Source organism: Coccinella septempunctata, chromosome 2 (assembly GCF_907165205.1).
Source record: "Coccinella septempunctata chromosome 2, icCocSept1.1, whole genome shotgun sequence".
NCBI classification, from domain to species: domain Eukaryota; kingdom Metazoa; phylum Arthropoda; class Insecta; order Coleoptera; family Coccinellidae; genus Coccinella; species Coccinella septempunctata.
This window is the reverse complement of record NC_058190.1, coordinates 11,234,408-11,306,496: the sequence shown is the minus strand read 5'-3', so window position 1 is coordinate 11,306,496 and position 72,089 is coordinate 11,234,408. Positions and strand designations below refer to the sequence as shown.

The 72,089-nt window shown below is 35.0% G+C and overlaps 1 protein-coding gene and 2 long non-coding RNA genes across 3 annotated transcripts; all 3 read left to right on the top strand.

The window, feature by feature from the left end:
- The first annotated feature begins 9,934 nt into the window (after positions 1-9,934).
- Positions 9,935-10,742, top strand: LOC123307829. The gene is made up of 2 exons (XR_006537012.1): positions 9,935-10,289; positions 10,392-10,742. It is a non-coding gene; the product is annotated as an uncharacterized LOC123307829 (long non-coding RNA).
- Positions 10,743-15,682: 4,940 nt separating this feature from the next.
- LOC123306971 (M-phase inducer phosphatase 1-like) lies at positions 15,683-16,388 on the top strand. Its single transcript, XM_044889172.1, has 2 exons — positions 15,683-16,102; positions 16,302-16,388. The coding sequence occupies exons 1-2, from the start codon at positions 15,743-15,745 to the stop codon at positions 16,386-16,388; spliced, it is 447 nt and encodes a 148-aa protein (XP_044745107.1). The 5' UTR covers positions 15,683-15,742.
- Positions 16,389-42,553: 26,165 nt separating this feature from the next.
- Positions 42,554-45,742, top strand: LOC123308257. Its single transcript, XR_006537078.1, has 3 exons — positions 42,554-42,718; positions 45,062-45,217; positions 45,278-45,742. It is a non-coding gene; the product is annotated as an uncharacterized LOC123308257 (long non-coding RNA).
- The last annotated feature ends 26,347 nt before the right edge of the window (positions 45,743-72,089 follow it).

The window sequence follows — 72,089 nt, the reverse complement described above, 5'->3', positions numbered from 1 at the left end:
CGGCTTTTGGACAGTCCGAGAATGGTTCTAGAACTGCGCAGAGGATTTAATACTAGGGCGCAACAGTTTTGCGCAGTCCTAAAACAATTCTCGGACTGTCAGAAAGCCGAACACAGCCAAAGACGACGATGAGGTCTGAAATCCGTGGCTATGGTATTGAGCATCTGATTATGCTCTCGAAAAGTGGGATGTCAACACTGAAAGGGCTTTTCCTAGAAGTATCATTAAGAAAAACATGTGGGTGGTTGTATCTGTTTACTGTATATGAGACAAGATAGCTAGACAAGTTAGTTTCCCTGAACTTCTGTAAAACAAATTGTGTGAGAATTGATTTAAATTTGTAAGATAGGGCGAATTTATGACGCTTTTTCAGAGATAGAAGTTCTGATTTTTTTACGTGCTCGCCCGATTTGTTATATGTTCATCAATCCATCAAAAAATTTAAGATATGTTGCCAAAAGGAACAAAAAAATTAAAAACTGATGAGAACAAATGTACTCCATATCAAAATTGCCTCGTTAGGAAAAGTTTATTTTTAATAGCTGTAAAGATGGAAAATTCATTTCGGAAAAGTATGTATATTCAATCAATGAAACAATTGTCAAAAATACCTGTTATTTAAATTATAAAACTTATCGATATGTGAAGAGATCTAATTATGATTTACAAAATATATGCTTCAGGTAAATAAGTATCGACTGTCTGCTTATACTCAGATTGGGGGTTATTTGGGATTGCAGTCAAAAAAACGAGAAAACCTCACATTGTAAGAGAAATTATTTTTTGATTGTACGATTTAATCTGTGTTGTTTTTTGAATTGTAGCTGCTCCTGAGGAAGGAATGAATACATTCCGAAAGCTCGAGTATAAAGAATAAAGAGTGATCCATTCGTTTTTTTGACTGCAATCCCAAATAACCCCCAATCTGAATATATGCTTCTTGTGTCCAACTTTCTTGTAAAAAATTTATACTTCCTCTTTTAAACACAACAGATTATATGGCCGAGTCATTTGAATAATAAAGCGACAAAATGAGAGGAATTGAAAGAAAATTGTTGAAGAAAGGAATGTTAAATGTAAAGGCTTTAGAACAACGTCAGATTGACATAATAAATTTAGATAGATACTCTGCGGAAAAAACTGTAAAATTTGACGCAGCCTATAGAAAAGTTTGATCAGAGCCTTGGCAAAAAATGACATGTAAATGATGTAATTGATATTTAATGGAAAGGTGATGTTTTATACTTAGATTCAACTGGAACTATAGTGCGTCGTCCCAATAATATGGAAAATAAAGTTTATTTTTATGCGGATGTAATTCTGGTAGAATATGTCCAGCTGTGGAAATTATTTCCTCTCAACATGATGGGGTTAGCATAGGTGCGTGACTCCTAAAATTCAGGGATTTTTGTGCTTCTCACAAGAAATTAACGGATTTTCAGAAAATCATTACAGACTTCAGCTTTGCATTGTTCAGTGCTGCATCCATAGCATTTAATTCTCTAGAATTGAAAGATTGTTTGGATGTGACTTTTCGTGTATTGTCAAGCAACGAATTATTCAATTTAAATAAAATAGAACTGCACCTTTTTAAATTAATGGCTCGAGATATTGATTACATAGTATTGATTATAAAAACCATAACGTAGGTCGACTTGTAAAAGAAATTGTAGCCACGGCATATAATATTAATGATAAGGAAATTTTTTGTTCTTGGTTCAAATATTTATATATTGTAACGAATTCGGATACTAAAAATTCAACGTTCTCAAAAGCCTTCAGAAAGTTACTTGAAATATCGAGTTATTCAGATCCTTCAATAGATGATATTCAGATTGAAATAAATTTAAAATTGAATAGAAGTGAAAGTGGCAATTTTGATTCGACATTATTATGTCAGTATTTCAGAGAAATTCTGAAACCTTTGTCACCAAACTCCGATCCGGGCGAGAACGAATATAAAAATTTTGAGTTCTTTCAGTATTTTTTTAAACATTATATTCCCTTTTCTCCCCTCTGGAGTGGAATATTGTTGAAGAATAAGTAGAGATTGAGCAATGCTCCTGTTCAGAGATGGTTTGGTATTTTGAAAAATATCTTAGCAAAGAGAGTAATACGTGAAAAAAGTAGTCGTATCGTCAGGAAAATACGAAAATATGTAATTTTTGTTTATAAAGAAGGCTCCGAAAATATTACTAAATCCAAGTGCACTAAACTTATAAGGAGAAAAAAGATGATGGTCTTGCTTCACAAGAGGTTTGGATCTCTACATTTATTGTAACGAGGGATTGCTTGAGTTCGCAGCTGTGTGGGTCTGATGTGCCAAGTGGCATAGAGCCGATAGATGGATATTGCAACATTTAGCGGAATTTTTTTTGTGAATTTTGTGCGGGTAAGGCCACAGAGAGAAGGCCTTCCCTCTACGATTAATATCGAAGAGCAATATAATACATATTTCAATGCAATTACAAAAATTACAAAAAATCCCTCGAATATTTGAAAGAGATTGGAAAGAATATCAGGACTTAAAGATAGATAATAATATAATCACTAGCTTGATTCAGAGAAAGAAAAATGCGTGTCACGGCATCCCGTGACCCCGAATAGATCTAGAAAAACGTGCGGTCCAAGCCTATGAAGCAGCAACTAATATAATACGAAGTGTATTTCTTCGTGTTTGGTACCTAATCCCTGCCTCGTATCAATTTCTTTCGGTTTCTCGGGATGGATTGGTGAATGACAATGGTTTAATTGAAGCGAAATGTCCGTATTGGTATAGTTTTTTTTACCGGATGAAGCAATCTCGCTAGCAAAAATTAATAAAATACCATCTGAAATAAAAACGGCTACTCTTTCTAAAACGCACCGTTATTATTATCAAATACAGTGCCTCCTCGAGATAAGAAATAAAGATTGGTGATTTTGTAATTTGGACCTTCAAGGGTATTCAAATAGATCGAATATTCAGTGATAATGAGCGTTGGAAAGATATTTTCCAAAATTGAAGCGGTTTTTTTTAAAACGTTGCCATATATCTCCAAATCAATCAAAAATCCCCCGTTTATCAAATGGAGACCATCAAGTAAAATAGTTATTTTAGCGAATGGATTAGTTTCTGCTTCAAGCTATTATAAAAATATAAGTAAAAAATATTATAGTTCATTTTTTGCAGATTTTGAATGTGATGTGGAGGAAATTACTTCTGAGGGTCTTTAAATATTATCGGTTAGGGTTAGGGTAATCTAATTTCATAATAGATATTTGTTTGAATATATTCAATAAGAATGAAAATGAGTTTCAAGTTTTTCCAACTTTACTATAAGTAAAAGAATATTTGTATCATATGGTGGTTTCGGTGCAAACCACCCTTCACTTTCGAATGTAGAATTCAAGATGATATTTCAAAATTCCCCATACTTCAAAATTACTCGGATAAAATAGATCGGTCCATTTTTGTTTGGCTGCCATACGGCAGCACAGGAAGAGAATCTTTATTGTATCTAGGTAATTTTTTAAAATATGTAGAATTTTATAAAACAAATGTTTGTACAGATGTTAATGAATCAATCGAACTGAAGCAACATGATAAACAAGACGACGGCTCTAATTGCGGAGTTTATGTCCTATATTATTTTGATAAATTAGTCAGTGGAGAACGTTTGAATAGAAATATCAATTTTAAAAATTATAGAGTAAATTTGAAAGATGTCATTATTCATTCCATCGAAGAAAAGCAGAATGCTGACCATGCTTTCTGTCTCGTTTGACCTCGTCAGGGCAACATGGCTATTTTCTCCGATGGAAAACGTTTGGAATTGACGTTACTCGATCTTATTGTTCAGTGCCTTCCTCTTAAGGCGTTATCTTTTTCATTATTATAAAAACCATGTGGAGAGAGCGATTCAGACGAATGGTCCTGATAAATATTTGAGGTTCCTCTATATTCTTCGTGATCAGTTGATCCACAGGTTCGGTGATATAGAGAATAATCCTCTGGTGACAGGTGCTGCTCTATTGGATTCCAGATTGAAAAAAACATGGATTCTTTAGTAGGGATAGGTATGAACAGTGCCTCAGATCCATATAATCGAAATTGCAAGCATTGATTGTTGCTGAGGATAATTTATCATTACCAGTAATATCAAAGCAGCTACCCAATGCATCAAACAATGCAGAAAGTTTGAACTTCTGGGCAGAATTTGATCAGGAAGTGAAGAAGGATGTAATCCGAAACCCCACCGCAGCCAGTATAATTGAAATTGATAAGTATTTGAATGATCCACTAATCAAGAGAACTGATGATCCTCTCCAATGGTGGCACCAGCGTAAATTATTATACCCAAATTTATATATTTTAATGAAGCACCGATTATGTGTGCCACCTACTTCTGTGCCATGTGAAAGGGTTTCTTCAAAAGCTGGACCTACTTTTTAATGAAGTTTTAAAAATGCAGGGAATTCAAATTCGATTATGAGACTTATTGGGGTAAGTGTGAATTGTAAATATATTTTCTGTATAAAAAACATTGAAAGCATTCCTTAGTTACGATCTATAAAAATACATCTTCAATTAGAAAAATTCATTTCTGGAGTCGATCTTTAAACTCGAAATTTGATAACATTTTAACAGGCTCGATAGTCGATAATCATGGCACCCGGAGCGAAAAAATCTGGTTTGGAAGTATTTTACCAAGATGGACAACCAGAGTGCTTCCTGCAATTTTTGCAAAAAAGCTTGAAGTATTTTGGAGGCACAACTAATTTGAAACAGCATCTCATCCACTTCATATAAAAGAAGATGAAGAAGATAAAACCCGCCCTGAGGCAGAAACTGAAATCGCTGAAGATTTTGCAAATCCATCTACGTCACAGGCAGCTCCTTCGAATTTGGATGCAATACCAGGTCCTTTCCAAGGAAGAACGGAACAAATTCAAATTCCCAAAAAAAAACCGAGGCAACTGAAACTTACCGCTGTAAGAAGTTCAAATCAACTTTCGAAAACAAAAATTGCCGAAATTGACAGAAAACTTTTGAATATGATAACGAAAGATTATATCAGCCTCTTTCACTTGAAGAGAATGAAGGATTCCTTATTCCTTGAATATTCTAATGAACTGTGCCCTATGTATAAACCTCCTAGCAGAAAGAAATTGACTTATATAGTTTGTTACCTATGAAAAAGCAGTTTCATGTTTAAGGAATATGCTGAGTAGTGTAAAATATGTGTCGTTAACAACAGACATTTGGACTTCAGACAGTGCGAAATCCTACATTATGGGACTTCACATTTCATTTATGAGACAGAATTAGTGGCACGTGTTCTAGTTACCAGAGAATACCAGGATCTCACACAGGTACAAACATAGCATCCTTCTTAAAAAGTACAATGAGTGAGTGGGAAATTGACCGTAAGGTGGTGTCAATACTTTCTGACAACGGTGCAAATTTTAAGAATGCGGTAAATGAACACTTAAAATTATACCATTTACCTTGCGTCGCCCACACATTAAATCTTAGTGTAACCGAGGCTATAAATAGCAATGAGAGATTAGGGCAGATTTTGAAAAAATGTACAACTATTGCGGGTCACTTCAAACACAGCAGTTTAGCAAGTGAAACATTGACGTCGGTTCAACAGCAAATGGGACTTCCTCTCTTAAAAGTGGAACAGGATGTTGCAACCAGATGGAATTCTTGTAACCTAATGTTGGAAAGGCTGTACCAAATAACAGATCCTCTATGTGTTGTGGTAGCTAACGAGTCGGCACCATTAATATTTCCTGATTCGGAAGAATGGAATATATTGAAGGAAAGTCTCGAAATATTGACAACGATTATATCGAGTAAAACCTACCCAACTGTTTCCCTCATAATACCCCTGGTCCGAGGATTTCAATATTCTCTAAGGATGCTCAACCCATGCACCGATGCAGGAAAAACAATTAAAACAAAGCTGCTCGAGACCATATTCGAAAGCTACATTTCTTGACCCGCGATTCAAGAAATTAGCTTTCGGAATAGAGGTAATGCGAAGGGAGCAGAAGTGTGGGTAACAGATGAAGCGAAACAAATTTTCGCTCTTCAGCATCCTCTTGCACCCACGCAAAGCACCTTACGGAATGAGTCACCTGAACAAGAGCCACCACAAAATAAAATCAAAATATGGACTTTCTTGGATCGCTTCAGAAAAAAAGACAACAACAATCACAGCAAGTATGGCTATACAACGAGACAATATTTGGACTTTCCTCTTCTGGAGAGAGAAATGAATCCTCTGAATTCTGGTCGAAGCATAAGTCGGTTCTACCAAAACTCAATGAATTGGCCATGAAATATCTATCGGTTCCTGGGACATCCGTTCCTTCAGAAAGAGTGTTTTCTAATACTGGCCAAATTACTAATCTGCGAAGAAACAGACTATCGCCAAAGAATTTGGATAAAATTATATTTTTAAATTCGAATTCTTAAAATAAAAATAAATTTCGATGTTTTTGTGAAAAATTATGTATATATTAATTGATATTGTTTTATTAAAGAATAATAATATATTATTTTCTAAAACATATCTACATTTTTATTTCTTATACATTATTCTCCAACTCTGTACCTCTTCGTTCAATAAGAATAAAAAATCTATCGTCAAATGAACGATCCCAATTGAATCGATCAGCGCCAAAAATCGAATAAACGATGTTTATTCGAATAATCCCCCACAGGCAGTTTGACATTCAGCCGACGCGCCGATCTTTCAACCGAACTTCGAATGCCAGCATTCCCATAATCCGATCAGAGACATTTATCTCTGTGATCCCAACGTGTATATTTGTGAATAAACTTGTAAATAGAGTTCGAGTTTTATTAACAACATCATTAAGAAGAAGGGAAATATAGGTTTAATTTTGTCTGAAAGAGAATCATACCCTAGACCAGATGAAAAAGCGTACATTATAAAATAAATTATTAACGAGTAACAGACCAAGCTTCAACCACTGTTGATGACTGTAAAAGCGGCTGACTAAGCTTGCTCCGTCAGAAAAGAATAGTTTTCTTTCAATAGCCACTATTTTGAATCCCAGGTTAAAACGTTTTCTCTCTCTCACCTCTCCAATAGCTGTTTCGAATGCTTTTACAAAAATAAGTAACGAAGTTCGATCAGAGCATAGGCGTAGATGTCAGGGCTCTTCGAATAGCAACGCTCTTAAAGTAAATGCCGAACAGAGCCATGAATTGTCAATCTGGAGCAGGCATGAAAAACTATTAACCCTACTGCAACACAAGAGGTTCCAGATTCTGGCTCCGTCCCCAATGAGCTGAAACAATATCTGGACCACCATTACTGGAATGAAAGTCTAATCCAATAAAATTCTGGGTGAAATGCCAGCATTTCGCTTCAGTGATTTCCAAAATTTCCCTGAAATATTTAACTTGTCGTGCCTCATCAGTTTCTTCGGAAAGACTTGCTTCGGCTGTAAATTTAGCAGTGCCTGATAATGGAAGCAGATTGACAGGGAAACATATCAGGGTACTCCTGACATAGACAACAGACAGGCAGTTGACGGCGTGATTTGGAATACGCCGATGAAATGGCTCAAAACTTAGGACACAAAAAATGCTCGCTCCTACTTCAAGTAGATGAACAGGTGGAGGTCACTGGAAAAGACGTTTCCAATAAAGAAAATATAATTCTACCAAGAGAAACTCAGCCAGATGGTTGTAGGAGAAAAGCAGGGATATAATAGGAGCCATTGAAAGAATGTGTCTTTAAGTAAGAAGGAACGAACGTCACAAAAACAGAAAATTTAAGGCGGGATTTTTTCAACAAATGAAAATGAATTATCGATACATAAAAATGAATATTTTGCGTCGCAGAAGTATATCTACTTAGTGAATGAGAAGATTATTCTCGAGATTATTACATACCAATTGTAAATTATAAAAGAAAAATATGAAATAAAAACTTCAGGACGAGATCTGAGTCATTCAAAATAAATGCATATTAAATCTACCCTCTAGGTGAAAAATTTGTACTGAACATCACTCCCCTATTGGATTTTTAGATCAGAAAACTGTTAAAAAAGAAATGTTGAATGTGAAAGATTTAGGGGCAATGAAAAAACGACATCGTTACTTCAGATGAGGAGTGCGAAACAAAAATTTAGGTGTTGTGAAATTCAATAAAGTGAAATATAAAAGTGCATTCTGGAGCCCTAGCAAAAGATGCAATTGATGTGATAAAAATGCGTAATGGGCATCCAAAACATCTCCAAAGTGTATACGAGTTCATATTTACTGATAGAGAAATTGGAATTATAAGCATTTAGTAATGCATCAGCCTTTACATCTAGATTAAACTGCAATTATAATTCGCCTCCCCCCCCACAGTACAAGTAAAAGGGTGCATTATTATGCTGGGGTCAGTGGCGGATTTACCATAGAGGCTGAGTAGGCTGCAGCCTAGGGCGGCAGATTTCAGGGGGCGGCAAATTTGGGGACAATTTTGTTTGTACTAATTATAGAAACTGAAATACTTGTATTTCAAAAATATTTTAATATCTATCTACATCTGATTTTCCCTAAATATAAAAAAAAAACTGAACAAGTAGTGAATCATTACTATTTTCCTGTTTCCCTCTTATTTCGGCCGCATGGGACTCTATACTGAAACTTCGTGAGGTTGAAAAATTTTGGTGAAACCAGATTCTGAATCGTTGGGATGTGTTTCTTCGGTTCAAACAAAAACACAATTCAAGAAATGTTTGTCCAGAAGTTCGTATCTATGGCTCTATGTACAGGATGGGCAAAATTCGTTGTCTACTGAGGGGATCTCGACAACTATAGCAACTAAAAGAAAACGGATAACACATTCTCGAGCTCTTTTTTCATGACTAATTTAAATCTGAAAACAGAACTGGCCTATCATTTCTAAATTTTGAGTTATAAACAAAAATTGGGATTTTGACGATTTCGAAAAGTTCTCATAACTTTTTTGTGTTTGAAGTTACAGATCTGAAAGTTCTAAGTCACTTTTATACGTAGATCCTACTGACAGAATCTTTCTTTTCAATTCGAAAATAATAAATTCAATGAAAGTTTGCTTTTGAAAAAACGAAAGTTCGCCTAATATTTCGAAATGAAAAGAAATTTTTGGTGCATTCTACATATAAGAGTGCATGTAGAAGGTTCAAGTTTCAAATCTGTAACTTCAATGACAAAAAAGTTAGGAGAACTTTTTGAAATCGTCAAAATTTCATTTTTGGCTAATAACTGAAAAACCCTGAATTTTCAGAAGAAACTAGAAGAGAACTTATTTGTGAAGAAAAGATCAAGCTATCCAAAATCAATCTTTCATTGTGAAATATGGACATGAAAAAAAAAAAGCGGAACAATGTTTAGGAGTGGGTTTTTCTAGCACTTTCATTCATAGAGGAACAGCACCAAAAATTTCTACCCCGCATAAAATCTGCCTGATTTCATTCTTGTCAGTTTTTCGATTCTCAAGAAAAAATTAAAAACTGCTTTTCGGGCTGTAACTAAGCACTGGGACTCAGAGAAGAAAATTTTACATTAAAGGTCCAGCCTAATTTCTGACGAAGAATCACCCCTTAATTTTTGAAACTGTTGGACCAGTTACCATGATGGTGTGCCATACTTAATGATAATAAATTTCTTCTTTTCATTTGATATAGAATAAATCTATTCTATTTCAAACTGTGTGCCCAATAAAAGTGATTTAATTACGTTTACTGAATGTATATGTGTGTGACTAATATCAATTAATATATTCATTACTTCGCCTCTCTAGAAGTCAATGACTAAATTTTATTTTATTCAGAAATAAACATTCTATGTCTTGTGAAATCTCATCTTAATCGTTGCATTGTAAAATTGATCTGGGAACTCGGGAACTGACACATCGATTCCCTAGGTCCATAGACCTTATAAAATATGGACAGGCCCTGAGAGAGAGAGGTCACGAGTAGTACGTTAGAAAGAGATGGACATATGGTAGAAAACGTCAAAATCATATGTTTATTGTTTACTGTTCAGCTACTGTGTTTTCAATCGATATTTCATTCTCCTCACAAGCAATTTAGCAGAAAACTAGGTTTTTAGAATCGACTGCTACATGCTAATAAAGCGGAAGAGATTTATTTTTGGAAAAAATTGACCAATAAAAGAGTTTCTTTGTTATTTCATGTACATATAAGACATAATTCACAAACAATCACAAGGAATATACCTAATCTACTTCCTATATTTCATAAGGCCACAGCAAGAATTTGTAGAGGTGACTTGAATTTCGAGATAGTAGGTATATATTATTGAATATTATAAATAATGTTGTTCTAAACGAAGTAGTTACATATCTACCATCACATTCTATTTCAAGGCATGTCCGAAGAAAATACTAAACTCCAATCTGGATTTAATATTAGAAAGAGAAGAGATGTGAATCATGTTGATATTCAGTAAGCCCTGTGACATCGGCAAACTCAAAACTCAATATTTTCTGTTAATCAGTGTCACAGAAATCTAACACTGTAAAGCCACACGATAAAGAAACAGGAGCAGTAAAATATTACTGCCAGGAGTGCCAGAGAAGAGCAACTAAATCACCTGATGAAGAACCTATCAAAATAATTGGAAAAAAAATTGTGAATGATTAATCATCATATAAATATTTCCCCAGCAGGAAATTTTATATTATTTGTGAAAGTATCAATAAATGTACTTAAAATTATTGCCCTTTTCTCTATACCACACATGTTTTTGCTCATGGAGGGTGAGATGCTTAAAAAAATTCACTTCAACGATTAATTTTTCTCTGTGTAGCCAGAAACCAAAGCAGGGGTCCTTTTATCTTCCCAAATCACGAGTAATTTCAGTGTATATAAAATCAGACCCTGGCGAATGAGATAATATTGTTGTTTTATATAACTCTCAAGTTTTTCTACATTAATAAAAATATTAAAAAAAAATTCAGTCAGTATTTTTTTTTTGATAAACTTTTTAGGGTTTTCACTCGCAATCTCTGAAACTATTATTTTATCAGCACTTGATAGTTTCAATACGAGAAAAATATAGTTGATTTGATAACATTTTCGTAGTTGATTTCAGTACAAAAATTGCTACAAATTAATAGAAAATCTATAAATCTACCGACAACCACCCAAAAATGCAACATGGAGGATCAGCGGACTGGTAGAATTCCCGAGTTTACTCGATAACTTGGTTGAAGCGGCAACGTTGATTTATTCTCTACCAGCTACCAGCTTGACGTTTACTACCAGGGACTGCTGTTATCTCTCTTTTCTACCACCCCCCTCTCTCTCGTAAGTATTCCTCGATGCGGTGACCGGGAAAACCACGTGAAGGCCTGTCCATGTTTTATTAGGTCTATGCCTAGGTCACAATAATTATGAGTAGTTATTAGTAAAACGGTGTACAAATCTCAATGTTACATATTCACTGACACAAAATTTTCCCCAATATTTTGAACTAAATAATTGTGGTAAGGGCGGCAAAATTTTAATAGCCTTCTGGCGGCAAATATGTAAATCCGCCACTGGCTGGGGTAATTAAAATCCAAAAGACTTTGAACTGTTGTGAGGATGGTGGCATGTTCAAATAATGTTAGTTGATTAGAGGAGCCTGGTTCCTTAAATGAAGATCCATTTTTTCGTTCACTTCAAGCGAAATGGCCTGCTTTTCAAAAAGTCGTGACTAATTTCAGCTTCACAATGTTGAATACCTACATTATCAAATAGCATCAAATTCCTGAGTGCTGAAAGAGTGTTGATGGAGGTTTTCCAACTTAATGGCTGGGTATGTTAGTACTTATCTTCAAGATCATAAACTCTTTATGAAAGTTCATCACCTCCCAGTTTTAAGGTATTAGTTACAAACGCCAGTTTCTTCAGAAATATTAATAGTGAGTTCTTTTCAAATGCAAGATTGCACGAAAGATATATCGGATATCTCCTATAGAACAAGAAAAGAAATAAGTTCTGATTTTTTCACGTGCTCGCCCGATTCGTTATATGTTCATCAATCCGTCAAAAAAATTAAGAAATGTTGCCAAAAGGAACAAAAAAATAAAAAACTGATGAAAACAAATGTACTCCATATAAAAATTGCCTCGTTAGGGAAGGTTTATTTTTAATAGCTGTAAAGATGGAAAATTCATTTCGGAAAAGTATGTATATTCAATCAATGAAACAATTGTCAAAAATACCTGTAATTTGAATTATAAAACTTATCGATATGTGAAGATATCTAATTATGCATTTCAAAATATATGCTTCTTGTGTCAAACTTTCTTTAAAAAATGTGTACTTCCTCTTTTAAACACAACAGATTATATGGCCGAGGTAATGGACTCGGATATATATTAATTTCAGCCATTTGAATAATAAAGCGACAGAATGAGAGGAATTGAAAGAAAATCGTTGAAGAAAGAAATGTAAAGGCTTCAGAACAATGTCAGATTGACATAATAAATTTAGATAGATACTCTGCGAAAAAAAAACTGTAAAATTTGACGCAGCCTATAGAAAAGTTTTATCAGAAGCCTTGGCAAAAAATGAAAGACATGTAAATGATGTAATTGATTTGATGGAAAGGGTAAAGTTTTATACTTAAGAAACTTTAATTTAGAAAACTCTGGTAGAATATGTCCAGCTGTGGAAATGATTTCCTCTCAATATGATGGGGGCAGCATAGGTGCGGGACTCCTAAAATTCAGGGATTTTTGTGCTTCTCACAAGAAATTGACGGCAGCATTGTTGAATGCTGCATCGATAGCATTGAATTCTCTAGAATTGAAAGATTATTTGGATGTGACTTTTCGTATATTGTCAAGCAACGAATTATTTAATTTAATTAAAATAGAACTGCACCTCTGCTAAATAGAGGTGCACCTTTTTAAATTAATGGCTCGAGATATTGATTATAAATTATTGATTACATAACGTAAGTCGACTTGTAAAAGAAATTGTTGCCACGGCATATAATATTAATGATAAGGAAATTTTTTGTTCTTGGATCAAATATTTATATATTGTAACGAATTCGGATACTAAAATTTCAACGTTCAAAGAGGACTTCAGAAAGTTATTTGATATATCGAGTTATTCAGGTCCTTTAATAGATGATATTCAGATTGAAGTTAATTTAAAATTGAATACAAGTGAGAGTGACAATTTTGATTCGACATTATTATGTCAGTATTTGAGAGAAATTCTAAAACCTTTGTCATTGAACTCCGATCCAGGTAATTTTAGCGAGAACGAATATAAAAATTGTGAGTTCTTTCTGTGTTTTTTTAAACATTATATACCCTTCCTCCCCTCTGGAGTGGAATATTGTTGAAAAACAAGGAGAGATTGAGCAACGCTCCTGTTGAGAGATGGTTTGGTATTTTGAAATATATCTTAGCAAAGAGAGTATTGCGTGGTCGTATAGACGGTAAAATGCAAGTAAATATGTGATTTTTGTTTATAAAGAATGCTCCGAAAATATTACTAAATCCAAGTGCAGTAAAACTTAGAATAAAAAAAAGATGATGGTCTTGCTTCACATGAGGTTTGGAAGAAGGAAGAAAAAATGATGCATAATAACTGTCTGGAAACGTTCTTGAATAGGGCACTTAAGAATTCTTAATAGGTTCAGCCTAATAAATAATCGTCGGATCTCTGCATTTATTGTAAAGACGGAATGCTTGAGTTCGAAACTTAGTGGGTCTGATATTAATAATATAAATTATATGCTAAGTGCGATAGAGCCGATAGATGGAGATCTTGAAGCAACATTTAGCGGAGATGTTTTTTGTAAATTTTGTGCAGGTAAAGCCACAGAAAGAAGGCCTTCCCTCTACGATTAATTTCGAAGAGCAATGTAATAAATATTTCAATGACAATCCCTAGAATATTTGTAGGAGATTGGAAAGAATATAATTTTTTATTTCTTTTAATAAACAGGAATTCAATATCCGACTGTAGCTGTTAAACATGGAATAGATCTAGAAAAACGTGCGGTCCAAGCCTATGAAGCAGCTACTAATATAATACGAAGTGCATTTTTTAGGGTTTGGTACCTAATTCCTGCCTCGTATCAATTTCTTGCGGTTTCTCGGGATGGATTGATGAATGACAATGGTTTAATTGAAGCGAAATGTCCGTACTGGTGTAGATTTTTTTTACCGGATGCAATCTCGTTAGGAAAAATTAATAAAATAGCATTTGAAATAAAAACTATTTTTAAAACGCACCCTTATTATTATCAAATACCTCCTCGAGATAAGTAATAAAGATTGGTGTAATTTTGTAATTTGGACCTAGTGTATTCAAATAGATCGAATATTCAGGAATAATAAACGTTGAAGGGATACTTTTCCAAAATTAAAGCGGTTTTTTTTTTTCATAATGTAGCCATATATTTCCAAATCAATCAGAAATCAAATGGAGACCATCAAGTGAAATAGTAATTCTACCGAACGGATTAGTTTCTGCTTTAAGCTATTATAAAAATATAGGTATAAAATATTATATTTCATTTTTGGCAGATTTTGAATGTGATGTAAAGGAAATTACTTCTGAGGATTTTGAAATATTATCGGTTAGAGACGGTTATCTAATTTCATAATAGATATTTGTTTGAATATATTCAATAAGAATGAAAATGAGTTTCAAGTTTTTCCAACTGTGGTTTCGGTGCAAACCACCCTTCACTTTCGAATGTAGAATTCAAGAAAGATATTTCAATATTTCCCATACTTCAAAATTACTCGGATAAAATGGATCGGTCCAGTTTCCCCCATTTTGGTTTGGCTGCCATACGGCAGCACATAAAGAAAATCTTTATTGTATCTAGGTAATTTTTTAAAATACGCAGAATTTTATAAAACAAATTTTTGTATAGATGTTTGAATGGTCCATCGAATTGAAGCAACATGATAAACAAGACGACGGCTCTTATTGCGGAGTTTATGTCCTATATTATTTTGATAAATTAGTCAGTGGATAACGTTTGAACAACAATATCAATTTTAAAAATGATAGAGTAAATTTGAAAGATGTCATCATTCGTTCTTCAGATAATATGTCCAAAATATGCTTTTTTTGCGGAATTTGCATAAAAGATGTATATCTGACCCAAGTTCAGAGATTTCATCTACACTCTATTAGTTGTGTGCGATTAATTAATTGTTGAAGGATTTTTCCAATTTAATTTATTATTTCTAATAATGAAATTCATTTTATGATTGATTCTGATAAAGTACATACTAACATTGCACTGAAAGAATTGTTGTGGAGCACGAACTAGAGTTAAAGAGTTGTTAGATCCCTTCGCTTTTTCCTTGAAAAAGCAGTTATATCAAAAATTGATTCATTTTGTTTTGAACGTAGTTAAAAATAATATACCCAAATAAAATCAAAGAGAGAAATGTTTATAACTCCGAAAATAATTCGTACTCCAAAAAAATTCTTTCAGTGGAGTATTTGTATTAATGTGCTAATTTTGAATATTTTCGAACGCGATACTGAAAAAATTAGTCAATTATCAACAGATAATCGGAAGATAATTGAAATAATTCCACTCCTGATTTGTTCATCACTCCATCAAAAAAAATTGAAGGAATGTTGCCAACAGAAACAAAAAATTAAGAGCTGAAGAGAGAAATATACTTTATGTTAAAATTGCATTTTTAAGGATTACATTCATCGGAACGAAATAAGAAAGATGTCGCACCAGGAAATTGAGAAAAATTCCATCAAGCGGCCAAACGACACCAGTCCGGTGAAGACTAAGAGGATCAAGCTTGCGAGTAATAAAGAGCCGGTACTTGAACCCGCCTTCTCTGGAGACGAAATAATAACTGCCGTGCAGAGGTCAACTGAGGAGGAACTCATAGGGGACTTCAGCTGGCCCTATACCCTGCCGATTACGAAAGGAAGGCATCAGGACCTAAAGTCCATAACTGCCTCAACTGTGGCCGACCTAATTACAGGCAGAATTATAAATGTGGAATTCAAAATAATTGATTGCCGGTATCCCTATCAGTTTAATGGCGGCCATATAAGTGGTGCCGTGAATCTTTATGTGAGACAGCAAATCTCTGAATTTCTCAATAAATCATACAAGAAAAGAAAAAATTAAATTTTTGATTTTCCACTGTGAATTTTCAAGTGAACGTGGACCTAACCTGTAAGTACTCAAACGTTCCCCATTAATTTTCTATAGCAACCTGAAGCTAAGAAAATACTTATCTCATTTTTTCCAGTTGCAGATAGATAGATAGAAAAAAAACGGGACTGCATACCCTGCATTAGATTACCCAGAGCTTTATCTCTTGGATGGTGGATATAATAAATTCTTCAGGGAGTAAGCGGGGATGTGCAGTCCTCAAAATTATATAGAAATGTTGCAGCCGGAATACGCAGAGGAGCTGCAACATTATAAAATGCAATCGAAGACGTGGAATAGAGACAAACACAAAATAAATAAAAATCGGTAAAATAGTGTAAATAGAATTTTGTTTGAAGCTCATGGTTTTTATTTGGAAATCTTCATTTTTACCTCTTAATTTAAGCTCAGTAATAAATAATGCAGCAGCATATGTGTTCCAGCCAAAGGTTATATTAGTATATTATCGATTTTGAATTTGAAGTTGTGATACCTCTATATACAGGTTGAGTCAAAAATGTGTACCAAGCTTTCTGGGGTTGATATTACATTAAAAAATAAGTATATGATCTTTTCTGATAGGGCACATTAATGCAAATACTTTACATCATCAATGCGATTCGATATCTACTATTCTGACCATTATGATTCCTTGTGATTTTGGAAGTCTATTTCATCATGATTATTCAATTTTCGTGAAGTGTATTTTTTGAAAGATATTTCATATTCCCTTAACACATTGCAGTTATATGAAAGGTATAATCGTTGGTAAATATTATCGTCATAATCCGTGGCTGGAAACCCGTGGATAACTTCACGGAACTCAGGTAACTACGCAGAAGTACTGTACGTATCAAATCATGGATAACTTGACACATATCACAAACTTCGAAAACACTTGGCATCAAAGATTTAAAAGAGGATACGGTAATTATGGAGAACATGCCACCAACGGATATTTTAGATGAAAAATTCAGTACTGGGGCGTAGATTGCGAATCCGAAGTCGAAATCCCGTGCAAATGTCTAGTTTTTGAGAAAAAAAATAAAAATGGTCACTTCGTTGACGTCCCTTTATTTTTTTATATTTGCCGTAAAATCCATTCGTTCTTGATTTCAGCCAAGTATTTCGTGTAAAGATTCATTTTCAATCATATTTCATGCATTTCATCTGGTTTTTCACCATTAATTCCGTAAAAAAGATATGTTTACATTTGCCGCGAAATCGGCCATTATGGTTGACGTAACGATGTTATCTATGGATATGACAGCGTGTGGAGCGAGGTTGCCAGACCGGAAATTTATCGGATGTGCAAAGACATTGAGGGCGCGCAGGCTTCGCACCTTCTGGTTAATTATTTGAATTTGGGTTTCGAGTATCTACTTCGATTATATTTGATCTCGCTACTTATCGACTAATCCGTTTATTCGTGAAACACCCTGTATTTATTCGAATATCTTTACTAAGTTCGATAAATACACTCCATCGCCCCTCTCTACTCCTATCGTTCTTTTAATCGAATCTTTCCCACTAAACTCGATAAAAAGAACAATAGGAGTAAAGAAAGGCGACGGAGTGTATTTTTCGAACTTGTAATATTTACAAGAATTGAAACAAAAGAAAGATCTATGGTTGATTGGGCGCGGTTTTCTTTCGGATAGATCGAAACAATAAGACACTTGTCATTTTAGATAGCGTTTTGAAAGGGTGATCAAGTGTTTAATTCAGCCTTTCAACTAAGTGCTAAGTTTGTGTAGTGTCAAGTGAGTGTAAGTGTCCATCAGAGTTTTTGTGTAGTGTAGTGTGCAGTTTTTGTGTAGTGTTTTGGGTAAGTTAGAGGTCGAAGTGCTGTGAAAGTTATCACCATGGATTGTCAAACATGTGAGTACACATTGTTTGACTTTTTTTCTATTTGCCGCGAGGAAGATAGGCTTCATGAGTTTCTGAAGCAGCACGGAGTCCTCGATTTCTCTAGTGAATTCAGGTGCCCAAAATGCAACGAACCTTGCACATTTCTTAGAGAGAGATGCAGATATGTCTGCAATTCATCTAGTGTAGTTGTACGATCACGAAGAAGAGTTCGTGATGAAATGCAATTTCACCCAGTCTGCTAAAAAAAATACTTTTTTCAGCAATAGCAAGAAGTCTGTTTCCGAAATATGCAGATTCGTTGCATATTGGTTGTATGAGTTCAAGCAGGAGGATCTTGAATCTGAAATGGCTTGGGACAGTCACACTGTAGTCGATTGGGTGAGTTTTTGTCGGGAAATTTGTTTCATTATTGTGAGTGAAAATTCAGAACCTTTAGGCGGAGTGGGCAAAATTGTGGAAATTGACGAGGCAAAATTCGGACGACGTAAATATAATAGGGGTAGGGTAATCGACGGCCAGTGGATTTTTGGGGGAATAGAGCGCGAATCTAAAAAAGTTTTCCTGGTACCTGTCGCTAACAGGAGCCAGGATACCCTGTTAGATATAATTAGGCAATGGATCCTGCCAGGAACTACGATTATGTCAGATTGTTGTAGGGCTTATGATTGTTTGAATCAGGAAGGCTTCCAACATCTGACTGTAAATCACAGTTTAAATTTCGTAGATCCGGTCTCGGGTGCGAGGTTACAGATTATTAGCAAAATGGTTTTGTGATCTTTCGGACGCACATTTTTTTAATGTTCAAATTTCTCTTATCTTACCTTTCGACACAGAGAAACCAGCACTTATATATGGAACTTCCTACTCACCGGATGTCGTTAAAATTCAAACAGAATTTCATTTCCTAAACACAAAACTCAACAAAATCGGTTGTCCCTAGTAACCATAAAGAACCACGAACTACGATAAGTCGATAAGTGACCAACGAATCACCTTCACGAACTACCGGGACTACACTGACGGCAGATACAACGCTGTTGTCTCTTCTCTCTGCTACAGGCAAAGAGGAAGGTTAATCATTGCTGTAGGCCCGCCCCAGAAGGGGGTTGAAACCCTAGAAATCACGTGTCCCGCCCCACATTGCAACCCAATTACCTGGAGGTATCCATGGGGATACTGCACGAACGATCTCAAAAATTTGCTTATCATAAGATTTACTGTAAAAGTTATGCTTGAATTTTTTGTTTACGAAAACATTGAAACTTTGTTTTCCAGGTGAATCATTAACAAAATATAATTATTATTAATACGAATTGTTTCCTGTATAATCCAATGAACTTTTTTGTATGAAGTTTCTGTACCTAAAGAATTTCAAGTGACCTTATTTCCTCGTATACATATAATCATCGTAACTATTAAAAAAAAAACACACTAAGAATTTAACTACAGTTCGAGTTCAATCTCGGAATTTTATCTAGTTCCGCCTTTTTACAGGTTGTTCTATGAAGAAGTGGAGCCTTTTCCGAAATGCAGGTTCCTTTTTCAACGAAAATTGATATTCATATAAAACTTGGATTCCAGCTTTTATATGTCAGTTTGTAAAAATATGATTTTCAACGAATCTTAAAGAGATTATTGTTTTTAATTATTGATTATTACTTTCTGACTCTAATCATCCAAATTTTGAATGAAACGACAAAAAAAATTGAATGAAACTGAATATTTCAGTCTTATCGAATCAACCATTCCTTGCAAAGATCGAAAAAGCTACCCTCTGAGCAATTATTGTTATCGATGGGGCCTCGAAATGGGGATTCCTAGAAGGGCGTACTCACTGGCAAGCAGCAACAGCATCGGCAATAAAAATCCCATAAAATTTGCAAATTGTGCATTGAATGTTGCAACAGTGAATACGATTTCACTTTCCTTTGAGAGTAGGGAAGACCGACAAAAGTCTAGGATCGCTTTGAAGTCTGCGACGAACGAGGAAGGTCATACAATTTTATTGGATTTTTTTTGGCCGATTGCTGTTGCTTGTCGACAGGGAGTACGCACGGATTGGTAAAAATTACCAGATGTTGGAATAGAATGGCGTCGTCGTAAAAACACTCTGTTATTCAGTGGATTCAATAGAGATGGGCTTGTTTGAAATCTTCCTCGCAGGTATTAATTAGGCTATTAAACTATTACAAATCATGTTGTTGCTCTTTGCTAGTCAAAAAATCCGTCAAGTCAAAACAATTCTGAGCAAAGTTGCTCTTGAAATTTTTTCTAAACTCGCTAATTTGCAAATTTTTTCCCACCGCAGAATAACGTACCTATTTGTGTTTTAATAGATGTCTTCTAAAAATACTAAAAGGCAGTCAGGTGCTTACTATAGGATAGAGAGAAGTCGAAAAGCAGAGGAACTCTCTAGTGGCAGTTCGACGATTTCCGGAACCCTATGCTTGAAAACCTTCGGAGCCCCCTCTATATACTTTTTCAATTTCTTTCAAATTTTCGATTTATTCAAAACGAACATGAGTTTAATTGATGAAAAAAGTACATCAATTGAAATATAACAAAAAATATAATAACTCACGTAAACATTTTTTCGTTATTTTCATGTTTGATAAGTAATCGCGTCCCTTGATGGAATTGTCGGTTGAGGACAACTTCAGATTACTAATTTTCAGCCAATGTTTCGGTAATTTAATGCATAAACTTCATCAGGGCCTGCCAAAAATGCAAATCCATCAAACAGCTCAGAATGAGGACAAAAAAATTGTTTTGCAACGACCTCACTCTTAGCTGTAAGATGGATTTGTATTTTTTGCAGGCCCTGATGGAGTTTATGTATGAAATAAACGAAACATTGGCTGAAAATTAGTATTCTGATTTCTGAAGTTGTTCTCAACCGACAATCCCATCAATTTTTTATTTTCATGCTTGCAAATTCTTTTATTGCAGCATTATAATCTGCACTTTTCGTTAAATCACTTTCAAACGAAATTATTCCTAAGAACTGCAGTTCTTAAATGAAACTCATTACTTTTATTTTTGCACTCTACGTACACGTCAACGTCCCAGAGTATGAATGACTGCGGCTAGTCCGATTTTTATTTATTTATTATCGTCTTTTATCTATCCGCTTTGCCGCCCTGGGTTTTGCCATCTGTGGTTTTTGTATTCGTCATCGCCATGTTACACTTACCTACCCCATGTTTTCGGTATTTATGTTTCGTTCCTTCCTTCCTTATCTGGTTAATCAAGCAATCCCTCAACTAGCACTTGCTCGTTTCTTCCTGAGGCCATATCAGACGAACCACCCGCTATATTTTCTTCATATTTGAAAAAGGTGTTTTTTATTCAAAGGTCAAATGTATCATGCAATAGCCGCAAGTAAAATCCAGGTCCGGGTTAACAAAAAATTATTAATCGTATGAATCCTTGAAACAACACCCTGTAAATCGAAATTTTGAAAATCGGTTTCAATAATTGTAACAGTTGTTGATATTCATATCGGCGGGTGGTATGCATCTGAATTTATCCTCAAATATTTTATTTATGAATATATAGTTGAGACAAAATTCAAGGAGTGATTTCTTATGAAAAAATAGTTTGGGCTTTTTCTAAATCAAGATTGAAAAAACAGGAGAAAATACTATCTTGGAATTTTTGAATGAAAGGAGCAGCACAGTATGCAATTCTAACTAGTGAGAAAGTTGAGAATTGCTTAGTGTAAATGAGTGAACCTCTTCCTTACGGCCTTTCTTGACTGAAAAAATGTGATCGAGAAAGGAAGCTGCCAAATATATTTGTGAAATGTATGATATTTTATACGAAATAACGATACAATGCTTAGGCACCTCTATAAAATGTATTTTAATTTGAAGGGTATGACAATTTAGCCAAAATGGTAAAAGGTAGTGTTTCTGTTTAAAATGTTCACCGAAACATTGTGGAGGTGCTTTACTGTTTTCAATGTTGATAATTCAAGATAGATTGTGAAATAGGTAAGACTCAGCAGTTTATGTTTTGTTGTTAGAGTAATACTGGGTTAAAGTGGGGCACATTTAAAGGGGCATAAAGGAGCACTTTGCCCCTTTTCAAGGATCTAAAGTAACTTTTTTTCAGGCAATAGGTATGGTTCGCACATATAAAAGGACTACAGGATGATTCAGTTCTTTTACTGCTAGATGGTCATGCAACACATGTCAAATCTCTAGAGGTCATGATTTGGCTCGTGAAAATGGCGTTGTTTTATTGTGCTTTCCACCTCATTGCACACACCGACTCCGCTGGGTTCATGAAGCATCTTAGCACATATGCCAGTGAGGTAAAAAACTAGCTCCGGTGTCATCCAGGACATAATTTCAGACAGCTGTGCTATTTAGAAAAATTTTTGTACCTGCAACAACTATGACGACTACTATAAATAGAGCCACAGGTTTTTGGCCTCTAAATAAGGATATTTACTGATGTAGACTTAGCACTCGCGGAAACTACAGACAATCTTGAACGCGCCAAATAGCCGTTAATTGACGAAGCTATTTTGCGGGTTACCAACAAATCAGTTAGAGAAGAACGCTCAGAAGTTGAGTCTAATGAAAATACCTCACCTAGACAAGCAATTCTAACAAGGCAACTTTCACCACAACCTGGTTGTTCTTGGATGATTGATAGACCCACGTCTTTTACAACAACTCCGGAACAAATAATGCCACTACCTTTAAAGGAAAGAACGAATAAAAGAGTAACGAAGCGAAGAGGAAAAACAGCAATCATTACGGAATCAGCATATAAAAATGAGCTTGTGGCCTTGACAAAGGCGAGATCTGAATGAAATTTTTTACAGATTCGACGAAAGCTCACTTTAGTGCATGCAATGACGTCATGACTGCTGAGTGGGCAGTTATAGCAATCACATGAAAGTAAGCAAAAAAACAATGTTTCTGTGATTCCCAAATTGCTATGGGATTGAAGCTTCACAGAACTAAAGCTCACAAGTATACCAATTCATGTTGTGAAATATTCTGACGAAGAGCTGAATCAAATGCCCAGAACACAGAAATTAATCTAATTACTGATGAGTCTACTGATATTGCTTCAGTTGAGACACTTTGATTTGTGTTCGTCTTCGGGCTGACGTTGGTAGTTACATCTGATGAAGCTATAGTTGCAGGTATTCAAACTTTTGAAGGGGTCATTATTTGCTCAATAACGACTTAACCCTATCAGTTAATCCTCTACTCACACAGGATTCGTGTAATGGATCTGATGTGGCGGTGACTTTTACTCAGTAGATTGAATAGAATCAAAATGAATTGGAAAATAAATAGAATGGCAGGAAGTTTTCAGTTAGTCTGCTTCGAAGGACCTGCTTCCGAAACGTTCCACTCCAAGTACTTCAGTAGAGAAAAGTGTTTGTATTATTTGTAGAGCAAATCTCACATTATATATAATATGATATTGACATATAATAGGATATTGACATCCTAGTAATTGTCAAAAATATTTCAAAAACTGCGTCTCGATCATTGGAAGACGATCATCCCGACAAAAATGCAGCCCAACCCCCTTGCGCGCGTGTCTCTGCAGCGGATGTCTCCGCGGTGGTGTGCGCGAAAATTCAGTCGACTGTATGTGTGCTGAGGGCGGCGCAGGAATCTGTAAAACTTGCCTCCGCCACTGCGGTTCTGGTACCCCCCTTCCAGGAAAGCCCCCCTCGAAGAAGGGGACGGCGGATGCGCCCTTCGGTAGCTCTGAAGCCAAAGGCTCGGGGGGCTCGACTGCGAAGCCGACCTCACCCAAGAGGGGCCAGAAGCCAAAGGCTACCGTGGGAGACGGATCAGATACCCGAAGAAATTTGTTGTATTATACTTGAATGGACTAAAATTGAAACAGAACGAGCCAGATACAGAACAGAAAATTCTTCAACGCTGAAGAATCTTGACAAAGAAGAATTGTACGCATTGTTTGGACTTCTCACATACACAGCCGTTTTCAAATCAAATAACGAAAATAAAAATACTTTATTTGCTACCGACGGAACTCGTCGAGAAGGTGGCAAAATGATATTTTGCCACCTTGCTATGACTATATTGAGTTCAAATACATCATTCTTTATGGTACAACCTGTTTAGATATTTGGAGATAGGTCTTTTTTATAAATTGAGTAAATGTTGAATTTGAAAAAACGATAAAAAAAAACGGTTGGTTATATATCTACTAACTACGCCGGCGCCGGTATCATACAGTAAAATACATACAGATATAGAACTGACCTTCAATATGATTCAATTTGAAATTCTAAACTCCACAGATTAAGAGATATATGAAAATCTACAACAGTCTAAATTCGTATAAACACGATATACTATTGTAAAGGATTGATAGGTACTCTTTTTCTCAATTATTTTAAATTGCCCCCAGAAATGAACATTTCGCATTAAGATTGGCGCACAGAATATGAAAATTATTTCTGAATTATCTTGGAAGCCGTCCCAAAAACTATACAGTGAGTGACTTTTAGTAAAGAGACCGACTGTCTAGAAAGCAAAAAAAGGGACAGTGAGTGGCCGCTGCGGTGAAGATATTCACAGGCTGACTTTGATAGTTATTTATGAGTAGAATGCGGCATCTTTGATCGTTTTCCATCTAGCGGTATTCCCCTTGTTTCTCATTGAAATGCAGTTTTATTCAGTACTTTTGAGAACATATGTGAATTGTTTGGCGACCAAGCGCAAAAAGCCGCCTTTTCGATTTCACTCTAATAATTAAAAATGTTCGCCTTTCGATTTTGACGAAAAAAAAATTGACGAAAAAGAGGGAAAAAGCCATGCAATATAATTTTTTTAGGAACGAATTTGAAACAGGCGCTGAAAAGTTCCCACTCATTGCAGCCAAGCGAAATAGTTTATTTTCCTATCAAGTGCGGAAAGTGATGCTTGCCCGCACGAAACTGCCGTTGCCCGAACGATGCGAAGCAGAGTTCGGGTAAGCAGTTGAGTGCGGGCAAGACACTTTCCGCAAGAGTTAGGAACAATATTTTTTCTACAAGCGCTTGAAATATATAAATGTATCCATTTTACGTTTCGTAAAATCATATCTCATTTGATTAATTCATATATAATGACAGACGTTATTCTGCATGTCGTTACTAAGGGTTTCTCATCGTTGACGTTCTGTCCATAGAAAGATGATAGCATTTAATTTACTCTATAATATTTGCGTGCGGGAAAAACCCCTGCTAATCCATTCCCGCACACAAATGCGTGCGGGAAAGAAATAGCAGGCGTTTTTCCCGCACTCTTTGGGAAAGTGACTCTTTGCAACTTGGAATGCGTGCGGGAAAAAGGTTGAACGCGCACGCTTGTAGAAAAAAGTTGTTTCCGATCTTTGTATTTATTGTAAAAGGGGAGAGCTCAAAATCCACGCGGTGTGGGTCGAATGCGACGAATGTGACGATTACTGGATTAATCTTATTGGTATAGAAAATTTAAATGCAACATGATGTCGTTGAGGACGACTCTTCCTGTAAGAAAGGTGATGGTGTTGTAAAGCTTGACATTTTATGTACTAATTATTTTGATTTAAATTATAAGAAATCCGATGAAGATTTGAATCGAATTGAGGAATGTAAAAGAGATCAAAGACTGTCCCAAATATGAGAGAATTACACTCGTTCGTGCATCCACTTCAGTAAGATATGCAATAGCAGGTCTGACGAAAATCTGGTAAATATATTTCCAAAATGTACGAATAGTACGAAATTCTGTAAATTTGAATATTCCTGCCACTAAACATGAACCATGAAGAAAAAGCTGTCGCAGATTATGGTGCAGTAGTTGTCGTGAAGTGTATTACTAATTATTACAAATGTATGTATATTTTGGTAGTTCTATTAAATTCAGAGTAGGATGAATGAAGTTATTTTCAGTTATTCAAATAATTTCTGTGGCAATTGAATATTCTCTGCATTTAATATTCTTTTGTGAGTCTGCATATTCATTTCATGATTTGATATTATTATCATATATTTTATCAATTTTATTCCTCAACAAAGATCTGATATTTTCAATTAGATAATAAGTAACCGTCATCCTGATAGAAATCAGGGGCCTTTTCATCCTTACTTAAAGTTTTTTCTTCTCTTTCAGTCCCAATCACAAAATTAGGTGCAAAATCTGAATAAAAGTTACTCAAGTTAGCTAGAAGTGAGCTGAACTACTTCACAGAAAAGGATAAGTTGAGTAACTTCGTAAGATACTTAATATAAAATTATAAGTATTAGAAACCGAGGACGAATCAAGTGATGCAGAATGGGACAACTAAGAAGAATGAAGGAGAGAGGTGTCTATACAAATTCTTCAAATATCCGATATTTAGATAATTTTATTTCTTACTCTAATTTACTTCTATTTATTTTTATGTATGTATATAATTTTCGTAATCCCTATATTTTGTATATTTGATTTAACTGCTCCAGATTCATGTGTGGCATTGGCCACTGCAGCTGACGTAACCAAAGGCAGCAGATTTTCCATTAGGAAATGATCACTCGTTATTCGTGTCCTAAAGCAGTAATCAATAAATAAATAAATAAATAAATAAATAAATCTCTTTATTCCAGAATAATTTACAAATTATAAAGAAATGGCGTCATGAAAACAGTACTTTCTTAACCTAGGGTACCCCCCTTGAAGCCAAGAAATCATTAAGACAATAAGGTTCCAAATTTATCAGATATTCCTTAACTTTTTTCTTGAAAACACTATCAAATCGTAATAACTTCATTTGATTTGGAAGACAGTTATAAAATTTGATGCATCTATAATACGTACACCTTTCTGTTATTGACAATGAATGAGGAGGATAATTTATATTCAGTCCTCTTGTGGCATAATTGTGACTGGCCTGAGATGAAAAAGTTTCATTGTATTTGAATAGAAATAGGAGGCATTCATATATGTACAATGCATAGATGGTAAAGATTTTATTCTGTCTGAACACTCCCCTACAACTATTTTTAACTTCATCTTATTTATATAGCGTAAGACTCTTTTTTGAATGATAAAAATTTTGTGAACCTTTGCATTTGTCCCCCAAAATACAATGCCGTATCTAATAACAGATTCCAAACATGCATGGTAGAGAAAGAGAACAATAGATTGCTTGATGTCTATAACTTTTGCGACATTTTTGATTGCGAAAGATGTGGTGCTCAGTTTATGGCATAAATAGTCAATATGAGTTCCCCAATCAAGAAATTCATCTATGTAGATACCTAAAAATTTATGGTTCTTTTCTAATTAGATTTGCATGCCATCTATAGACAAGTTTTCAGGTAAATCTACCCTTGACCTCTTTGTCCGAAATAAAATAGAGGTTGTCTTATCAGTGTTTAGAACCAATCGGTTATTTGAAAACCATTTTGTCACTGAATTTAGTTGTTCGGATGCTATTTCCTCAATATTGCTAAGACTATCACTCCACACTAGGATATCTGTGTCATCAACATATTTCAACAGCTGGTACAAAACAAGGCTTAGATCGTTTATGTATATCAAAAAGAGCAAGGGGCCCAGAATACCGCCCTGTGGAATGCCTACCATCAATTCAACAACACGAGAACTGAAATTCCTGCCCGATCTGTTTATTGAAACATATTGTTTCCTTCCATTTAAATAAGTCGACAACCAAGAGTATGCCGGACCTCTCACTCCATAAGCATACAGTTTTTTCAGAAGTATTTCTATATTGATGCAGTCAAATGCCTTGGAAAGGTCCAAAAACATCCCCAAAGTCAAATTTCCCCTCTCGAGCTGCTCGACAATTTTTTGAGTGAAATCAAATATAGCTGCGGTTGTAGATTTATTTTTTATTGAGCCCTGTTGATTCCTATTTATGATGTTGCAGCTATTAAAAAACGCTAGTAATTTAGAAAGGACAATAATTTCGAATAATTTTGAAAAACTCTGTAATAAACTAATAGGACGATAATTTTCAAGTTTATGAGGATCGCCTTTTTTGAAAAGGGGTATAATCATTGCCAATTTCAGCTGCTGGGGAAAAACACCGTATTTTAAGGAGTTATTTGTAATGTAACTTAAGATATCCTGAATATCTTCCAAGCATGCTTTTATCAACGATGTGGGGATGCCGTCTTGACCACTAGTTTTTTTATTCCTAAGTTTCGATCCGTAATTTATGAGCTCAGTAGATGTAAGTGGTGTAAAGTGAATAGACTGATTGTTCTCATCAAGGGAGCATTGAAACTGAGAATGCGGAAGTTTTTCTAGTAGTTCAGGAATTGTGTATGCTAAATGATCGTTATATAAGTCGGCTATCTCAGAATAAACGCCCTCGATTTGACAATCACCACCCTTTTTTTTTCTTCCAGATATCTCATTACAAATGGACCACAAACACCTGGACTTATTGTCAGATTTTTCAATGCGTTCGGCATAGCACCTTTTCCGATCTGATCTGATCTCCGATAATGGGGGGATGATGGGGGAAATGGGTATTCAGCACCGTGTTAAACCAGTTTACACACCGCAATGCAAACCTGTTGAGAGGACAAACCGAACTCTGAAAACCATGATGGCTCAATTTGCGAGAAGAACCACAAGCATTGGGATAGCAAGCTGCTATCATCAAAGCTCCCGTCATGACTCCACGGGCCTTACTCCTGCCTTCCTGAACTTCGACCGAGAATTGGAGGCACCAAAGACTATCCACCGAGAGACTACCAAGAACAATAAGGAAACCGATGAAATTGACCAAAATCCATCCACCATCCAAGAACGCACCTACGCCATGGTTATTGGAGATGTCATCGATTATGTTATAGGGTGATGAAGCGGGCACCTTTCGGTCACCGTTAACGATTTTACAGCGAAACTAGTCCCCCAGAGCACCGTTTACTTTCTGCCGGGTGATACCGCCGTCAGAGGTTATTTAAGGATATGCCTTCTTATACTTCAGACTTCATAATTTCCCAAATAAGAAACTCAAAAAAAAAAGTTTGAAAGAGAGAAGATGGAATCTGGATGATAAAATATTGGGTCTGTGTATTTTGAAGAGTCCTAGGTGCTACAATTTACTCAGAAAATTTGTAGCACTACCAATTGCTGTAATTCCACCAATTTGAAAACTTGTCTATTTCAAGTTCTCTTTGCTGTCAAGTATTATGCAAAGCTGGGCATTTTTGTGATATGGGGACCAGTAATGTGAAGTGCATAAGAGAGCTCGGTGTGAACTTGGCACACCCATTTTGTTTCATTTGAAGTTGGAAATTTATTGTATGTACGATCCACCCTCCGATCCACCACATTTATTGAAATGTAATGTGTTCCTATTTAGAAAACACAACATTTTATTGCCAGTGACCATTAGGTATATATCAACTGTGATGGAAGCTAAATTCCAAGATGTTTTAGACGCTTATGAAATGAATAAAAAGAATCCAATGCATTTTAGATCATTGCATAAGCTGAAGGACACTTATATAAGACCGATCATGCAGTTTGTAGTGAAAGTGTATAGCTGCACAAATTTGTAGCCACACTGTTGGAGCTTTTCTGTTCTACTTGATCAGTGAAGGTTATATATCATTTTGAAATGTGGTAATAATATTCGAAAAGAATAATCAGGATGCTCTTGCTTGATGTTTTTCATTTTCTAGGAGTTTTAGATTCAAGAGTCATTGCTGCAGTAACATTTATATAGGAGGTGCATATCCTTTTCGATATTTTAATGGCCAGACAATCACAGCACCTGATGGAAAGCAACTCAGGAGCTGTGTAATTGAAGGCTCCCCCATTTGAACTACATATTGGCAACAGGCAATAGGAAAAGTGGAGAACTGGAAGTACAAAAGGATATCCAAGAATGGCTCCTTGAAAGAACAAAAACCTCCTTCCCAAATAGCATATCTGATATCCCTCCGAGCCATGAGGGAGATCTGGGTGAATTCGGAGAAAAAAGGGTTCACTCCTAGATTTTTAAATCAGGACCCTTTGGAGAATATATTTGGTTCGATTAGGTATGGCTGTGGATGTGGGGACAATCCCACTGTACCGCAATTCATTGGCAGCCTCAAATCGCAAATATTGAATGGTCTGGCCAATCAGGCCTTCGTATCTAAAAATTGAGAAGATGATGATTTTGACCTTTTTTCGAATTTAAACGTGTTTGTAAATGTGAACGTGAAGGGAATGATCTTGGAGAACGAACATCATCTTCTATAGTACAAGAATCGGTTGGCTATTTATCAACACATATAGCAGGTGAAGTTTCTTCTTCAAATCACCAGAAGTTTTGAAAAAGAAGGAAAAAGCCATGCACAATAATTTTTTAGGAACGAACTTGAAATAGGCGTTGAAAAGTTCCCAATCACTGCAGTCAAGCGAAATAGTTGTTTCCTATCTTTCTATCTTTTGTAGAGAGCTTCAAATCGAAGCGGAGTGGGTCCAATGCGACAAATGTGACGGTTGGATTCATCTTATTTATATAGAAAATTTAAATGTAACACTTAGTGCTGAGTTCCTCTCCAAATTTTGTTCCGGAAAAGATATCTATTAGAACGGCTCTTCCTCTGAGAAAGGTGTTGTAAAGCTTGACATTTTATGTACTAATTATTTTGATTTAAATTATAAGAAATCCGATGAAGATTTGAATCGAATTAGGGAATGTAAGAGATCAAAGACTGTCCCAAATATGGTTTAAAGGAAGAAGTATACGCGTTACTGCATTCAACTTCGACAAGATGTGCTATAGCTATAGATGTGTTATAGCAGACGCGACGGAAACCTTGTATTATTTTCCAAAATATACAAAATACTGTATATTTGAATAATGCTGCCACTTAACATGACAAAAAAAAGTTGTCGCAGATTATTGAGCCATAACTAATAATAAATGTATCGCTTCTGGTTTGATGGTACATAAACTATTTCAATTCTTTGATGGCTCTCCCGATGATAGGTGATAGTAGTAGCTTGATCGAGATTAAGTGTCCATATATACTAGAAACTCAAATATAAAAGTGGCAGTTTTTCAAGGAAAAATTAAATGCTTTAATATGAAGAAGGGTAAAGTCCCTGTAACACATCCATATTATTTTCAAATATAGAGCCTCCTCGAAATTACTAATACAGACTTGTGATTCCATTGTTTAGACGTTTAAATGCCAAGAACGACTGTACAGAGAATGGCAAAAAAACACACTCCTGGCAGTTATGATGCTACATGTCTATTTTGCGAAACACGATTTTCAGATGATACCAGAGGAGAAACCTGGGTTCAGTGTTTAATGTGTAATCTCTGGGCACATGAACAATGTTCCGGAGGAGGAAAAGACAGTTACGTTTGTGGTTTTTGTCAGTAATTTAGTTTTTTTTGATGAAACATGTTTATTTTACTTAGAAATTTATTTTCGCTATTTTATTTTGTATTTTTTTATTGTGGCAAGAAAATATTATATATAAATATAATTATATATAAATATAATATTTTTTAGGGGGTCCATATTTCGTACCGTCTGACCGTTTCCAAGAAAAGTGTCCCTCTTTATTTATTTCTCTGTAAAACCGAAAACATTTATTTAAAAAAGAACAGGTTTTGCAGTTTTGTTACTAAGGTCTTATAGTATATATAGATGAATGTAGACATTGTTAAAACAAAATAATAGTAAGTTGCGAAAAAAAAAAAAACAAATGGGGGGCCCATATTCGGACCACTTCCTCTATAATATAACTAAATTATCGATATCTTGAAGTGTACTGATGTTCTTCATTCCCCAGTTATGTTAGTTGATTATGAGATGCATGTCGCAGTCGGATAATTGAATCCGTCAGTTCGCAAACTAACTTGTCATTTTGTAACATTTTGACAATCCGTCGAATGTGTTAGCAGTTTACAAACTGACTGAAAATTTCAAGCAGATTGTAAAACAACCGGTATTTCAATAGCGTTTCAGAAAATATTCGTCAATTCACAAACTGACTATAGTCTATCCAAATCCGAGAGGCCAGCGTAAACAAACTGACTAACGCGTGATCTTATTTGAGGTACTCCTCTTATTGGTCCAAGCTTTAGGAACGCCATGTGTGCAGGCGAAAGTAAGAAGCACTCTCCGCAGAACCGCATTGCGTTTGATTCATTGATTGTATGCGAATTGTTGTGCAGAACTGCAGAGGTCATTCATTGTTTTGTCTTTCGTAAATTGGTTTACAGTTGTAGCAAGTTATTCAAGTTACAAGCATTTAAGATAATGTCAAGTACTGATACTGCTGAGGAATCGCGTGTTGACTTAAGTCCTCCAAAAAAGAGACGTCTGAAACGACACTTCAGTGCCGAGATAAAAGAAATTATTTTGAATACTTATAAAATTGAGATGATTCAAAATGCAGGAATGTGTTTAAAGGACGTAGAACTCCGAGTTGCTGAGAGACTTGGCATTGGAGCTCGAAGTGTAAGGAGAATTATTTCTGAATACATAAATTCCGGTGTTCTATCACAGCCGGCAACAAATCAAAATCGGACCACCAAATGGGAGTCCTTATCAGATTTCGATAAAAATGTAATACGGCGAAAAGTTCACGAGTTTTTCTTCAGAAATGAACACCCGACTATAGAGAAAGTATTAAAAATAGTTAATGAAGACTCGAATTTGCCAAATTTTAAGAAGAGTACCTTCTCTATTATATTGAAAAAACTTAATTTCAAATATGGACGTCGCCAACGCAACAGTTTTTTAATGGATCGTGACGACATTAAATGTTGGAGAAGAAAGTATCTCACGAAAATTAGGGCCTTCCGTGATGAAAACAGGAAGATTTACTACTTGGATGAAACTTGGGTAAATGCCGGTCATACTAAATCCAAAGTGTGGACCGATGAAACGGTTACATCTTCTCGGCAAGCGTTACTTGCTGGACTATCTACTGGATTGAAAAATCCGTCTGGTAAGGTCTTGAATTTTGAGTTTAACCCTCGTTTGAACCTCGGTTTCATAAAGCTTGATCAGAGAATCAACGATGGATTGACGGATGAACGTCAATTAGTTTTCAGTCGATGAGTTGGTCATAAGCATTCTGAATATCATTCTTGCACCAAATAATTATCTATTCACGCCCATTTAATGATTCTCAACTGCTACTCCTCCAATATATTCGGAAATATGAAAGTTTCAATGATTTCCTTCGGGAAATCGAATGCCAAATTGTTGATCGAGCAATCAAAGTTTTGTGAAACTTGATGTAAGTACCTTTTTGGTGAAGAACAATTTCAACATTCTTTTTCAAATGTAGTGAATATATTTTTCCAGGCAAAGGGCAGAGAATTATAGTATGTCATATTGGCAGTGACACTGGTTTTTTAACTGGAGGACTCTGGACTTTCCAATCCAAAAAAACTGGTGACTACCATGAAGAAATGGATGGTCAGTCCTTCGAAAAGTGGTTTGAGGGTATACTTCCTAAATTGGAGGAAAATTCTGTAGTAGTTTTAGATAATGCTCCTTACCATTCAAGGAAAATGGAAAAAATTCCTAACTCACTATTCAGAAAGAGTGATATCCAACAATGGTTGAGGGAAAAAAATATTGATTTCACCCCTGACCTCATAAAAGCGCAATTGTTGAAGATAGTCAGGCAGAACAAAGAAAACTTTGAAAAATACATCGTGGATGAAACTGCAAAGGCCCAAAATATTACCGTTCTTAGATTACCGCCCTACCACTGCGAACTGAACCCTATTGAATTGATTTGGGCCGATGTCAAGAATTTTGTGGCAGATAAAAACACCACATTTAAAATGACTGACGTCCAAAATCTTTTTCAAGAGGCTCTCTCACGGGTTACTTCCGAAAGATGGAGAAAGTGTGTGGAACATGTCAAACAAAAAGTTGAGGTGAACATGTGGAAATTGGATAATATTATGGATGATATAACACCAGTCATCGTCAACTTAGAAGAAAGTTCTGCATCTTCTGACGACACTACGGACTAGTCACTTTTACAAAAAATATTGTTACACTTTTATATACATAGTATGTATTAAAGTGGGAACTTTAGATTAATTGTTCATTACTGAGACTCGTAGATAAGCATAGGTACATATTTTTCACCGGAACTGGAACACATAAAAAGTTTTAAAATATAACGCTCTCGGAATAAAATTTATTAGTACACCTCTGCGTTATCACATTCTTGACGCGTGATCACTGCATGGTGCAATGTTTACCGCTGGCCTCTTGGATTTGGTTACTATAGTCATTTCACAAACTAATGGATTTCAGCATCCGACTGGGACAGCATATATTCGAAATTGTATATGTATCTTTATTTATTATGCTAATGTTCGATTATTTTAAATGATGGTTGATTTCTCCTACTCTTCATTTGTAACTATTCTTATGTCAAATTATATTTATTTATTATCAACCTATATTCAATGTTTTTTAACAATTTATTTCAATTTGTCAGATTTGTTTAATTTTTTCTATAGTTAGGTATTTATTGTAGATTATTTTGGCGTGCATTGAAAATTGTAGTCGAATTTAGTTTCGAAATGTTATCACAGGTGAATAACATGTATTGAAATATAATCCAATTCTTTATCATTACGTTTGATGATTTGTATTTGATGGTGATGATTTCCATATGCGTTGGTAATTTTCATTTTTCGGCTTGGTGTCTTCAATAGGTTTTTCCATACATCAAAATTCAATTTTTGAACTGAAGTTTTTAGATAGTGAAATCTCAATAATTCTCCGCCAAAAATAAACAGTCCAACCACTTCGAAATTCAAATTTCATTTTTCCTTCAATCAGTGAAAATTTGCACGTTTTGACGACATCTTCTTTTCCGTCCCTGTACTGTGTAGAGGAAATCGGAATAAGATGCAAGTTCACTTCAACCCATAGAAATTATAACTAACAATGAAAGCGGTGAAGGAAAGAGAAACGTTTTGTCTAGAGAAAGATGGAGCTGGTATTGCTAAAAGCTATGTTTACGAGTGTTTATTTTGCTGTTGTGCTTCTGTCTGATTTTACCGAGTGTTTTGAAATAAGAGTGTCTAAATAACACTAATACATCATGGTTAAACCCTGTGAGCCGCAGCCATAAACTGTAAAAACAGATTCAAAAATTAATTAATTTTTATTTATAATTTTAAAATTTTTGTATAAAAGATGAGGCTTTCTTTATATTATATATTTCCTAAGTCTGTAAGTAAGGAAAAAGGTGGTTGCTGGCTGTTAAAAAAAATTCATTCCTAGGGACACCTCTTTGATATGCAGCATTCTGTTGAGAAGGACTATTGTATTAATGTCCATGGCAATAAAAATTTAAAAGTAGTATCAGTGCCGTCAGTATTTGACTTCCCTGGTAAAACCTAAAAGAACACTCCTCGTAGAAAGATTTTACGAAAAGGTATGTATAATGATTATTTTTATGTAATTGAGGAGCCTTATTGTTCTTTTTTTCAATATACTTAGATATAAGTTTGATTTGTCTCAAATATATTTTTAAAGGAGCTGAACAACATAACGCTGAAGAGGAAAATAGGCCAGTAACTTCATTATGCTCTTCAAACTCATTCAAACCAGATGTGACTCCACTTTTGCACAGCAACCGAGAAAAAAGGTACAATTAAAAATTTCTTATTTTTCATGATTTTGAAATTATTCTGCACTATATTTATACCATTTAATACCTAGTTAAAATAGATTATAAACAAAAGTCTATACTGTATTTTAGGACTATAGGAGACGGAACCAATTTATATGGGTGATTTTGATAAAAAAGATCTGTAAAAACCCATGACACCTTACAAGTACTGGGAGATGGGAGACGTTACAAAAACAAAATAAGTAATTGACACAGCTGTCAACTACTTATATTGTTTTTGTTTAGTGTGGGCTCCAGCGAGCCCACTTTTTTAAAATCCTCTGATTCATGAATCTTACTGGAAAAGGGAGCTTGTGTGCATTGTATTGATAATAGAGGCTATAACTGTCTTCATCAAGAAGTGGTATCTGGACACTACACACTGATAAAATACCTGGTAGAGTAATGGCTCTAATGTAGAACGTTACAACGCTATTCCCAATCAGAAGCCAATTCATTTGTGTTTTCATGAGGAAAATTATGAAAACTGCTTAATAGAACTGTTGAAATATGGTGCTCAACCAAATGCCGTTAACATCTTGAAAAATACTTTGCTACATTTAGTACTGAAGAATACGCCCTATAAGAGGCGTTATATTCAAAAACTTGTAACGAAATACGGAATGGATCAAAAGGCGACAAATATAATGGGAAACAACGCTCTCCACATTATAGGAAATGCTAAAGCATGCCCCCCAAGGGATATCTTGTTTCTGGCGAAGAGATTCATAAAACGAGGTGTTGATATCAGCAGTGTTAACATGTGTGGTGAGACTCCTTTACATATAGCTTCCTGTAATGTAAATCCGTCTGTTGTCGAATTTTCACTTCGTGAAGGTGCTGCAATGGGCATAAGGAGCAAAACTGGATGAATGGCTCTCGAACTATTCGTTGCTGAAGATTATCGGATGATGGACACAATTGTTATCTTCGTTAAGCACTTCGCACTTAAAAAACGTCGTGGGAAAACTCTTGAAGACAGTGTTTCTCAGATAATCACATCCGATGTGAATTTCCAAAAAATATATCGTAAATTCGAAAACAATTTGAATCGTCTGTAATCCATGCGGATAGTCGAATCACACTGAGCTACACTCCATCATATTCTATGCTGCAAGAAAAGTGAGGTAACCTGAGAAGTGTGTAAGAGATGATATTGTGGCACAAAAAGATTTCACATTTTTCTGGAGAGAAATTAGACATAGATTCTCGACAATGATGAAAATTATTAGACTTGAGGAAGAGTCCTGTAGACTGATAAATGAAATTTCCTATGGTAGACTTCTGTATCTACGTGTTGAGCACATATCGAAATATTTGTCCGAAAGAGATGTTAAAGTATTGTCCTCATCATCAAGGAACAACAATCGCAATCGCAATGTTAAAGAAACAGTTTTGAAAGCTGAAATATCCATATTTCTATTTTCAACCTACATAATATAAAAATTAATTTAAATGCGTATCATCCGCTGATAAGAAGTGTTACGACCTGAATCGAACTAGCCAATTTGTCATCGTCAGGACCACGAAAAGGAAAACGTTCCACCTTTTCTTCGCTATCAGTCATGGAGCGTAGCCCTTGCGGTAGCGAATAAAAGTCTCGAATAGATCCGCCCTGGTTTTGTTTCTTTCATTCTGGAGAAATACAATTAATTACATCCCGATACCTTATAGCAAGTCATTTCACTTCGCGAGGTCATCCTTAGTATCCATTTCGTCAGTTCTGGTTGGCGCATTTTATTGAGCAACCTTTGATTTTTTTCACTGTGCCCGGTTTAAACTTTACAAAGTGCGCGTGATCGGATAGAATTTCCCGAATGTATGTTTGCTGATCGATTCGCTCATATTTCATACCTACACATATTTCCGTTGTATATATAATCAGTTTCCGAAGGTGTGAATAAACTGGTACATAATTTGATTTTGACTACTTCGTTATCGCTACCACCCTAGATAACAGCGAACTCTGTCTCCGACTAGCAGCTACTCTGGTAGGTTTGCTATTCTCCCTAGTGAAAAGAATAGCTGGCGCTCGAGATAAGTTTCTCCGAGGTAACCACGTTACAATAGGTACAGCACAAAAAGTCTTTCAGGCTGTGGTGTTTATGAGTAACAAACCTCCCAAACAATCATTAGAGCACAGGAATACCAATATTATACCTAGCTATTATTATTATCTAGATACCTATATAGGATGAGTTGACTGAGTTGCATTCAGCCAAAATACCTAATTTTTCGAATTTCACAAAAAAAAAAATTTTTATCAAATTAATCGAAACGGCTCATTATGGGAGAAAACAATACTTTTATTTTCCAAAATGGTCAGATGTTCATAAGTGAGCGTTCAACTTCTTTTCATGAGTTTGGTTCTTTGAGAATGTGGGTGGAATTTTGTGTTCGGAAAAGACTCATCTAAACCAAGAAAAACTATCATACCAGTCGATACAATCGTTCGTAAGACATAACTGAGAATTACATTTTTTTAATGTATTTTCAACCGTCTCCAACAATTCAACCGAGATAGATTGGAAAAAATGGTAAACGAAAAAAGTGTTACTTTTGACCTCAGTTATCTTCATCTAAATATATGCTCAAGTCATAGACTCACTAAGAGTTACATATAAAATTTAGACATTAATAAAATAGTGGTAGAAGCATTAACTTTTTTTTAATTTTCTGAATGTTTAATTTCGAGATACAGAAGGGTTTCAAAGTTTTTTTCTGTTTTACAATAATCAACACCCTCCAACAAATTTTCAGTACTCTATACCTGATGCTGAAAAGCAGCTTATATTTCGACAAATTAATGGAGGCAGCGGTATTTTCCCACCTGCCTTGAGAGATTTTGCCTTGACTCTGAATTTTTATTCCTCCTTTTTAGATAATTATGTGGACAAAATTGTTACCCCATCCGAGCACTTTAACAAAATGTTATGGAACTGGCCTTACAGTGGAAGCCATTCGAGCTATCTCTATAAAAGCCAAGTCGGAAGAAGAAAAAGGCAAGTCACTCAATATCGGACTGGTCGTGAACGAGATGGCCATCAAAAAATATATTGTGTGGAACAAGGCATTTAGGTTACATCAATTATGGCACCAATTTGTACGAAAATGACAATTGTCTATCCTTATGGGAAAGGATCTTATGCAAGGTGGAAGGTACCCATTGCCTACTTCCTTGGAAACTCTTTAACAGTTGAGGAAAAAGCTACACTTCTTAAGGGGTGTTCATTACAATTAGAAAATACTGGAACAAAAGTGGTCTCCCTGATATTTGATGGTTGTCCATCTAATATTCCTATGCGTAGTATTTTGGGAGCTGATTTAAATTGGCCCAACATCAAGCCATATTTTTCGAATCCTTCAACTGGCGAAAAAATAAATATTTTATTAGATCCTTGCCTTAATATATGATCAAATTAAATAGAAATACATTGGGCAATATTTGTATGATGAGAAAAATAATTTGATCAAATGGCAATATTTCACTCACTTGATGAAGATGCAAAACGAAAGCTGGGCTTCATGCAGCCACAAAATTTCGCTCTCGCCATTTAAATTTTGAGAAGGAAAAATGAAAGTCAAATTAGAGGTAGAAGTGTTCAGTGTAGCAGATGCCATAGGCTAATTAGGACAAGTGTCTCAATTTTCTATATTGCGAATCAACCGGTAAATTTGAACGTATTAAGAATAATATATTCGATGTTTTGAATTCACGAAACTTCTTAGGGAAAGCGATCTTTAAAAGGCCTGTCACATTAGATAATCACTTATTCATCGGAAATTTTATAAAGAAATCAATACATTGATTTTGTAAGTCTCGATCACACTTCTTCTCCTCGAGCTCGCCGCGAGAATTTCGCGGCGCGATTTAGCGAATCAAGGATTTCAAAGATATGATTCACACGTGAACAACTCTTGCTGCTATCTTGCCGTTGGCACTCGCCAGGGACTGCTACGCGTCGTGGCGATCTCGCCCGTGTGAATCCAGCCTTAGCAGTTTGAGAGATAAGAATGATGATTTAATTGTTCAGTGTGGTAGAAAAACTGAATTTCTTGCCTCAATAACATCTTGAATGGGTGTACAAAATTAAATAGATGATTTCATTCTGACAGGTGAAGTGAAATTTCTGCCAGTCTATGTGAACAAAAAAGAGACCGGTAAATGCACGGCGATCATTTCTCTCTTTCTATAAAAAGGACATTTTCATGCTGACATTGCTCAGTCCATGTCTCTATGTCTATGGCCTTGATGAACTTAGTTCGATGAGAGATAATGTTGGCTAATGTTCACGATACAAGAAGAGGGGGACTGGGAAGAAAAAATAAAACCATGGGAAAAAGCAACCTTTGATATTGATAATTATTATTAGAACTTATACCACTTCCCATCTGAATAATTCATTATGTATCTATTAAAAAAGAAGTAAAAAAACCAAACATTAACGTTCAATATGACCGTTCAAAAACCTGCAACTTCTTATAGTCTATTGTTTATGATTCAGCTGGTTACTGAAACCACTAATATGAAACGTTGTAATTCTGGTGCACCCTCGACGTATATCAAATAGGGAGTGAGAAACGTTAAATTAACGTTGAATATGCCACTTTTCAACAACTCGTTAATGTAGTCACCAATATGTAACATGTCTTTAGCGTACTTCCTCGATGTATATTCAATAGGAAATGAAGAACATAACATCAACGTTGTATACGAAATCATTCCATAACTTGTTACTGTAACCACGAAGATGAAACGTGATCGCATGGTGTTTCCTCAACGTGTATTCAATTGAAGACAAGGAATATTACGATAACGTTGAAGACGAAACTATCCAAGAACCCGTTTCTGTAGTCACTGTTATGAAACGTTTCCTTGTCGTGCAAAGTAGTATATTGAAAAAGGAATGTGGCCTATACAGGGTGTCTCATTTAAAAGTGTCCACCCTCAATAAGTCAAAAACTAATCTGAATTTGTGAAAACACTCAGACAGGTCGATTTTTGATGACAAGGGGACATGATTTGGAATACGAAGCTAGTTTCTACGAGCAACCCCCTGGAGATGGTTGCAACCCCATCATCAGGAATTTGAATATGGAAAGTGGGTAGTTTTGTAGCACAAATGTATGCATGGATTCAAATTTATATGAACCTGCAGTTTGTGTTCTTATTAAGGGAATATTCACAAAGTTACAGGGTGTTTTTTTATGGAATTATATTACCGATAAAACTAAATGAAACATAGCTGTTCTGATTGATCGTAGGTATAATATCTATTGAAAGAAAAATATTTTTAACAAACAGTACTAGTTACAATTTACCACAAATTCTCAAATTTCTCACCATTAGATTGCATTCAGAGATAAAACCATGATTTTTGCTTTGTCCTCCAACAAAAGATAATCACTGTTTTATCACTGCTGATTAATTTGAACTGAGAAACATTACTTATGGCCGTATTCACCGTTTCATAAATCGAAGATTAGCTCCTAAACGGCGTTGAGGCATAGAAGTTATATGGAAAAAAGGACGTTTGAGAAATTAAACTCGTTTGATAAAACGCTATATACCGATGCGATTAAATGTGGATTTGGATATAAAAAGTGGAAAACTGTCAACTGCCTCTATTATGTTTTCAGTCACTGATGAACACAAAATGCAATGATCGAAAAAAAACCGTTACAACAGATTGATGGAGATCTTTGAGAAAAATGATATATGTGATCAAAAATCCGCCAATAACCCTATTGGGATTTTTAATGAGGTGTTTAAGGACAAAACTGAAAATCAGTATTTCGAATGCAGAAAACTTATTATTGGAACTATAACTAAGTATATTCCATCAGTTCCATATTCTTCATTAAAGGTGTTTACAATCTGAAAGTTATACCCTATAGATACCAATATGATCTTCATACCACACCTTCAAAGTCATCAGATATGGGGATTTTCTTCTGCCAAAGTCTCGCCGAAAGCTTCGCTGAAATAGTCTGTGTATCTAAAGTTAAGAATAAATGTGTTTGTATTCCATATAAAAATGTATATGCAATTTTTCCTCTTGTTCATACATTCAAATCATTATGACGATCCTATCACATTTTTTGCACTCCTCCATTTCCCCCTCTTGTTGTATTCTGTACAATGTGTACATACTCGAAACTTGATGGCATTTCATTTGTCCAAGAAAAAATGTACTGTGCTGTGGAGTTCAAAGCTAAAGAAGGAAGGAGCGCGCCGTGCAGTATTGTTCCACTTTTGTGGTTAAATAGCCACAACAAGCTGGTATATTGGCCACCTACTGTGAGCAAGAAAAAATTTGATAAAATGGTCAGAAAATAGGCACCTTGTGATCTTACATGGAAAACATATCAAGTTGAAAAGGTCCTATTCAAATCATGTGAGTATTTTTTTTTTCTTCATGAACGCGATGCATAATTTGGTGTTTTAAAACATGCTGTAGCTATAGTAGTTCCCTAATGAATCATCCTAAAACGATGATTATCACACTGGACTCACGGTGGGGTTTCTTATAGAGTGCAAACTTCATGATTCATACGAATCACTGAAGAGAATTCTCAATGAGCCTTTCTGTATTGATGGTTTTTATCTCAACAGCATCTTACGAGGAAGCTGAACTGAGGCTGGAGAGGTTCCGAAGCTCTTCTGAAGAATCAGAGTTTTCCAATATGGAACCAGATATACCAAATCTTTTAGAAGATAACTATCACAAGGATTCAGATGATGAATCTGTTCTTATGACTGCAAGACAAAATGATGACTTAGCTTGTAAGTTTAGTTGAAGTTACATAATCGAATAATTGAACGTTTTTAATTGATGAGCAGCTATTATTAATGCTGAATAACATAGCCAGCACTCTCAGAGATGAACCCAACACTACTGAGCAATCTCCGAACTGTCCAAATTTCCCCATCGGCCTGGAAGAAGAGTTTTTTGCTCTAGAAGATTTTATTAAAAATCGCGAGCACGAAAAATTCATGGTAAGTCTTTTTTGAAATATTCATGAACCTCATCAGAAACTAAGTAATCTTTTCAGGAATAAACAAAATTTGATTATCAAGTCATTACAACTAGTTTGGAATTTAACTGAAGCTGAAAACTTAACTAGTATGAAGGGTGAGTCTTTGACTCGTTCAAACATTTTAACAGTAGATTTTTGAGACCAACAGAAACACTTTTTTCTTTTTTCCTTTAACATTTTTTCCGAATCAGCATGGTTAAAAGATACAGGCTGTTGAAAAACCATTAAAAATGTTGTTTTTTTTTGCTACATATCTCACAAACAGTTTTATCGGATGAAATGAATTTCGGAATAAAGTTTTCCATTTCTTCGATATCTCCCACGTCTACCAGTTTTTTCATTATGACCATTACGTCCCATAAAATTAACAAAAATTCAAGGAACCCAACTCTTGAACCTAAGATGGACGATATCTAATAAATATTTGTTTTGTAAAATGAAAGTATTCATACTCTTATTTTCGTATTTTCGTATAATACGCCGTTTTCGAGGATTTGATGTTCACTAATAAAATATATCTGTGATATTCGGAAAATTGGGTACCTACATTGACCAAATGAAACTCTTTTCAAAAGATGCACAGATGTGTGAGTGATAGATTTAGCTTGTTATTCTGAAAGGAATAATATTTCTCCCAGGGTGAAGGCCGAATCGGGAAAAAAATGTTTCTTTTAACCTCAAAAATCTACTATTATAAAATATTTGTACGAGTCAAAGACTCACCCTGTGTAATGAATAAATGGCTAGCTTTAGGTCCTGTGCTACAAGTCCAAAGCCAGAGTCTAAATTAATTTATATAGCATATTTGAAGATCTGCATTAGTGCGCATTAATTCGAATTTTAGGGAGCTACGAAAAAAAAATTACACTTACTTTGTGTTTATATATGTGAAAATATATGCAATAATCAATTATGTATGTGACTCTAATATCATGTCATACTGAATAAACATTGTCTAGGTATACTCCATTCACTTTTATTTTAGCAGTCGGTTGGCCATGGAAATTTGACACATTTCACTCTGTATAGTATGAAAATGTGGGTTTATGACGCTTGTCAGAACATTTTTGGGTTTTAAATCAACGCTATGTTCTACGTAAAAGTTTCTGTAATTACGTATTTCATCACAATGTCGAATCTCTTCGGAAAATATGTGACGAACATAATTGAAGTTTATACAAACTGATTGAAGGCATACCAAATCCAGTTATTTGCATGGAAAATACAAGAGATCAGTATAATACCATAAAATGCACTAGCTTGAGGAAAGCTAATGTTCGTTATATTCTTTGGCTGAAGTTTGGATACGTTACATCAGTTGTAGATTTCAAAAATATTAACCCGAAGATGAAATGCATATGATGTAGTGGTTGGGAATGGGTATCTCCCGGAGGAATTAACAGATAATCACAAGAATGTTAAGTTCTTCAACAAAAATCATCTTGCTTCAATATAAGTAAAAGGAATTAAAGGAAGTTTCAAATCAAGATGAACTGAACTTCACATTTGAACAAAAATTTCTTATGAATAAACAATCAACAGGACAACTGGCGCGTATTTGTGGCTGTTCATCTTAATACATTGATATAATAATAATAATAATGTATTTATTCGTACCTTAAGACATTTACAATGTATAGGACAAGTCAAATGAAAAATAAAAAAATCAATTTTCGGGAACTTATTCTACGATGACATTCATCGAAAATCCTGTAGTAAACTTTTCGCATTAATTCACTCAAACATAAAATTCTCAAATGCCACCATTTTTTTGTGTCTCCTAATAGAAGGAAATTCTTTGTTATCCTCTTCATTCACAATCTTTCTGATTGTGGAAATATTCAGCTGAAATATAAGTCGTTTAGATTCAGATGAAACATCATATAAATTCTCTTACATTGAATATGTTCGCTACCGTCTGACGTATTTTGGATTTTAGAATATCAGGGTATAACTATTTGAATGAGCGGACCTGAAACCCTATCTTCTCTTTTTTCAATCACTTTCGGCAGTTTCGTAATAGAAATTGATATTAGTTGTGGCAACGGCGTTATGACATTAACGACATTTCATGAGTGCCAACCTCAGTCCGTTCTAGTTACAAAAACTTGAGAAAATTATTTCATGGCCAACCGACTGCTAAAATAAATGTGAATGCAGTATACACATGCACATTTCGCAAAAATAACTTCGTTTTTTGATTGATTGCTTTAGGTATGACAATGCCAATATTCTGCAATACTAAATATAATGATATTTATAAATACATACAGATACAGCATCCACTTATTTTATTTCTCAGGTGACAAGGTTGAAGTCCATTGGTGGAAATTCTGCTGAGGACCATACGAGAAGAATATTGAAGTTTCTGATGAGAAATGAGCTGGCTTGTCTCTTCAATTGGCGAGGAACCGATAAAAAACCTTTTAAGGTACAAAAATTATGCAAATAATTTATGGTAGGTCATCAAAGCTTATGTGCTATATCTTATTGAAATTATATTGAATGATTTTTACAGTTGCTGTGAAAAAATAATTTTCATCCGCAACCGACAGTGAAATCGAAATTGCAACAAAGGATTGGCTGAAGTTCGCAAAAAAAAAGATTAAATGACGCAAAAAAAAAGACTCGCTTGAACAGAAAAATGAGATAAATCATCAGAATTGTTCCTTATTTTTTGTGAATATTTTATTTTTGTTCATTTTCTTCTTGTCCAACACCTAAATTTCATTACAAAAACAATCAAAAACCTGTCTCTTTATCCCAACCTGTTCAGGAATACCAAATTGTGTATCCCTAATTGAAGTATCAAAATACCACTCAACACACTAAGTTGAATAAAGATGAAAATTCTAAAACAATAATTTTATCCTCATCATTAAAAGTAGCTTGAAATATTATTCAGGTTTCATGCATCAGCTATTCAAATGATTTCAGAATTTCAAAATATATTACAAATTATTATTTCCAATTTAAAATGCATAGTTTCATATTGCATTCAACCTTGTCCAAGCAGTTTTCAAGAGATAAAATGAGTTAATATTATAAACCTCGGTGAAGAAACATTAGTATTCATATTAGAGTATATCTGCTTACCTTAAACGTCCTTCAAATATTTCTAAAATTCAAAAAGTATAGATGGATGAATATATATGCATCCCAAAAGATTTTTCCATCCATTTATACTTATTGAATTTTAGAAATATTTGAAGGACGTTTAAGGTAAGCAGATATACTCTAATATAAAAACTAATGTTTCTTCACCGTACTTCAAGATACGTTGTTATGAAGTTGAGAACGGGTAGTAATATCGTCTCAAATATTTGTATAATCATCGTATATTCAACCGACTATATCAACATTACCTAAACTCTGAAATTCTACGTATAATTTTGGTGACATTAGAGAATCAACATCAACGTTTAGATTTCGTGTTTTAGCAACGTTACTTCAAATTGGCTATTTCAATTCATATCGTAACTATGGATGCCCGCAGGGGGGGCCATGGGAGATTCTGATCGCCTTGTTGTTTTTCAGCACAACACCTTCAATATTATCCTTTGTTTTGTGAAACTCATTGGTCTGCTAGATATAAATCTTTGTGAGTTTTCGCTGAAAACTTTGAAACTATGTATATTCAAAAAGGAATTTCAATGAATTCTTCAACGACAAAAAGAGCTGCTCAGTTATGGGCTGCAATAAACTTTTCCATTTTTGTAGTTTGTTTAACGGTAGCAGGTAGGTAAATATTCAAATATATTGGAACCAATAGCAAATACACTACAAGGTGTTTTTATCAATTTTGTAGATATTCAACGTCACATAAATTTAATTATAGATATATGTAGAAAACATCGTTCCGATGATGCATGCTTCACAGAATTTTTTTCCAAAGCATCATCAATTGCTCAGTGTCTCAATATAGAGATTGGAAAACCACGATTTTGCGGTAGACAAATGTACAGATCTATTTATAAAGCATCTTCAGCTGAAGATTACTTCAAAAAATCTATATCCCTCCAATATTTAGATCATCTGATTTCAGCCCTTGAAACGAGATTCTCAAAAGAACATGAAATGTTTTTTTCTTTGTTCAATATTTTCAGATACTTATCAGCAACATTATAGTCATCTGAAGTTTTCGTCAGAAATCATAAAACAAGGGTAATGCTATAACATTCAGCAAAGGTTTGGAAAAACCCAATCCTAAATGTTATTTATACTTTCAAGTTTTAGTAACATCCTAAATTGTTTTATGATTTCTGCCGAAAGCGAAAGCTTCAGCTGAAGAATTTTGAATCTGAACCATATTTTGGTGAGACATTTATGATTGGGTTTTTACAAGCTTACAATATTCTAGGCAATATTCTTTAATTTACCCGAAGGAATAGGTTAGAAATAAGGTTTTTCCACCGGATTAATCTTCGAATGCAAAATCTATTTTACCGGCCGAGTTTCCTTGTGTTGAAACTGGGATTAATTCTACCATTGGTTTTGTCACTTTATGACTTATCCTTTAATGTGATGTTGTGTATATTAATTTTCTTGGCCTATTCTTCATAGATAATAAATATGATTAACGTTGTAAAAATTAAATTATTTGGAAGTTCAATATCTTTAATGGAAAACCTTAACATATTTTTCTTCAATTCGATTTCTCATGCTTCGAATCAAACATTTAGGCCCGTAAGATTAATCATAGTTTAAACTTCCGATTGAGAAATCTCCGATTAAAGTTAATCTATGGTTTAACCGTCGTGTTAAGATCAAGTACAAAATGAGAAGAGATTAACTAATCCTGTGCAGTTGCCAAAATAGTTGACTATTTGAACTAATTGTGACTCATTGGTTGTAATTTCTTTGTTTTCTTTGTTAATCTTTGGATCAGTGTTTCTGTCAGACTGCAGCGATCAGTTTATTTATTCATTGTGTTCTGTTGTGATCGTTGTATCAGCATTATCTAATATATAAAATTCTCGTGTCATAGTTTTCGTTACCGTACTCCTCCGAAACGGCTTGACCGATTTTGATGAAATTTTTTGTGCTTATCCGGTATCTATGAGAATCGGCCAACATCTATTTTTCATCTCCCTAAATGTTAGGGATAGTCCACCCCTAAATTTTTTTTTTGTATTTTTTAGACAAAATTTTTAATTTCTATTTTTTTATGATACAACATACAAAAATACATACAATCCTCAATTTTCACCCTTCTACGATCAACCTTTATTTTTTAATAGCCATTTTAGTAATTTTATCATTAGGAAATTATTCATATGGCAAAACAACGTTTGCCGGGTCAGCTATCTATGAGAATCGGCCAACATCTATTTTTCATCCCCCTAAATGTTAGGGGTAGTCCACCCCTAAATTTTTTTTTTGTATTTTTTAGACAAAATTTTTAATTTCTATTTTTTTATGATACAACATACAATCCTCAATTTTCACCCTTCTACGATCAACCCTTATTTTTTAATAGCCATTTTAGTAATTTAATCATTAGGAAATTATTTATATGGCAAAACAACGTTTGCCGGGTCAGCTATCTATGAGAATCGGCCAACATCTATTTTTCATCCCCCTAAATGTTAGGGGTAGTCCACCCCTAAATTTTTTTTTATTTAAAATTTTTAATTTCTATTTTTTTATGATACAACATGGAAATTATTTATATGGCAAAACAACGTTTGCCGGGTCAGCTAGTTATTGTTATATTATTGAGGTGTGAGGTGAAACCTATGGTTGATACATAGCATTTAGTGCTTCGTTTCTGAAAATATCTATATTTAGTATCTGACGAAAGGCAAATTTCGAAGTGGAAATAAGGAATTGAATTTGAACATAGCAATTCAGAAGATGGATTGCAAGTGAGACAAAATATTAAATTGAATGTTGATATTTCACCTTGAGGTGGGGTGGCTTATTTGTTTCTCAATCTCACTCAAAATTGCTCTTGCAGAAGTTTTGGAGATCGAATGAATTCGATATCATCCCATTTATCCCAATGATTTTCTCGATCACGGATAATATATGGTCCATCATGATACCTATTGAAATCATTCAACTCGTGCAAGATTTCAATATATGAATCCGAATCACTATCATATTCCAGGCTGCGGTGTTATCAGTGTATTCTCCTATCCATAAACGTATGTAAATATGTGTGTTTGACTCTATACGTAATGAACGTAGTGATTCTGCAGCGGGATCTTAGACTATATATTTTGTGCATAAAAAAATACCTCCATTACAACCCTCAGAATTTTAACTACCTTGACACAGTAAAAAATGTAGAAAATACCAGTTGCTCGGGGTTTTTCGATGGAAATGAGTTATTACCAACATACTGAGCACGACCTTTGAGGTAAAATATTTTGTGCACCAAAATTACCCCCCACCAACCCTCTTAAGTTGAACTATCTTGATATAGTAAAAAGTGTGAAAAATAACCGTTTCTCGGGTTTTTTTTTTATGGAAATGGACCTCAGCTGTTCAGGTTTCCTGCTTTCAAAATGCGAAAATTTACATCACATTGCTGTAATATTTGTATGTTTGTATGACACAGGTTAAGTGTAAGAATAGCCTTAGGCTAAACTTCGCCTGTGTTATATTGAAAATGTGAATAAAAGACGTTTATTATTATTATTATTATTTCCATGAAAACGGGCTTGTGAGTAATTTGGATTAATATAAGGGATGTAGAGAATATGTATGGAACTAAGTATGTAGTAGCTAAGTTTAATTCGGGCATCCCTACGGAATTGGAATTTGAAGATTTCCAGTGGTTGACAGATTTCCACTTTTAATTATTGCTTGAGAGCAATATTAAAATCACACAACACCGATGAAGATTATACAAACTACTCAATACAAATCAAGCTTATGCAATATTTTATTATTGTAAAGATATTGTTCAGGATTTTTTAGATGATTTTCCAGAAATATCTGAAAGAATAATAGTAATTCTTCCAATTATTATTGGAATCGTTGGTAGTCCCAATCATTGGGTTATAGCTTTTGTTGATTTCCAGTACAGTTCATTCACTTTCAATGACCCGATAGGAAAATGTTGAATGTGTTGGAATTTATGGAAACATTTAAAAGTTTCATCCAAATATACAGGGTGATTCATAACCATTAGGACATAGGCTAAGGGCAGATTTTTTGGACCAAAATATGGCGATAGGACCAAATATACCTTAATAAAATATTGCTGTGGAAAAAGATAGAAGGCGTTAAAGTTGAATTTTTTATAAGGGGACAGAATAATATTTTCTTCGAAAGTCCTTTATTAAAAGAATTAGAAAAGGCATAGAAGTCGGAGGAGGCCACGTAGAACATTTAATTTAAGTTTATTCTTTTTATAATACATTGTTTTTAATTATGGGTCATCGTCGAAATAAATAAATAACATAAATAAATCGTTACTTCAAATCCCCCGTTCGATGCTCTGAACTGTTCAATTGTGTTTTTCTTAAAAACGGATGAAAAAATATACAGTGAAATTATTAGCAAAAAACGAAAAAAAAAAATTCAGCTTTAACACCCTCTATCTTTTTCCACAGTAATATTTTATTGAGGTATATTTGGTCCTATCGCAATATTTTGGTCCAAACAATCTGCCCTTAGCCTATGTCCCAATAGTTATGAATCACCCTGTATAATAAGTTCAAAGATACCGGTTTCAAATCTAAATTCAATATTCAGGAAATATCGTATATTAAACTGACGGATTTATACAACTGTGGTGTTTATACGGTGGGTCATAATAAACAGCGAATGTCTGCTGAAGCCAGCAAATATGGACAATTTCAGAAATGATCCCAAACAAATTTTATAAAAGAGTGCAGATAACTTCCAAAATAATGTTTGTCTCATATGTAGAGATGAAAAAAGATCAGCGAGCGTGCAGTGTGAAATTTTTTTGAGATATTTTCCACAGGGATTGCTGCGCCACTTTAGAAAAACTCTGTAAACTTTGCAAAAATTATTTTGCAAGATGTCAGTGAAGCAAAATCTCTGTAATAATGCTGGTGCAAACCAATATACGGTATTCTAGCAATTTTATACTTTATTACTTCCTCAATCAAATCAAATTTGGGGTACCCACAAATAACACCAAGAGTAACTCTCATTCGATACAAAAATCGATAATACTGGTAGATCGGTGCCTTCAAAAGTGAATAAATGCTGTGATTTTTGAGACTGATGACATTGTGATAAAAATTGAAAATTTTCATACGCATGTTCTTGTACGAAACGTACAATAAATATCCAAAATTAGATATATCAATAAATTCATACACTCAATTCAATCAAATATTGCCATTAGAAATTATTTTATTTTATTTCCTATGTATGTAGGCCAGGCGAGACAATGGACTCAGCAATTGCAATAGTTTTTTAATATCTAACATTTCTTAATCGAACTGCAGCGATATTGAGAGTGAAGAAAAATGTACTATGTACTGAATATGCAAAATGTAATTCGAGTTCGATTAGGTGGTCTTGACGTCATTGTACAATTTTACTATATATAGTTTGTCAGATTAGAAAATGAACGTTCATCATCACGTGATCAGCATATCAATCTCAATCCTCGAGTCCCTAAGTTTTCACCAACCCAAAACTCTAAAAACTTGAGGTCGAATTGATATACAAACCCAACATTGGTCCTTAGAGCCTGCAATCAACCACCAGAGACTTGGATATACATCCACTGGACCCGCATCAAGCAGCGGTCATCTGAATCACAACTCTTTGACTCAACCACCAGGGAAATACATCCACTGGACCCACATCAAACAGCAGTCATCAGACTCACAAACCTTTGACTCAACCAACAGGAAAATACATCCACTGGACCCACATCAACCAAGTCATCGGACTTACAACCCTTTGACTTAACCACCAGAGAAATACATCCACTAGACTCACATCAATCAAGAGTCATTGAATACACAAACCTTTGACTCAACCACAAGGGACAACACCCACTGTATCCAGGATCCACAAGGAACAAACCCGAGCCGAGCAGCTCAAAACGGCAAAAGCCATAAAAAGGGCTCACACCAATATGAAAAAAGATTCACCATCGAGAAAAACCGAAGAATACTTCAGCAGGAAGATGGCACAACTGAATGAAGAATGGGATAACTCTAAAGAAATTCATCAGAAGCTGCTACAAGAACTTCCGAAAACCCATTAATACCATGTCATGGACGTATATGGGCAAGCCGAAAAGATATATCAACAAGCAATTTCCCATTTGGAAAAAATAGAGCAAAAACTTCTGGAAAATGGACTTACGACGGAAGGAAATAGCCACGAACCATTAATTTCCGATTCCCGAATAATCAAAGAACAGATGTCGAGCATTAAATTATTCCTGAATGATATGAACAAAATCAACAGCCTACTGGAGGAGGAAAGTCAGTACGAACTCCTGAAGGTCAAACAACAAAATATGGAAAGAAGATGGTCAGAAATTGTCTCTCTGGAAATCAAAATTAACTCTGAGAACAGAAGACGCAGAATTATAATCAAAAAATGGATACTTCGATGAGGCAAGTGAAAAATACGAAAAAACCAAAGCCAAAATAATAACCGATATCCGAAAAGAAAATTCACCAAGATCCTCGAAAATTAATCTTAATCCAACTATAACCATTCCAATGTTCACTGGACTGTATGACGCACGGTCCAACTTCAGAGATCTATTCAAACAAGTGGTAGAGAACAACAGATCCTTCGGAGCTGTAGAATAATTGCAACTACTGAAGACAAATCTCAGAGGACAGCCCGCCAGAATTATCCAACATCTGGAAATATCATCTTCCAACTATCAAACCGTCTAAAAACTCATAGAGGAAAGATACAACAACCCAAAGATCCTGTTCAATAAACACATGGACAATCTCCTCATATTCACCTCATATTCTGAATCAGCAGGAGCGATGAAAAAATTACACGACTCTATCAGGGAAAGTACAGAAGTCCTGAGAAACATGAATATAAACAAATGGAAAGACATAATTGCATATCTCATGCTAAGAAAACTGGACTCAACTATTGCAAATCACTACGTCCGTTACAAGAAAGGGTCCAGCTACAGCCTCTGGACCGTGTCTTTGGACCTTTAGTGGCACCACATTCTTGACACTTCTGCACCAGCTTTCTACATCATCCCTGCATTGAACCCATTAAAATCTCTGTTTGATTTTGTCGAAGGTTTTGTGGACTCCCAGATGTCCTTCTGATTTTAACTCATGAATTCCTTTCAAAACTTAACCTATGTTCTTCCTTCTACCCATTTGTGTAGTCCATTTTTCACAACCAGGAAATCCCATTGTGCCCACATTGCCTTGAAGATAGGATCTCTATACGAAATATTCCTCCAGGAGGGTCTGTCAGATCTCTTCTCTTAACATGAAACACCTCGTCTTGTAACTCCGTTACCTATCACAAAAACTGGGTTATTATCTTCTATAGGCGAAAATAAACCGGTATCAGTAATACTAAATACACTGGTACCCATTTTGAACACATCATGATTCATCTAATCTATGTGTCGCAATTGCTTTAGATTTGGATGAATTTACTAATTTCTGCCAATTACATTGAAAGATAGTCCTATTTATCCCACTTCTGACACCAACTGTTACGAAACTGGGGTTCGTTTTCAGTTAAAATATTAATTAACAGTTCCAAAAGATCCTTTATTTTTACACAACACTACAACTAACTAATTCGTCTTTATTTTCTTTCACCTTTTAGAACTGTCTTCCTGACAGCCATGGCACCTTATATTCAATTCGTAACACTATGCCATGCACTCACCTTTATACCAAGAACTACTGGGATAATATACAACTCGCAGATCCACTATTCCATGTACCTGGTCCAATCGACGTTCTACTCGGAATAGAATACTTTCCCAAGTATATGAAGTCTGGATTCAAGGCAACAGAGGATGGGCTACTGACACAAAACACTCACTTCAGATGGATTATCAGCGGCACCGCATCATCGAGTCCACAACTCCGTGTAGCAAGCTTGATTACGAATTTGAATGAGAATTCACAACTTACAAAATTCTGAAACATCGAAGAAGCAGAAAATTTCGAGGAAACAACAAACGACGATACTTTCATTGAAGAATTTTACTCCAAAACCGTTGGACGGGACGAACACGGTTATACTGTGAAACTTCCATTCAATAAAAGTGCAACTCAGCTAGGAGAATCGAAGCAGAGGACACTGGCACGACTATTTTAATTGGAAAACAAGCTGGATAAAGATGAAAAGCTCAGCACTATGTATAAAGAATTCATGCAGGAATACATTGCGCTAGGTCATATGAAAATTGCTAGCTCAAATAGTTCAGCGAAGAGGTATTATTATATTCCACATCAATCTGTATTGAAAGAAGGACGTGATACGACTAAAGGCGGAAACAGATAACTATCACATCTCGTATGTAATCATATATTTTAAAAACAATTGGTTATCGATTTAATCTTGGAGGCATGACTTTGAGCTTTCATATCTCGCAATTTCTCCCACAATTGGAGGACGACTTGATAATTTGTTTAACCCTTTCTACGGGTAATAATATTTTTTCTCTTTCATCAATTCTTCCGTTCATATTGCCGAAACCTGTAGAAACGGTACATCATGTAGTTTTTTGCTAATATATCCACAGTTGCACGCGAAACGGATATTTTTTATTATTTTTCGATTTAGGTATTCAACAGGGTTCGCCCAGTTTCATTTGACACTAATCTTCTCAAGAAATATGTAATGGAGCATAGATTTCCGAAAGATCTGGGCTCCATAACACCATCCAGTAAAGAAATCTTTGATGCTTGGGAGTTTATTTTCGGCTGTATCGATTACAAGAAGCGGTATTTGGTTTTACGAACACTCAAACGATATCAATCAGACTTGAAAAGTGACGAAAAAAATCGAAAATAAGAAAAGTCATGTATTTCGCGTGTATCCCAGATAATTACTATGAAAAAACTGCAAATGACTGATTTGGACAAAGTGCATCCTTCAGTGAAGAGCTCTATTCTTTCCGATATCTGTTCTATTTTGAACATGAAGAACACTAATAAGAATAGAAAAAAAAAAGAAATATATTGCGCACGGTTAGGTAAATCTCAGATGAGACTTAATGGATTTCAAACTTCCAAATAACTGGAGAGTTATTTGGAAAGCTTCGAACGACCAATGTAGCCCACATATTCCATCAGACGATTTCGTACGTCAAGTACAGAAAAATGAAAAAATCAATGTAATTTTTAATAACATCATTCCTCCGGAAATGAGACTCACAATACTTCCTTCCTGCTGCATATCAAGGCGAAAAAGAAATTTCAATAGAAACAAATGACGTCGAATCATCCAAAACAGACGCTATTAGTTCATCTCCTTCTGGCGATATAAGTGAAACCGATTGGGAAAAATCTGTTTATAGGAATAGTGAAAAAGTTACCACTGATGACAGTGAAAATATTCAAGATTCAATATTACGTTTCAATTTGAATAATCGGGATGAAAGAGTCGATATAATTTTACCTAGGGAATCAAGAAATCTGAAGATACAAAACTGGCGGCGACCCAAATACAACAGCTGTAAGTTCCTCGAAGGTAGCTTTATTTTAACCCAAGATGAATTCGATGCCATATGTAGAGACAAAAAATTAATTGGTGGTACTTGGAATTATATAATTGCTGAAAAATTCAAGAAAGTCAATAATGTTTGTTTATTGTTTACTGTTCACAAAATTGTAAAGTTTTCATTCTGATTATAAATCATGTTTCTTTGACGTGCGATCATAAGGTAACTGTTCTCAGCTCCTCGCTCAATTTCAGTCATACAGATAAAATAACTCGACACTTAAAAGGAACTGCCAGAAAAATTTTCAAGAAAAGCGTTACGAATATGAAACCGAATATGATCATGATAATGATGACCTTGTTGATCTTATTCTGATGCAGAGGGATAATTACTCTTATTTGAAAGTTGTAGGACAACCTCTTTATGTATATATTTTCAGTGTACAACAGCTGGAAATATTTTCAGTGTACAACAGCTGGAAATAATTTCACAACTTATTGATATCGGTGAAGATATAACAATACATCTTGATGCCACTGGAAGCATAGTCAGAAAATCACCGTCCGCTATAAAAAAAAATTTCTATTATACAGCAGTGATAAAAACTGAATTTAACCATAGTTTTTCCCATATTTGAAATGATAAGCTGCGATCATGATGCAGTATTAATTGGCTCGTGGCTAGCAAAATTCAAATATTTCGCTCTTGAAAACAAACAAAAATGGCCTTTATTCAAAATATCGGTAACTGATTTCAGCTTTCCCCTAATAAACGCAATCACTTTATTTTGGAATAATATGACTTAAAAAAAATACCTTGAACTTACGTATCGATCTTTATTTGACGAGACGTATAATTTGAATAATATAACCGAAATGCACATATGTTGTTCTCATTTTTTTTAGTAATAAGTAATGACGTTAGAGCCCATTATAGCGACCTTGTTTGTCGAAAATTCATAAAAGAATTGATAGCATCATTATTTAATATAAATGAGTTTGAAATTATTTGTTTATGGTTCGATGATTTCATATATTTCGATGTGCCTAAGTTTTATTCTGCTCAGCAAAGTGTCTCTGCAAACATTTGAAACATCCATCTTATATTTGATCTAACGAACTTGGTAAGATTGGTGTTGTATTTTGTTTTCCACTTTGTTGTCATTCTTTTCTGTATTTATTTATACCTTTATGTAGTGCTTTGACTAATGACACATTCTGTACTCATCTCTGTAGCCTTGAGGAAGTCCAAATATATGGACGAAACTTTGGCTTAGTTCCACTTGGTCGTTTTATTACCTGCCCTACTCCCGTGAAACAAACTCAGCATTTTGTAATACTTTTGAATTCCGAATATTTGAATGATTCAGTTAACACAGTAATGGTTCGACTATTGAAAACGTCATTAGATAAAAAAACTTTATTAGACATAGAAAATGAATATTGCTCTGAACTCAAAGATGCGATAAATAAAGACGAAGGCTTAATAAAGGGTGGGCTTTTTACAACGAAACAGACCAGACAACCACCTTAATTGTTGAAGAAAGTAATTACCAATAATAATTATTTCGTTGTCTAATGTTGACAATTAATGGTTACCATCGTAACCACAGAATGAGTTAGTCAATTAATTGATGATTTCACATAGCATGGTTAGCGGAATGACTGGTACTGTACGAAATTCAAAATTGTATATCTCGAAAGCAAATGCATTGAATGAGAAAAAAATTAATACGCTGATTTCAGAATAAAAAGAAATTTCAAATGAGATATCACTCACCCTATCTTTCCTATTCAAAATTTAGGAGTTGGTGTTCTAACACTAAGGGTTGAAGCGATATAGTTGTGAATTTGACCTTAAAAGTTATCCCCCTCGAAACAAAAATCGACGTGTTCGAGCATTTTTTCGAAATAAATTTATTCCGCCCGTTATCTCGCCTGTTTCGTTTTAACAAGCCCACCTAGTATATAAGAGTAGCCCATATTACAAATACTTTCTAGAAATATATAATATACCTAGATCTGTATCAGGATTTTCGTCCATGTTATCAATAATAAAAACCAATTATCGGGAATTTGGACTTTTATTGTGAATGCTAAATTACCTTAAATCTTCGCCGACGTTTCGGACACAAACTTGTTCCTTTATCAAGGCTAAAATGTAACAAAGTATAAAATTGCAGAGTTCACCCGGAAGAGCACGAAACAGGTACTCACCTCGAATTTTCATTAATTTAACATGTAAGCTTTTGGAAGAATGATCATTAATTTTAAAACTTTGCAACTCATTTGGTGAGATTTTTCTCTATCTTTCGGAAGTACGTGAACATATGAACGGACAACAAAGTTTTAGGTTGGAGCATAGAATAAAGTTTTTTGTTTTTTCTTTTCTCAAGGTTTGTGATCCAGGTGGGCATCCGAATCCCGTCCTCCCAAGCGCCATCCGCATCAACATGATTAAAACAGTGTGATGTAGAAATCAAAAAGGATTTGACAAACAATCCACAAAGTACCACTTTCGCAAATTTGATAATGCATGCTTTGTTTGATTTTGCGGTCGCAAGATTGGATTTTGCAATTCCACTGTTAAGATTATATGTTGACGATACCCTAATCTTGGTTCCCAAAAACAAAACCGAAGAAACTCTCGACGTATTTAACTCATTTCACAGAAACATTGTATTTGCCTTGGAAAGAGAATCAAATTTTAGAATTACCTTCTTGGACATAGTAATAATCAGAGATAAAAATGAACTCAAAACTAACTGGTACATGAAACCCATAAATTCAAATAGATGTATTAACTTCTTTTCCAACCACAGTGCCTCACAAAAGAAAAACATTGCAATGAATTTAATAAACAGAGCAGTGGTGTTGAGTAATGAAGAATATCATTTTGAAAATCTCCAAAAGGTCACAAAAATACTGACAAGTAATAACTATCCGATACATTATGTAAAAACATGTATCAATAACTATCGACAAACAAGAAGACCAAATGTGACAAAAAATGCTGACACTCAGGACAATACAGACAGACCACACCAACAAACATCGTCATCACAGACCACATTGAAAAAATTTTCCAAGTTAGTATTCTACCCAATTTTGTCATATAAAATTAACAAAATTTTTAAAGAACACAATTGTACTGCAGCGTTCTATAACAAAATGGATAATAAAAGATTGTTTTACACCAAATTAAAGGACAAAACACCTCTTTTGAAACAATCAGAACTGGTCTATAAGATTGAATGCTCTAATTGCCAAAAATGCTACATAGGACAAACAAAACAACTTCTACAAGAACGAATCAGACAACATACTATTGACTCAAGGAAATTTGACAATACACAAAAGACGGCACTGACGACACACACTCACACAGAAGGACACAGATTTGACTTTGGCGGGGTTACAATATTGGACGTAGAACAACATTACAACAGAAGGTTAATTAGTGAAATGATTCACATCAGAACGCACAACACAGTTAACTTCAGAGAGGATACTCAACACCTCAGCAAAATTTATGATAGTTTAATGAATAATAATGGTAGAACTTAGAGTAATGGTTGGTGGATGGTTTTTGACTATATTTCTCATCAAAAATGAAATTGTTTAAGAATAGTATTCTTTAATCTTTGGAAGGTAGTAGTGCTGTGATATATTTTTAATGTTGTTAATATTCAGAAAACTTTGTAATGCTCGAATAACTGTGATCTGTCGAAATTATATTTGAAGATTTATGTAACATCATTGTATTTGTATTGTTGCCCAATTGATTGTTTATGTGTGTTATATTGATTTGTGGATTGTTTGTCAAATCCTTTTTGATTTCTACATCACACTGTTTTAATCATGTTGATGCGGATGGCGCTTGGGAGGACGGGATTCGGATGCCCACCTGGATCACAAACCTTGAGAAAAGAAAAAACAAAAAACATTATTCTATGCTCCAACCTAAAACTTTGTTGTCCGTTCATATGTTCACGTACTTCCGAAAGATAGAGAAAAATCTCACCAAATGAGTTGCAAAGTTTTAAAATTAATGATCATTCTTCCAAAAGCTTACATGTTAAATTAATGAAAATTCGAGGTGGGTACCTGTTTCGTGCTCTTCCGGGTGAACTCTGCAATTTTATACTTTGTTACATTTTAGCCTTGATAAAGGAACAAGTTTGTGTCCGAAACGTCGGCGAAGATTTAAGGTAATTTAGCATTCACAATAAAAGTCCAAATTCCCGATAATTGGTTTTTATTATATAATATAGAATTGAATAAACAAACAACCTCGGAACAAATTGGTGAGAAAAACCCATATTGCAATCGGAAATTTTTAAACGACGTGTGCCTTAAAAAATATTTCACATACTTGCCGATGTGGAGTGGGATATTACTGAGGCAGCCAATAAAACGTCTCAGCAATGCGGTAGTTGAAAATTGGTTCTCCATTACTAAAAATATCATAATGGAAGGAAAAGTCAATCAGAAATGCAGCAGAGTTATTCGCCAGATAAGAAAAAAAACTTTAGCTTTGCACAAGGAATTTATACTGCAAATTCCTTAAAGTCGATGCACAAAGAGAAGAGTTATTGCAAAACACAGACGGAGTTTGATTCCGTTTTTCTCCAAGAAGAACAATGGTAAAAAAAACAAAATAACTGAATAACTACAAGTAATTTTGAGAGAACCGATTTTGACAGTAATTTTTTTGTATAAGCAGTTTTTCATGAAAAATCCATTGGTACCAGTGTCAACTTCGGCAAGCTTATACTTTGGGAGATATGAATATTTGAAAATTTCTGTATTTTCCATATATTTTGACAAACTCGATTGAATATTTCTAGGTTATATGATGAATATAGAATAAAATTCAATATGTCATAATGTTTCTATGGTTCATTGCCTCCCCTTACCTTATTTTGATTTCCATCGATCCCTCATCATCTATGCCGATCTTGTTCTGAGACGACGCAGTTGAGATTTTAATTAAATTTGAATTTTCGAAACGATGGACAGAAAGTGGAGTTACTTCAACTTGCCTAGGACGGCCCAGGAAGCTGTGACGATAATGCGAGATTGTGGATTATTGCCACAATCTCTTAATTGTCCGACTCATCGAAGAAAATCCGAGACCCTCTACAACGATGGGAATTGTGGGAAATTCCGGTGCACCAAAAATAGATGCGGAAAATCTTTATCTGGTGCTACCGGAACCTTTATCGCCGAGTGGAAATTGGGGATGCACCTTGTGTTTGCGTAAGCATTTACTTTTTTCCTTCTTTCGATATTGGTTTATTGAAATATTATATACCTTGACAAACAGATTTTGGATCATTAAAAAGGAACCTCCGTATATTTCAAGTTATGAGCCCAACTCAGAGGAACTAATCATCGACAATAAACTTCCTGTTTACACTGCAGAATATAGAAAAAAAATCATCACCACCTTGGATTTTCACGCTGTGATTGATGAAAACTACTTAACCGACTGTCACCGGAGTTTCACGGATGCTTCAAAGATAGGAACCTCTTTCGTTGGGGTAGATGTATATGATGCAACACTTGACATATACCTCCAGGACACCTTTAATAAACACTATTCAGTGTTCAATGGAGAATTGTATGACATCTATTTGGCACTAATACACATTTTGGATTTGACCGAGAATTCCAGGTCCCAAAAGTTTTTTATTGCCTCAGATAGTCAAAGTGCTCTTCTCTCTTCGAGAAAATCCGCACTTTACCGTGATCCATCGTGACGTATATGCTAATCTCCAGATGTTAGCCAATAAAAACATCGAGGTAATATTTTTGTGGGTCAAGGCACATATCGGTATTGCTCCGAACGAAAAGGTAGATTATGTTGAAAAGGCGTGTAATGAGAGAATGGTTTTTCAAACCTACCCCCTCATTTTAGAATAATTATTTTAGTTTTCATTTTTAAGTAATTTTGTTTTTGAATTTCAAATTTCCACTTCAGGATTCAATGAATCAGATGTTCCCCCGCAGGTCACTTCACTTACGATTAACTTGATGTCGACTTACTACTCACGATTGATTTGCGATTAATTAGTGCCGTCCGCCGTAAAAGCTTGTCTTGCTGCCGTGTTGGAAGATTTCTTTAGAGTTACCGAAGGCACTTTGGGGTGGCTCACCCTTCCCTGAAATTTCCCATCTCTCTTAGTTCCACCCCTACTGTCGTTAAAGTACCCTGCTGGTGTGGATACCCGGGGGGTACCGAAGGCATTTTGGTGTGGCGCACCCTTTCCTCATTTTTCCGTCTTTTACCTTGTTCCTGTGTTCACCCCTACGGTTAGGGAGGCATTCTGCTGGTGTGGATACCCGGGGAGTGCCAAACGCGCCTAAGGGTGAGCCGTCGTAACTCTGTGTTGTAATTTTTCAACCCCATACCTGGCTGAAATCCGATATCTGTCCGTTAAGTGTACGTCTTAGGTTCTGGCTGACGAACAAGTCCCCCGTATAACTTTTGAGATCGGATCCCGTTTCATTCCGTCCGTTTTGCCCTGTAAATTCACTGATTTCGAGTCTTTCACTGTACGAATTATATAATAGTGCCATTTGTGTTTCCTTGTAAGAGTCGACAAATATAATTTGTGTGCGTTGATTTTGAATTCCACTGGTTGTCGCTAGCACCCCAGACACCAAGGAACCTTGTCTTCGGCTAGTAGCTACCAGGATAGGTTTGCTATTCTCCCTTAAAGAATAGCTGGCGCTCAAGTACACCGAGGAAAACCGTTACAGGCGGCTACTTCGAAGCCTTTGAATGTTTTGAAATGTATCCATTCTGTATCCTCTACCAGGATTTTAAACTGAAGTGCATGAAAAAATGGGAGAACGACTTTCAAGCCAGCACAACGGGCCTGTTTTAAAAAAATATTCAACCAAATCTGCCTTAATCTACTTGGTTTTCCACAGCTAAAAGCAGTCGCTCATTCTTCAGAACAATATGCCGCCTAAGAAGTGGACATTCAATTTGCCCACAATACCTTCATAAAATTAGATTGAGAGATAACGATTTATGTGACTGTGGAGAAATTGGTAGCCCCAATCATCTTCTGTTTTTCTGTTGTAACCATAGATTTAAAAACACAAAGTTCATTCAGGACATCTCGCGAATAAACGACCACTTCCAACCTTTCAGTCTTGAGTTTTTATTATCTCTCAATAATTTGAAGGTGTACGAAATTATTTATAAACATGCCAGATCATTCGATCTCAATTTTTAGCTGCGTTGTTGCCTCTGTTTATAAACCCTGTGTGATTTTCTATCTTTCCGTGGCACTATTCTTGTTTGTGTAAGAAGAAAAAGTCGCTCTAATGAGCCCCTTAGCGCAATGTGTCCCTGTGTTTTGTGAGGAGTCTGTCTGAGATCGTGTAATGCAGCGTTGATAAGTGGTTTCAATTTTTGTTGGATAATATTTTGAATTGTTGTTGGGTAATGCAAACGCCTGCAAGCCCATTGAACTTGAGGAAAAAAAATATTATATCATTAAAGCTTAATGTATTTCTTCACCGAAGATACGCCTTATGAGAAGGTAATGCATCAAATAGAAGTGTTGAAAAATTCTTCTGACCCCAATAAGAAGATAAGCTCGAGCACCATAGCGGCATGGTATGATTTCGCAATAATAAATTAATTTTATTGTAAATTTTTTAACCTTATTTCAAAAATTAGAAAAAAAGGGCAATCAAGTGATTCAATGGGCTATATCTGTTAGATAAGTAAGTACTCATAAATTTGAATGCTATGCAGGTATAAATGGCTGTCGATCATTTATCTGAAATGATTGAGAACCTTCCACCTATTAGAGGACCAGGACATATTATCCAAATAGATAAAGTCTATTTGGACACAGGAAATACAATAGGGGCAGAGTTTTGGAGGGTCATTGGGTGTTGAAGATGATAGACTCCACTACTGACGATGTAAGGATGGTCGTGGTCAGAGGGACACCGAAACTCTCCAGAATAAAATTATAAAATATGTCTCTCTAGGTACCGAGATCCACATAGATTTTTGGAGAGCACGTTACAAAATTATAATTACACACATAAAAGTGTAAACCACAGCGGCCCAGAACATAGGTTTGTTGGTTAGTTCACACGTCTGCAATTTGACCGGTGTGAATACGGTCAGAGATAGCAGACCAAATCTCCGGAAACACCCGAACGCTGAAGCCAGTGGCGTACAGACTGATTCAGTTTGCATCATGAGAATTGGATGTATAACGGGAGACATAGTTCAATTATCAGTATATTGAAGACTTCAAATCTTCAATCGTTGTTTTTTCAGATTTAATCGAATATTGAGCGTTCGAATCGGATAGGTTAATTGAAATTTCCACCCTCCAATTCCAAAATCCTATTTCATATGAAAACGTGAATCCTGCATCATAAAATTCACAGTAAATATTCTTTAGGGCGATTGCATCAAATATTGATAAGAAAAATTGACTTCGGATGGGGCTCCGGGGTTGAATTTTCAACCCTTAACATTGAAAATTCGTATTTCATAAGAAAACGTGAATCCTGCATCATAAAATTCACAGTAAAAAAGTCCTTTTTATAAAAGATTCGAAAGTCTGAAAGATAGGGTACTCGAAAAACTCAGTCATTATAACTTTGATGAAACAGAAAATAAATATTTTAATGAGGAGTTTTTAGAACGGGTGTGAAGGCAGCAACGGTTTCCAGCAACGGTTTTTTCATTTTCGCTTTTACCATACAGATTGTAAAAATACCTGTTGTTCGGGATTTTTTGATATGAATGGGTTATTTAGAACATTATAAACACAGTCTATAGGGTGAAATAATTTGTGCATCGAAAACTACCCCCACCAACCCCCCGAAATTTAACTATCTTGATGCACAGTGAAAAAAACCCGTTGCTCAGAGTTTTTCTATGAAGATGGGTTCTTACCCACATACTGAACACGATCTATAGGGTGAAATAATTTGTGCATCAAAAACTACCCCCCTCCAACCCTCTAATGTTGAACTATCTTGATACAGTAAAAAGTGTGAAAAAAAACCGTTGCTCGTAGTTTTTTGATGGAAATGGGTTGTTACCAACATACTAAACACGATCTATAGGGTGAAATAAATTGTGCATCAAAAACTACCCCCCTTCAACCCTCTGAAGTTGAAATATCTTGATACAGTAAAAAGTGTGAAAAAAACCGTTGCTCGTAGTTTTTTGATGGAAATGGGTTGTTACCAACATACTAAACACGATCTATAGGGTGAAATAATTTGTGCATCAAAAACTACCCCTCCTTCAACCCTCTGAAGTTGAACTCTATTGATGCAGTAACAAGTGTAAAAAAAAACCGTTGCTCGGGTTTTTTTATGGGAATTAATCATTCCGAACATCCTCAATACGGCGCATAATCAAAATGAGTTGCGAAGATTTGCTTGCTAATTATTTTCTGATTCTGGTACCTCAAGCTGGCTCTCTAGATAGGGACAATAAAGTCGCTACTCGGGTAGGTCTGGATTGCATGTGTTAGGTACTAGGTTTATGATGTTTTCAGGGCGCCAAAACATCATCTCCCACGTTTATGGCGGTTTTCGCGCAATATGTCCCGACTATCCATTACAGGCATTACGGCCGTTTTGAAACGGAACTACCAAAATTTCGTACCAGACAATCACACCACTCATAAAAAAACATTATACGAACCCCTCCGAAATTTCACGTCACAAGACGATTTAAAGAAATTTCTTGGTGGGGTAAATACATCCCTACGCAAAGACAAAATATTGTGTTATCATTGTTCTTGCCACCGAACGAAAGTGGAAGATCTTTATTTTTTGTCTTTGAGCTGACCGATTTACTTATCAGATAAACCGAATCCTGGACTGACTTCAAATAGTTTCCTTTTTGTGTGTTTTTCTGTGAAGGCCTAATATATTGATCGATTTTCATACATAAATATGGTAATGCTTTCCTTGGCATACATGAAGTGTTAGATTCCGAGAAAAATAGAAATCTATTATTTGTAAGGCTTTTCATTACCTCTTGTGAAACTATCTGGTTTGGAATTGAACCCTCTACCCGCTGGCTTTTATCTGCAACACAGTTAACGGATTTCTGAATGTGTGAGCTCGAGTCTGCAATGCCGGCTTGTTGAAGTAAGTTGAATTTCATATAAGTTTTGTAATGATTTTTTTAATATTTTCTAATGCATAATTGAAGTATTATTGTCAAACAGTGGAACACGCCTTGTAGAGATAACGCAAAATTTGTTGTTATAATAATTTCTGTTTTTCGGTGCCTGATTCAATAATTAGCTGTCAAAATTTTAATTCAGTTTTGTGATAATGATCTGATTTTATTGAAAATAGTATTCGACCCTGTGCTAACTTAGATATACAGTGCGAGTCATTCACTTCTTTTTTGAGTCCATCGATCAAAGTACACCTGGCTTATTCCATTGTCAATCGCGTAGATACAAGAAACTACAAAATTTTTTACTTTTCAACAGAAATGAATGTTAGGGCACCTCTCTTGGATAGATAGTTGCTACAGGATCTTCAAGAATCTTGAACTGGAAATTCGTGTCTTGTAATTTTTTTCTTTTTGTTCTTTATATATGTTCATAGATTATTCATAAATATTTATTTATATATTTTATTTATATTTTCTTAATTGATTCGAATATGAAATCTGGTAGACCTTCTCATATTGATGAGAAGAAGCTAGGCTTGTTTTTTAGGGTAAATTATCCGAATTATTCTTTCGAAGATTTGAAACAACTAACCGCTTCGAGCGAAATAATACTACATTGTTCTTCTACATTGTTCGGAGATAGAAAACAGTCAAACTGTAAAGCCATCATTACATTTATTAGGAGAAACACAAGATCTTTCTCTTTGTATCTTCAAAAACCTTCCATTTTAGTGTCGCAAAATATTGTGATAAAAAATTCTAATACCTCGCGCCCAAGCAAGATAGCTTCCACCCCAAAATTAGCAAGTCCCATAAAAAATTCTGTTCTTCAAATCAGACCATCCGACAATTCTTATGATAACCCAAGTACATTGAGCGCTTCTAATCCTAGGGAAAATCCACCAAAACTATCACCTATTCAGAAAACAGAGTTCGATTGCAATGAAAATGACGTTTTGGAAGCAAAAAACAGCGCAGAACATATCTCCTCTATGACATCAATCGAACATATTTCAACTTCAAACGAATATATTCCAATTCTTTAATATGCTTGAGCCAAACACATGCAAAAAAAGATCACATTTTACCTGAGAATTCCAAAAATATGAGAACGGATAATTGGCCAACACCATCGTATAAAGACTGCAAAATCGTGGAAGGCTCCTTTATCGTAACATCAGTTGAAATGGATGATATCTTACGTAACGGAGAACTCAGTGATAACTACATATTTTTATTGACAAAGAAAACATTTCTGGAGGTGAATAATGTATGTGTCATTAATATAAAATCTAAAAGATATTTAAAATTAAAGGATATATACAAAATATACGCATACTGTACACATAGTTGTAAAAAATTTGTTTATATAATAGAAAAAATACATATCAAATGCGATCATAAGGTAACCCAATTGAGTTCATCATTGAATTATAATCATAAAGAAACGGTTACCAGATATTTAAAAGGAATCGAGAGAAAAATAGTTATGGGCAAATTGAAAAATGCCAAACCTTCTCGATATAGAACAACTACAGTTCTTCAATCGGTCCCAAAAATTCTTTCAGAGGGAAATTTACAGAATATAAAATCGGACGCTGTCATTCGCAAAGTTAGGTCCCAACAATTAGGGAGAAATGACAGACACAAAGATGACCTCATTGATTTATTATTGATGCAACGAATCAAGAGTATTCCTCTTTTAAAATATCGGTAATGTCAAGCGACTTCCAAAGAATCAAAGAACCCAGTATTTGGCCTGAAGGAACTAGGATTAATAATTTTCTGTTCCGTCTCATGAAGCAGAAAGAAAGGGAAAAAGCTCAGCAATAACTGCAAACCCGATTTCTTACAAGCTTGCTCATTTAAACTTGCAATCAATTGGAAATATCCTATTAAGGTTGGATTCATTTGTAAACAGTGCAAATTGTCATTTCCTAGCTGTCACCGAGCATTGGAAGTCCTCGGAAGAACTACAGGTCCACGGTATATCGAACTTCAAGTTAATCTCATCTTTCTGTCGGAACAGTGGTCAACATGGTGGTAGTGCTGTGTATTGTAGATCTGATGTGTCTATATCGGCAACTGAAGTCAAGGAGTTTGCGCGTCTCAGCGTTCCTTATTCATTCGAGTGCTCTGCGATGAAGGTAAACATTGCCTGTGATAGGGATGTTTATATAATATCAATTTATAGATCATCTCACCCGACAAGATCCGACCTGGAAGTGTTTTTTGAGAAGTTCACAATTTTACTACAGAAGTTGACCGACTTGAATGCTTTTTATTTCATTGCAGGCGACTTTAACATTCATCTAGAGTCCACCAATAACGATCGTAATAAACAAAATTTTCTTAATATCATCAGCTCTTTTGCTGCGAAATTGGCGATTACTGAACCCACAAGAATTGATTCTTGTTTAGATAATATTGTAACAAATTATGAGACATTCACTGCACATAATGAACAACCTCATCTTTCAGATCATTCAGCCCAGATTCTCGAGTTCAATTGTTTTTCCACAAGGGGGAAGATTTTAACATTTGAAACACGTATGATTTGTGAAACGAATATGAATAAGTTCGCTGACATTCTGTCCAGACAAGATTGGAGTTTCATTTATGAGGTTCCTTCTAGCGATGTCAATAAACAAATGTCTTTGTTTCACGATAAATTCAAGAGTATTTACGATGAATGCTTCCCGATCAAAAAAATTAAAAAAACACCAGGCAAATTTAAATCTAGACTCAAACATCCTGATAGTATTGCTCATATCAAAAACTTGCTTGATATTTTGTATACAATTTCATCGAAAAAGAATTAAAACCAGTTTATTCTAAGGTTAAAACATTGTATGATAACCATTTAAGAGAAGAAAAGAACAAATTAAACATGAACAGATTTCATAGTTCTACTAATAAGTCAAAAACCTTATGGTCAATCGTGAACGAAAAAATTGGAAGAAATAAGAATCAATCAGACATTCGCATGAAGGAATCTCCTGATACCATAGTTGAGAATTTTAGTCGTTATTTTTCCACCTGTAACGGATGTTCTCTTCCTTCTACGATACAAAACAAATGCCTTGGTTCTAGAAACTGTAAAAGTTTCTTTTCTTTCGATGTAGATGAGTTTGAAATTCTGAAAGTTGTAAAAAGCTTACCTAGTAAGAAAAGTACTGGCATTGATGATATAGATATAAATGTGATAAAAAAATCAATTCATTTCATAGTGGAATCTCTCAAATTCATAATTAACAACAGTTTCAGAGAAGGCATTTTTCCTGATTTGTTAAAAACTGCAATAATCAAACCACTGTATAAGAAGGACGATCCAATCGAACTGAAAAACTATCGTCCTATAAGCATTTTAACAAATTTTTCTAAGATCTTCGAGAAAATTCTATGTGGCAGATTGTTGAATTTCTTCAAGAAATTCAAAGTGATCAATGAACGACAACACGGTTACATCAAGGGCAAAAGCACGGAGACTGCAATGTTTGAACTTCTTGAGAATATCATCAGCTCCTTTGAAGATGAGTCTATGCCATTGGGCATATTTATAGATTTTACAAAAGCTTTTGATTCTGTTGTACATGAAGTTTTACTGAGTAAGTTGGAACATTACGGTGTTAGAGATAAACAGCTTGATCTCCTCAGAAGCTATTTGAGGGATCGACCACAGATTGTTTCGGTAACTATTGATGGAAAAACATACCGCTCATCAAGCGTCATCATAAATCAGGGTGTTCCGCAGGGAAGTATTCTTGGACCCCTTTTGTTTTTAATATATGTTAATGATTTGCCTAATGTCATTCCCATGTGGAAAGAATTCTTCACCAATTTTGCAGACTACACTAATGTCCTGATAAAAGCCAAATCTTCACTTTCATTGAAGATCCTTGCACATGATATAATTTTTTCAATAGATGAGTGGTGTCTAGCCCATAATTTGCGAATTAACATATCAAAGACCAACCGCATTTTGTTTTCTCATTGCCGTTCCCGATCCGTCGATATGTCTGCTTTCCCCCCTGAGGAACTCACTAGACAGACCAAGTTTTTGGGTCTTACTCTCGATTCACAGCTCAGTTGGCAGCATCATACAGAGAATGTAATTGCCAGACTTAGATCAGTGATCTATGCTCTAAGGGTATTGAGATCTGACTCGTCTAAATCTTTTCTGATGGCTGTATATTATGCAAATTTTCAGTCCATCCTGTCAAACGGATTGATTTTCTGGGGTGGCAGTGTGCATGCGGAATCGGTATTCAAATTGCAGAAAATGGCGGTTCGGACAATATTCGGATTAGCTTATAGACAATCCTGTAGAGGCATCTTCAAAAAGAATGGACTACTTACACTGTCTGGTCTGTACATTTATAAGTTGATGCAATTTTTCCACAAAAATCCCCAATATTTTCGGAGCCTCATACGCCCTAATCTTTATCCTACCCGTCACAATATGCTGGTGTATCCAGTACATAGACTATCTTCTACCGAAAGGGGATGCTCATACATGGCAGTGAAACTATACAACAGCCTTCCTAATAATATTCGTGAAATAAAAGATTTCAAAACCTTCAAAAGGAAAATATTCAATTTTTTAACGGATTCAGAACCATATTTTGTTACTGAATTCTTGTTGATTGGGAGCAGTTTGTAGAGTTTACATTCTGTTTTCATTGTCATTTATGTATATTTTTTTGACTTGTTTGTGTTTCATTCTTGTAATGATTTAACAAAATGAATAAATTATTGTTATTATTGTTATTATTGAATCAATACAGCTTATATCAAAGAGGTGGGACAACCCTTTCATGTATATATGTTCAGCAAGCAGCAAATAGAAATTGTTTCTAAATGTACCAAAGACGGTATTCGACCCATTTTACACTTAGATGCCACCGGCAATGTGGTAAGGAAACCACAATTTGTGGATAAAAGAGTTTTTTATTATGCCGGTGTAATACATACCGGATTCAATGAAAGGATTGTCCCAATCACAGAATTGATAAGCTGTCGACACGATGCCGATTCTATTGGTGTTTGGCTCGCCAAATTCAAATATTTTTGTGAAAAGTATGATAAAAAGTGGCCTATTTTCTCTGGAGTTGTGATCGATTTTAGCTTCGCATTAATGAATGCAGTGATGTATTTTTTCAATAAAATGTATGTGGAAGAATATTTGGAATACACATTCGGACTTGTTTCTTCTGAAACCAACCGTAATTCAAATAATCTTCAACATATTACTCCGGTATTTATTTGCTGTTCCCATTTTTTCAAAATCATCGTCGAAGATTTGAAAAGATCGAATTTTGATCGATCTGTTATAGGTCAAATCAAGGAAATAATGGCAGCAGCATTCAATTTAACAACATTATCGTCCTTAGTGAAATGGTTTGAGAAACTCGTCATAATATTGTGCTTTCGAAATTATAATTCAGAGGTCAAAATGGCAATGGAGGATCTCCTCAACATTTGCTGCAATAGCGAAGAATTCGAAAAGGAATTCAAATATATAGAACCCCCAGGAGAACCCAAAGCAAGAGATCCTCTATACAAGGCGAGTCCATTTTATAGATTATTATATTATAGATTGTTCGAAACGAAATATAATGCGATAAAGAGTGGAATAACGAATCGAAAGCAATCTGGAAACAACAAGTATTATAACGAAGAATATATACTGAATGTTTTGAGGAAGTATATACCATTTCTACCCTTATGGACGGGCATTATATCTGGCAAGAGACACAGTAATGCTCCTGTTGAAAACTGGTTTTCTGTTGTCAAGCATTTGATTCTTGAAGAACTAGAAAACCAGAAGACTGGTAGAGTGATTCGTTCACTCAGAAAAAAAATTTTGGCTGTTCATAAGGAAATTACATTTAATATTCCTAAGAGTGGATGTGCTTCGAGGCGAAGGATGAGGAACACTTTCGATAAAAGAAACTGTCCTCGAAGACCGAAGAAAAATAACACAACATCCGGCATTATACCAGCTGTTGAGCACTCCATTGAAAATATGAGAGCTGAAGAACAGTGGAAAAAAAAATTTCCCTCCAAAACTAATAATTTCGAAGGCACAGTATTAAGACGGACTCTGAAAAAAATGAAAGCGGAAACCATTTTTCCGCATTCGAAAAGCAAAAAGGAGGTTAATACATCGACAGGCGGAAAAAGAGCGAAAGGTGATTATTTCGGATTTTCTGGGGATAAATCTAATGCAAGAGAAAAGAATTCCATGAATGGGCCAAAGCTGTCCGAAAATAACGGCGATTTTCCTGCATTCAAAATGCGAAAACTTACATCACAACTCCATATCCATGAAAACGGGCTTGTGAGTAATTTAAATTACTATAAAGAATGTAGAGAATATGGGAACTATGTAGTAGCTAAATTTAATTCGGGCATCTCTACGGAATTGAAATTTGAAGATTATCAAACCTTAAATGCCAAACAGTGGTTGACAGATTTCGCTGTTAATTATTGCCTGAGAGCAATA

What these genes read in the sequence shown, in the direction of transcription:
- LOC123306971 (XM_044889172.1), top strand. Translation starts at nt 15,743, where the DNA reads ATGTCGCACCAGGAAATTGAGAAAAATTCCATCAAGCGGCCAAACGAC. An exon ending in GTGGTGCCGTGAATCTTTAT is followed by an intron (nt 16,103 to 16,301) that starts GTGAGACAGCAA and finishes ATAGATAGATAG; the next exon opens with AAAAAAAACGGGACTGCATA.